The 70,049-nt window shown below is 53.0% G+C and overlaps 1 protein-coding gene across 2 annotated transcripts; it reads left to right on the top strand.

Annotated features, from left to right (window-relative positions):
* Positions 1-48,660: 48,660 nt before the first annotated feature.
* Positions 48,661-59,280, top strand: LOC143648700 (serine/threonine-protein kinase SIK1-like). Of its 2 annotated transcripts, none has more exons than XM_077119013.1 (14): positions 48,661-48,747; positions 49,199-49,370; positions 49,892-50,008; positions 52,121-52,184; positions 52,343-52,504; positions 52,642-52,766; positions 53,414-53,537; positions 54,053-54,267; positions 54,634-54,783; positions 54,885-55,007; positions 55,128-55,344; positions 55,524-55,802; positions 55,991-56,234; positions 56,531-59,280. In XM_077119013.1, exons 2-14 carry the CDS (start codon positions 49,215-49,217, stop codon positions 56,874-56,876), a joined length of 2,322 nt encoding a protein of 773 aa, XP_076975128.1. In that variant the 5' UTR covers positions 48,661-48,747; positions 49,199-49,214; the 3' UTR covers positions 56,877-59,280. The 2 variants fall into 2 exon arrangements, with proteins under 2 accessions (XP_076975128.1, XP_076975127.1); XM_077119012.1 differs by having other exon boundaries at positions 54,864-55,007.
* Positions 59,281-70,049: the final 10,769 nt, after the last annotated feature.

Genomic DNA, 70,049 nt, shown 5'->3' with positions numbered 1-70,049 from the left:
GAAGCTTTTATAGAGTCTCTAGTTATCCTTGCTCACCTTCCATGCAGGAGACCTGGGTTCAATTCCTGGACCATGCACCCAGCCACTGCCACGCCCACTCCTGCCAAAAAAGAGCTAATGGGAATGATGTTGGTTGGGGTTTGACAAATCACGGCGATTAGCAATATCTAGCTGAAGCTTGCATAAGAGAAGCTTCAAGAATAGCCTCTCGACTCTATTTGACCTCTCTTAGTCACTGATACTTTATTACACTTCTTTCTCCCCTTTTGGTCTGGAAGGCATTGTCTACCTGATGATGCCAGGACCAGATCCATCCTGGGGAGTCACACCCCATGTTGTCAGGGAGCCTTTCACCCTTGGATGTCATGTCCCACATGGAGGGGAGGGCAATGATCTTCCTTGCAGAGTTGAGCTTAGAGAGAGAAAGGCCACATCTGAGCAACAAAGAGGTCCCCTGGAAGCAACTCTCAGGTCTTGTTATAGGTAGGCTTAGCTTCTCCACTGCAGAAATAAGTGTTATAAGGCAGTCTCAAAATCCAGGGCTTGGCCTATTTTCTCCGGAGTCCCTAAAGGTTGAGAGGGTACATGGGGTTTCCCAGATGGGTAAGTTTAATAGTTACATATATATATTTTTTCCTTAGGACCCTCAAGGGACTTGTATTAGTGAGGGTTCTCTAGAGAAACAGAATCAACAGGGAACACTCACAAATATAAAATTTATAAAAGTGTCCCACGTGACCACGGGAACACAGAGTCCAAAATCCACAGGGCCGGCTGTGAAGTTGATGATTCTGATGGAGGGTCTGGATGAACTCCACGGGAGAGACTCACCAGCCGAGACAGGAAAAACCTGTCTCTTCTGAATCCTCCTTAAAAGGCTTAAAAGTGATAAGATTAAGCATTACTCATTGCAGAAGACACTCCCCTTTGACTGATTACAAATGTAATCAGCTGTGGATGTAGCTGACATGACCATGATTTAATTTTATGAAATGTCCTCATCACAACAGAAAGGCCAGCACTTGCCCAACCAGACAAACAGGTACCACCACTTGGCCAAGCTGACACATAAACCTGACCATGATAGAACTTACCAATACTTTTTAATTATCAACCCACCATAGTCTGAGCTATATCTAGGTATTACATTAAGCTGTACAGAACTATAAGGCCTTGTTCCCATTTTAGACTCCAGGAGTTTGGGTTGTTTGAATGAGCTATCCAGACAGGTTGATTTAGATTGTGTGTTACAGAGAATTTAGGTTCTAGGCACTATAAACCTCTCTGCCTTTGGTCTCACACTGTAGGTGAAGCTCTAGTGAACACACACTACCATCTTTTACCCTGCATTCTGATTTACCTTAGTCCCAGCCAGGCTGGCTTTGTTTTATACCCTGCCTGATCTCTTTTTCAATTACTTTACCTGTTATTATATATAGCTATGCTTATTTTAAGGGCTGCAGCACTCCGTTTCTGGGTCTTAGATGTTACTCATAGTTCCAAGGAACTACCAGTGGATACGCCTATAGTTCAGTGTCTCTGAATCTAGAAATACATTTTCAACATCAGACCAAATGTGGCTACTGTAAGGGTTTACAGTCTAGGCTCCAATTTTCTTACAAAAGTTTTTTCTGAAAGAGACCTTAGCATATTTGTTCTTTTGTTTCTGTTTTATTTTGCACAACACATCATTCCAAGGTTTATTCAGTTTGTTGCATGTCTCACAATGTCCTTCCTTTTAGTAGCTGCACCATATTCCATCATATGAATGTATCACCATTCACTGTTTTGTTTCTCTGTAACTGTACCCTTTGGCTCCTTCCATCTATTGGGCATCATGGATAATGTCCAAAACAAAAAACCTTGTCTTACTGTATCTTCGTTTGTTGTACAATCAGCAGCTCTGTCAATTTTAGATAATTTTCATTGGTCTATAGAGACAAAGAACCAACAAACCCAGCCTCACCAAATACAAACCAAAACTACCCGTTATCACTGGTTCCTCCCCCTCATTAGTTGTCCCTGGTAGTGCTGGGGTACTGTTGCTGTCTTCCTGCTAACTATTGGCCATAACGTGCATTTTAGTTTTCCCCCAATATCACTCTACTCTTGACTTTTTGTCCAATATCAAACCTTTGAAATAATTCATGTGAGAACTTATTTATAATTGTGGATTTAATCAGTGGAATACATGACACTATACATCCCCTTTCATTCATATTCACCTTCAATATGGCAATGTTACTTATAACCTGGTTTTATTAGTTAGGGTTCTCTAGAGAAACAGAATCAACAGGAAACACTTGCAAATATAAAATTTATAAAACTGTCTTACTTAACCCTGGGAACACAGAGTCCAGAATTTCTGCAGGGCAGGCTGTGAAGCCGATGATTCCAATGGAGGGTCTGGATGAACTCACAGGAGAGGCTCACCAGCTGAGACAGGAAGAGCCTGTCTCTTCTGAATCCTCCTTAAAAGGCTTCCAGTGATTAGATTAAGCATCACTCATTGCAGAAGACACTCCCCTTGGCTGATTACAAATGGAATTAGCTGTGGATGCAGCTGGCGTGATCATGATTTAACTCTATGAAATGTCCTCATTGCAACAGACCGGCCAGTACTTGCCCAACCAGACAAACAGGTACCACCATGTGGCCAAGTTGACACATGAACCTGACCATGACACTGATTAATTAGTTACCATCAATTGTGTCTGTTCCCTTGCATTTAGGTTCAATGGTAGCGTGTTTTCCATCTCCAGCTATTGTGTACCTCTAGGTCTGCTGTATTCTGCAGTGCAACCCCTGAGATTAACTTTATCAGAGTCACAATAGCGAAATCATATAATATCTGTTCTTTTGTGTCTGACTTATTTCACCCAGCATTGTGTCCTCAAGATTCATCCATATTGTCATGTGTTTCAGAACATCATTTTGTCTTAATGCTGCGTAATAGTCCATCGTATGTATAAACTACATTTTGTTTATCCACTTATCTATTGATGGATACTTGGATCGTTTCTGTCTTTTGGCTATTGTGAATAATGCCACTATGAACATCAGTGTGCAAATGTCTGTTCATGTCACAGTTTTCAGCTCTTCTGGGTATACATCAAGTATTGATATTGCCATGTCATGGGACAATTCGATATTTAATTTTCTGAGGAATCGCCAAACTTTTTCACGGGGGCTGAATTATACATTCCCATCAACAGTGAAAAAGTGTTCCAATTCCTCCACATTCTCTCCATCATTTGTAGTTTTCTGTTTGTTTAATAGCAGCCATTCATATAGGTTTGAGGTGATATCTCATTGTCATCGTGATTTGCATTTCCCTTATAGCAAATGAAAATGAGCATCCCTTCATGTTCTTTTTAGCCATTTGTATTTGCTCTTTGGAAAGGTGTCTATTCATATCCTCTGCCCATTTTATAATTGGATTGTTTGTTCTTTTGATGTTGAGCTGTATAATTGATTTATGTACACAGGCTATCAAGTCTTTATCCAATATGTGGTTTCCAAATGTTTTCTCCCATTGAGTTGGCTGCTTCTTCATCTTTTTGACAAAGTCCTTTGAGGTGCAGAAGCTTTTAATCTTAAGGAGTTCCCATTTTTTTCTTTTGCTGCTTGTGTTTTAGGTGTAAAGTTTAAGAAGTTATTTCCTATTACCAGAGCTTGAAGATGTTTCCCTACATTTTTTTCTAGAAGTTTTATGGCACTGGCTCTTACATTTTGGTCCTTAATCCATTTTGGATTAATTTTTGTATAGGGTATGAGGTAGGGGTTCTCTTTCATTCTTTTGGTTGTTGATATCTAATTGCCCCACGCACATTTATTGTGAAGACTGCTCAGTCCCAGTGGATTTGGGTACCTTACTGAAGATCAATTGTCTGTAGATTTGGTGGTCTATCTCCACACTCTTGATTCTAATCCATTTACTTCTGTATTTGTGTCAGTACCATACTATTTTGATCACTGTGGCTTTATAGTAAGCTTTAAAATCAGAAAGAGTTAGTCCTCCCACTTTACTCTTCTTTTTTAAGATATCTTTAGTTATTTGGGGTTTCTTTCCCTTTCAAATGAATTTTTTTTCCTTTTCAAATGAATTTGATATCTAGTTTTACCAAATCTTCAAAGTAGGTTGTTGGGATTTTGATTGGTATTGCGTTGACTCTGTAGATTAATTTGGGTAGAACTGACGTCCTAACAACATTCAAACTTCCTATCTATGAGCATAGGATGTCATTCCTTCTATTTAAGTCATTTTTAATTTATTTTAGCAATGTTTTGTAATTTTCTATGTACAAGTGCTTGGCATTGCTGGTTGGGCTTATTCCTAGATACCTGATTCTCTTGGTCACTATTTTAAAAGGAATTTTTTCCTTAATTGTCCCCTCAGATAGGTCATAACTTGTGTACAGAAACATTACTGAGTTTTGTACATTAATCTTGCATTCTCCCACTTTACTGAATCTGTTTATTAGCTCAGGTAACTTGGTCATAGATTTCTCAGGGATTTCCAAGTATAGGATCATGGGATCTGCAAATGATGAAAGTTTTACTCTTCCTTTCCTATTGGGATGGCTTTTATTTCTTTCTCTTGTCTAATGGCACCAGCTAGGACTTCTAGTACAATGTCGAATAATAGTGGGGTCAATGAGCACCCTTGTCCCGTTCCCAATCTTGGGGATAAGCTCTCAATCACTCACCATTATTATGATGCTGGTTATGCGTTTACCATATATGCACTTTATAATTTTAAGGACGTTTCCTTTGAGTCTTATTTTTGAAGTGTTTTTATTAGGAAAGGATGCTGAATTTTGTTGATTGCTTTTCAGCATCAATTGATATGATAATGTGATTTTTCCTTTTCAATTTGTTAATGTCCTATATTAAATTGATTGATTTTCTTGGGTTGAACCATCTTTGGATTCATGGTATAAACTCCATTTGGTTGTGATGTATAATTCTTTTAATGTGTCATTGGACTTGATTTGCTAGTGTTTTCTTGGAATTTTTGCATCTCTGTTCATTAGGGAGATTGGTCTGTAATTTTCTTGTAGTGTCTTTGTCTGGTTTTGGTATTAGAGTGATTTCAGCTTCATAAAATGAGTTAGGAAGCATTCCTTTTTCCTCAAGATTTTGGAGGAGTTTGAGCAGGATTGGTGTTAATTCTCTTTGGAATTTTGGATACAATTCCCCGTGAAGCTGCCTGGTCCTGGACTTTTCTTTATAGGAAGATTTTTGGTGACTGATTGTGCCAGTTGATACTGTTATGTACCCCCGGAAAAACCACGTTTTCTTAATCCTGATTCAGTATTGCAGGGTGAAGCACTGGGTAGATACTTCCATGGAGATGTGATGCACTGAACAGTGGTTGTGAACTTTTAATTTGATGGAGATGTGACCCCACCTATGTAAGGTGGGTCTTTATTAGTTTATTGGAGTCCTTCAAAAGGGGAAACACTTTGGAGTTGTTTCAGAGCTGACAGACAGAGATATGTGGAGATGCAGAAAGAAAATGCCCCTGGGGAAGCTGTTTGAAACCAGAAGGCAAAGGACCAGCAGACACCAGCTATGTGCTTTTCCAGCTGACAGAGGTGTTGGATGCCATTGGCCTTACTTGAGTCAAAGTATCTCTCTCTGGATGCCTTAGTTTGGACATTTTTATGGCTTTAGAGTTGTAAATTTATAACTCTGATATATTCCTTTTATAAAAACCAACCCATGTCTGGTATATTGCATTTTGGCAGCATTTAACAAACCAATACACTGATTGAATCTCTTTACTTGTAATTGGTTTGTTGAGATCTTTTTTCCCAGACTTTGCACATTTATTTTATTTTCAAATAAGTTGTAACAGGGCGGGCCGCGGTGGCTCAGCGGGCAAAGTGCTTGCCTGCTATGCCGGAGGACCTCGGTTCGATTCCCGGCCCCAGCCCATGTAACGAAAACGGAGAAACAAAATACAATAAAACAAGAAAATGTTTAAAAAAGATGTTTCCCTTTCTTCCTCTCTTCCTTCCTTCTATCCTTCCTTCCTTCTCTCTGTCTTTCCTTTAAAAAAAAAAAAAAAAAAAAAAAAAAAAAATAAGTTGTAACATATTTTGGGGGTTATTGAACAACACCAAGAATTTTAGCTACATGTTCAAACAACTATTTTTTAAGCATTGAGGGGAAAATGTAGGACAAAAACTTGTAAATAAAAATTGTCGGGTCTATTAAAATGCATAGAAAAGGACTAAAAATAAATATGCTAAATTATTGGTGATAGTTATTTCTGAGTGCTGAAATTAGTGGAATTATTTTCTCCTCATATATTTCTGAATTTCTCTAGTGGAAAAAGATACCAAGGTCATGTTTTCTAAAAACTTCCTCTAATGTTCAGAAAAGAGATTGTGAATAAATATTAAGAAGGCAGAGCCAACTTTCAGTGACATATTTTTTATTAACTAAACACTTCCACTTAACTTCGTTTCCTATCTTATAAAACAAAATTATGTGTTTGGTAGCCAGATTTCAGGTATTTTTTTCTAGCCTTTGTTGAACATTAAATGGAGTCAATGGTCATCAGCAATTCTTTTCCTTGACATCCTTGTTCCCTATTTTTCATATTGATTTAGCCCTTTATTGCCCATTGAAGGGAGAAAGCTTTATCGGGATATGGCTCATTGTTATTGTATTCATAAAGTTTTTTCATGTTTTGTGTTGTCTTTATGTTCACATGCTCCTTATTGAATGCAATACTAGATGAGAATAATATTTGGGGATCACATTTTCCTTCAAAATCTTGTAGACATTGCCCCACTGAGTTCTGGTTTTGGGCATTGTGCATTCTAGTTTGTGTCGAGTCAGTGTAGGTAGTTTGTGCGTTTCTTGGAATTTGTCCATTTCATCCACGTTGTCTGTTTTCTTGGCATCTAGTTGTTAATAGTGTCCTCTCGGGAATTTTAAAATTTCTTTTGGATCCACGGTAAAGCCACCCACCCCCCACTCCCCATTTCTGATTTTGTTTATTTGCATCTTCTTTTTCCTTTGTAAGCCTAGTTAGGGGTCCATCAATGTTACTGATTTTCTCAAAGAATCTCAAAGAGTCTCAAAGAATTTCTCAACTTTTGGTTTTGTTGCTCCTTTCAATTATTGTTTGTTCTCCAGTTCATTTATTTTTGCTTTAATCTTTTGTTATTTTTCTTTGTGTATTTGCTTTGGGGTTGATTTGTTGTTCTTTCTCCAGTTTCTCCATGTGAGCAGTTAGGTCCTCAATTTTTGCTTGTTCTTGTTTTTTTTTTAACTTTTTAAAATTGTGATATATAACACATATACAAAAAAGCAATAAACATCCAAGTACATTTTAACGACTAGTTACAGAGCAAGTAGTTATAGAGCGCATTTTAAAATTTGGTATGGACTGCAGTTCCACAATTTTTCATTTTTTTTCTAGCTGCTCCAAGACACTGGAGACCAAAAGGATTATCAACATAATGATTCCACAGTCATACTTATTTTTAGAATCCTATCTTCACTGTTATGCTCCTTCTCTTTTTCTTTGTAAAAAGTAACATATATACCCAAAAAAGCAATAAATTTCAAAGTACAACACACATTTCAGAGTTTGGTTTGGGTTATAATTCCACAATTCAGGTTTTTACTTCTAGCTGCTCTAACGTACTAGAGACTAAAAGAAATATCAATATAATGATTTAGCAATCATACTCACTTGTGGAGCCTTACCTTTTCTGTATAACTCCACGTGGGATCCACGCCTCCTTCTTCCAGCCCACTTCCCCATCTCTTCTCACACCGATGACATCGGTGCAAGTGGCAGGGGCACAGGATTCCTGGCATTTGGTGTCCTTGGCTGGTGATGCAATGGACCCAGGCCAGCCCTGCAACCGGTCTGCACTCAGCACATGGGGCCAGGCGAGGGGACCCCACAGGCTGCCTTTTGCCGAGTCCCTCATCTCTTTCAGCAGCCAGGGCTCTTCATGAACAGGGCTGCCCCACCAGCCTGCAGAGCCCGCCGGGTTTCGGAAATCTGGCTGTCCCACCACCGGTCGGAGTGAGCGGCTCTGGGCTGGAGAGCAGAGCGCCTGCATTGCGGGCCGGTCCCCAGGCCCTGGCTCAGCCCCGGCCGCTCACCCGCAGCTCCGCAGCCTGTGCCCGCTGGATGACACGCGCGCACCTGCGCTCTGCGGTTCGGCTTCACACTTCTTGCTTTCTTTTTGTGTGTTTTTTCCCCCACGCTTTTTAGATGCTTCTTTTCCTCCGTGTTTTTTAATTGATTTTTTTCTTCCTGTGCTTTGTTTGCTTACTCTCTCATTTCATTTCCCACTTCATTGGCGTGGAAGTGATGCTTCCCACTTTTATTTCTTAGTAGTCACTCTTTAAATTTTACCACGTGCTTAACCGGAAAATATCCAGAGTGCCTTAACTTTCACTTTTAGTTCCTGATGTTCAGGCTGCTATTACTCAGTAATTTACATCTTCTCCTCAACACCACAAATTAGACATCATGATGATGATTTTGTAAAGATAAATTTTGGTTAAAATCGCCTTCAGGGGTGCTAGTTCTGTGGCTCACAATCCCTCATCTACTTCAGTCCTTCCTTCCGGGATCAGTTTCCTTCTTGATATAAACCCTTTAGAAATCTTTTATTCAATTACACTCACGGTAAATTTTCCCAGTGAATTTCTGAAAGTGTTGTAGGTTTGCTGCATATGGTCTTTGTGTTCTTTGTGAGCAGGCTGGGTTTTCTCTCTGGCTTCCTTGAAGATTTTTCCTTTGTTTGGCTAATGTGCAGTTTCACCACACAGTTTTTAGATTTTCTTTTTTTTAATTCTGTTTGGGATGCACTATGCTTCCTGTGTCAGTGGGACCTGGATAATTCCCAGCCATTTGCTCTCCAAACTGCTTTTCTCCCTGATTCTTCCTTCCCCGGCCCTCTGATTTTTCTTACTTAGATCTTCTGTGCTGCATGGGTCTTACCCTTTCTCTTCCTTTCCATCTCCCGTTTTTTGGTCATTTCTTCAGCTCTATCTACTGTTCACCTGTTGCCCTTTGGTTCTGTCTAATCCACTATTTAATCTAATATATACTTCACTTCAACACCCTAAATTTTTATTTTTAGAAGTTGGCTATTTTTCTAATTTCTGGCATTGTCTCACTGCTTGGTTGTTTTCATGATTCTTTAACCACCTCAGGGACCGCGTCTGATGGTCCCGTCACCAGCCGTCCTCCGGCCACGAGCCACTCGCTGCCCTGCCACCCACCACGCGTGGATTGCTTCCTCGTGAGCTTGGTGACTCTAATGCTGAGCTGTGCTCGGCTGGCACCAGCTGTGGGACACTGGGGCCCTCCTGAGAGGATATGTGCTTGCCTCGGCCAGCCCGGGGCTGCTGTGGTCTCCTTTGGGTCCCTTGTTCATCTGAGAGTCCGAGGGGCCAGTGGCTGGAGGCCTGCTCTCCAGATTGCAGCACTAACCTCCATCTTAGAGGCATTGCTGCCTCTGGGGTGGCAGTTGGGCAGGGCTGCGAGGTTCTGCTCCTTGGAGATTCTCCTTTCTGCCTGTGGGCCCCACGGTGAGGCATGCTGGACGCAGTAGCTGGCTGCCTCCGAGCAGGCCTGAGGGGAGAGCGGGCCGAGGCCCTGCCCGCTGCTCTGGGATGGAGCCCCTCCATCCCTCTGGGCCTCGGGCCTCCTTCTGAGGGTGGGAGTGCTGGTCTCCAGCTCCAGGAACTGCTGAGGAAGGAAGGTCCGTGGGCAGAGGTCGGCGCCCTTCCCCCAACCTCCTTCCAGCACCCGCAGGCTGAAGGCCACACCCCAGGGCCCCTGCATTCAGACTGAGGATCTCTGTGGAGACCCACATTCGGTAGCTGCGGGCCCAGAGAAACGTGCCGCTCCCTTGCTCTCCCCACCCCCGAGAAAGATCTGGAAGGGGAAACTGGACGTGGGCTCTGCCAGCAGTTGAGCGCCTGCGACACACAGCTTCCGGGAGGCGTCTCCACCTGTGAGGCCCTGATCGGAAATCCGCCACCAGTCGACACGGCAAACAGGGGTGTGTCCTGTGCCTTTTGCTGGTGGCAACTGGCCACGGCGGCTTTGAGCTGCGCAAGCAACCGGGGCCTTGTGGACCTGGAAGGGTCTGCTGTCTGCCAGGGTGCTCAGACATGTGGCAGGATGGGGAAGCTGGAATGGCAGAACAGTCCCGGCCCCTCCAAGCCTGAACTTTCTCGCTGAGCTGCCCATACTCGGCTCCATCCCTGCAGGTGGAGCCCCCCACTGCACACTTCAGACGGGCAGGGAGAGGTCCACCTGGACCTCAGGCCCTGCCAGGGTCTTTGCAGTGGCCCCACTCGCACCCACTCGTGGGTTCTGCCTACCGGGGAAATCTCAGCGTGCCGCAGGAAGAGGTGGTTGTACTGGCTCGGGCAGTGGCAGGGGAGGGCAGGGAGCCCAGTGCCGGCTGCTTCCTGCCCCACGGGCTGGGGGGCTCTTGGATGGCGAGGGCCGGGCACCCCCACCTCGGGGCAGCTGGTCTGAGCCCCATCATCCCCTGCCTTGCAAGGAGATGGGCTGGAGGCCACGCACCCCGTATCCTGAGTGATGGGTAGGCAAGAGGACCCCGGAGGGTGGGGACACAGGAGCAAGGGGCAGCTCCCCTGAGGCCTTGGCGTGGGGCTGTGAGCCTGGCACTGCTCCGGCCTCCCTGTGCCCTCTGCTCCCGACTGCAGGGTGAGGCAGTGACGACCACAGGGAGCTGGTGACCGGGAGGGGCTGCAGAACAGCAACTGGCAGAATGGACGAGGCTGGGCCTGGTGCTTGCACTGCCCCAGGAGACGCCATCTGCCAGCCTTGAGCACTGCCGGGTGAGGCTGGGGCTTCCGACCCCAGGGCCAGTCCCACCCCCAGTGTCTGCTCTTGGCATGGGGGGTGCAGAGTGAGGGCCCGAGAGGCAGCTCAGGGACAGCCATCCCTGCCCTGAGCAGGTAGCAGCTGTGGCATCTGCATGGACGAGTGCCCAGGGGCCAACATGGGCCAGTGATGGCACATCCTGGGGGACTGTGGCCAGCTGGGGCTGCAGAGGCAGAGCAGCTGGGGAGACCGGGGAGAGCAAAGAGCTGCCCTGTCCAGGCTTGCATGGCAGGCGGGGGTCAAAGTGTCCTACAGTGTCCTAAACACACACACGTGTGCAAGCACACACACACCTGAAACTGCATTGACCTTCTCACTCATAATTTATGGGGTTGGGGCGGGCGTGGGGCTGGGCGCGCATGGAGGGGGCAGTTCCTGCTCTCTCTCAACAGGCAGGGCTGCCTCCCGCCCCCACCCCCACCGCCATCTGGACTCTCTGGCCCACCCTCCTCGCCTGCTTGTTGGCCCGAGGGACCCGGCTCCCTGCCCTCAGCTCCCGGCCGGGTTTGGCAGTGGGGGGCGGGCAGGAGTGAGGTGAAAGGGACATCCTGCCCCCACCATGAGCTGGCGCTGGGGGACTGCATCCCTCTCCCAAAGGCCCTGACCCTGCCAGGCCTCTCAGCTCAGAGCTGCTGTGGTCAGGCCAACGGCCTTCTCCCGTCCTGCACCCTGGCCCAGGCAGCGAGCTGGGCTTTGATCAATAAAAGTGGTAAAAACGCACTGGAAAGAGATGATAGCTCACTCCTGGGGCAGAAGATGGGGGCTGGGGACGTGCCCATGGCACGGAGCTCCTGGCCGGCATCTCCTGGGGACCCCGTCTGGTGGGTGTCTGCATCCCCGCTGCTGGAAGGGTCTCAGTGAGACCCCGGCCTTGAAGCAAGGCCTTTCTAGTATGTTCTACCCATGGGGGCCTTTCCTGTACCCTCCACCCACGGGGGCAGGGCTGCTCCCAAGTGGCCTCCTGGCCCCGCGTCCGGGCTGCTTCCCTGCCTGGCTCAGGCCGCCAGTTTCCTCCCTGCCCCACCCCACCTGCCTTACCCACCTCCAGCCACCCGCCCCCAATGCGGGGCCCAGCAGTGGGGCGCACCCCCGTTCAGGTCACATCGAGGTGGAAGGAGATGTTCTTCACCCGTGTTTGGGGCGACGCAGTGTGGCCCAGTGAGGTTCAAAGCCCTCTGTCCCCCTGTGCTGGTTTGGAAGGACGTACGTCCCCTAGAAAAGCCATGTTTTAATCTAAATCCCATTTTGTAAAGGCAGAATAATTCCTATTCAATACTGTATGTAATTAGATCATCTCCCTGGAGATGTGATTTAATCAAGAGTGGTTGTTAAACTGGATTAGGTGACAACATGTCTCCACCCATTTGGGTGGGTCTTGACTGGTTTACTGGAGTCCTATAAAAGAGGAAACATTTTGAAGAATAAGAGATTCAGAGAGAGCAGAGAATGCTGCAGCACCACAAAGCAGAGTCCAGCGACCTTTGGAGATGAAGAAGGAAAATGCCTCCCGGGGAGCTTCATGAAACCGGAAGCCAGGAGAAGAAGTTAGCAGATGACGCCTTGCTTGCCATGTGCCCTTCCAGCTGAGAGAGAAACCATGACTGTGTTCACACTGTCTTCTGTCTTCTCACTGGAGAGAGAAACCCTGAACTTCATCGGCCTTCTTGAACCAAGGTGTCTTTCCCTGGGTGCCTTAGATTGGACATTTCTGTAGACTTGTTTTAATTGGGACATTTTCTCAGCCTTAGAACTGTAAATGAGCAACTTATTAAATTCCCCTTTTTAAAAGCCATTTGTTTCTGGTATATTGCATTCCGGCAGCCAGCAAACTCGAACACTCTCCGTCTCCCCCAGCCCCCCACACTCAGCTCAGCGCCCTCATCATGGGGTGAAAGTCCCCAAGTGTGAGCGGCTCCCCTTGCCCTCACTGCCTCCTGCACTCTCACCGCCCTCCTGCCAGCTGTTGCGGCATGCATAGCTGTCGCGCTCGGGAAGTCCCACACTCCTCCTCACTTGCCATCACGATGTGGGGATGCGGCAGGGCCGGGGACCTGCTTCCCTGGCTACTCTGGGCTTATCTCGAGGCCTTGGGACCACATTCTACCCTTTCTAGAAAGTTCTCAGGCCACCCTGTCTGCAGAGCTCTGCATCACTCTCCTGGGGTTCATACCTCCTTCCTGGTGGCAGCACTGTGCCCCCTGCCTCAGGCCCGAGCAGGGGGCATTGCAAGCCCAAACGGCCTCCCTGTGCCCATGGCCCCGACAGCTGTGGCGGAGACCCCCTGAGAGCCTGGGGTTGGGGGGCGGTCTCCGCAGACTCTTTCCCCCAGGTAGATTAGACTCGGTCTCTCTGTGCCTCCGATGTGTGCTCCCGCAATGCATCTCCGGTGGGGACTTTGTGATTTGTCACCCAAACTCTAACACCTTGCTGAGGACAAGTTCACCAGGGCCTGGGAAGGAACGGGGTGTGCTGGGCCAAGGAGGCATGGCCGCAGCTCCGGGCCCTCTGCCCCCTCCTGGGTGGCCTCCCCCCATTCTGTGCAGGAACATGAGTGGCTGCATAGGGGAGGCGGGCGCAGGCTGGCACTTCCCACGGCTTTGCCTGTGTCTGCTGTGTTTGCAGCCCTCAGGATTGATGGCCTGATTATCCACATTAGAACCTTCCTTGATTTCAGAAATGTGTCTTCTTTAAAAGGGAATGAAGGTGATTTCTTAAGTGGAGAGGGGAGCGCATTTGGCAAATTGCTAAAGACACATTCTCTTTCCCTTCTCCCAGACGGTGCATGAAGGAGCTAAATGCAGCTCCAAGGTAAGGCTTTCTGTGCTCAGGAGGAAGCAGCTGCTTCCTGCGGCTCCTCTGGGTGACAAGGCCAAGGTGACTGCGGCCCGGGGGCGGGGGGGAGGGGCTGGGGGCACCTAGCGGGCCCCTCTCCAGGGACCCTGGTGTGCGGCAGGCGGTTGAACCCAGAGCTGATCATGGAGATGGCGCAGTCAGCCGCAGGTGACCATGTATGGACCCCCGAGTTAGAGAGCCGGATGCAGCCCGAGACAAGCCCAGTGCCCTGCCGTCAGCTCCCAGGGACTAAAAGATTTTGGCCCTGTCTGGCCTGTGACGGCCCAGAAAAACCCCAAAGTTTTCCCAAGAGCCGCCTTCACTTGCCCACGACTAAATAGGCGAGGGCTTTTCGTGTCATGGAAGAAGATGTCCGTCCCTGCAGGTGAGGAGACTGCCAAGCTAGTGGACAGAAACTGGACACCGGACAAAAGCCAATGGAAGTCCTGAGCCAAACCCCTCCCCCACCCACGCGGGCAGGAGCCTCGGCGAGGCAGGTGCCCGGAGGGGGCGGGCAGCAGCAGGGCGCTTGGCTGAGCTGGGCCCAGCCTCTGGCCGCCCCAGGCACGGCCACTCCACAGCCGCCCCCTCACCTTCCCTACTCTCTCGAGTGCCCACCACTTGACGTCTCCAGGTCAGACTCCCGGCCCCTGGTGTCCCCTTGCTCAGAGGCAGCCCCTACCTGCCTCCACTTCTCTGCCAGGTACCTCCTGGCCGTCCCTGCTGGCTTACCTGGGCCCTTCCTCAATCTCGACCCCTGCCCCAGGCAGAGAGGACCCTGGGCTCTCGGAGCATGCTCGGTGCCCATGCACTCTCCTGAGGTCCATCCGTCGGGCGGGGGTGAGCTGCGTGGTCCTGCCCTCCAGCGGCAGTGCATGCAGTGGAAGTGGTCTTCACACTGGCCATCTCAAGAGATGCCCCCTCCACTGGCATGGTGCCCAGTACCCCACCCTCAGCCAACCCTTGACCAAAGGAGCAGATGTGGACGGGCCCTGCTTGTGCCAGAGCCGGGGAGGAACGGCTGAGGGGAGGCAGTCAGGGCTGCCCCACGTGGACAGTGGCTCAGTGCACTCGGATGCCCGCTTGGTCCACACAGGGTCAAACCAAGCGGGCCCTCTCCCTCGAAGGGTTCCGGAAACCTGCTGTCCTGGGCCTTCGCCAGAGGTGGCCTGAGCCCCCGTCTACAGAGAGGCCGGGCACCTCGCCAGGTGCCATCCACTGGGATGGGGTCCTCGCTGCCCGCCTGGCACCCACACAGACAGTGTGGGGAAGGCCACAGCACCCAGCACGTTCCTCCTGGAAGGAGGGTGCAGCTAAGCCATCAGCAAACGGGTATGTGCCCCCGAGACGCCAGCACAGGAGGCAGGGCTGTGCTGGGGTGAAGCCATGGTGCACCCCAGAAACGCCACGTGCCCGCAGTCCTAATTCCATACTATAGGAAAATCTTCTGTTTTTTCATTTTTTTGTAGTGAAATATAACATATATACAAAGAAGCGATGAATTTCCAAGTACTTTTCAACAACCAGTCACAGAGCAGACTTCAAAGTTTGGTGTGGGTTTCTGTTCCATGATTTTAGGTTTTCCTTCTAGCTGCTCCAAGACTCTGGAGACTAAAAGAAATATCAGCGTAATGATTCAGCAGTCAAACTCATTTGTTAAATATTACCTTCTCTCTATATAACTCTACCTTCTCTTTTGATTCTTCTCCCAAACTTTAGGGGACTTTAGACTATGTTCATTCTAAGTTTTTCATCTATAGAAGGGGCATTGGCAATATGAGATGGGGGGTGGAGCTAGTTGCTATTCTGGAGAACTGGCCCCTCTGGAGAAGCTGCTCCCTCTGCATTTCAGGACTTATCTGGCCTAGCAACCATTTTGGAGGTCGTAGGTTTCTGGAAAGTAAACTTGGTGCGTGGAACTTTGTAGAATCTCAGACAGAGCCTTCAGTGTTCTTTGCAGTTAACAGGAGTGACGCTGGTTGCGTTTTGGCAAACTGGCAATTAACAATATCTAGCCAAAGCTTGCGTAAGAGTAGCCTCCGTTTGACTCCATTTGAACTCTCTTAGCCACTGATGCCATCTTTTGTTACACTTCTTTTCCCCCTTTTGGTCAGGAAGGCATTTTCGGCCCCACGGTGCCAGGGCCAGACTCACCCCTGGGAGTCATCTCCCACGCCTCCAGGGAGACTTTCACCCCTGGATGTCATGTCCCACGTAGGGGGGAGGGCAATGATTTCACTTGCAGAGCTGGGCTTAAAGTGAGGCCACATCTGAGCAACAAAAGAGGTTTCCTGAAGTAACTGTTAGGCTAATTATAGGTAAGCTTAGCTCCTTTGCTTCAGAAATAAATTTCATAAGAGTGAGCCTCAAGATCCAGGGTTTAAACTATTAATCAGGAGTCCCTAATGTTTCAGACAGTATCAAGGGTTTTCCAGGTAGGAAAGTTTAATAGTTCCATATTTTTTCTCTAGTCCCTCAAGGAACTTTGCCAATACCTTATTTATTTATTTTAAAAAATATTTTTATTGAGAAATAGCCATACACGTTCAGTGCAACCACATTATACAATCAATGACTTACGATATCATCATACAGCTGTGTATTCTTCAGTGTGATCATTTTTGGAACATTTGCATCACTCTAGGAAAAATAAGTAAATAGAAAAAGAACTCATACATTCCATACCCCTTACCCCTCCCCCTCATTGGCCACCAATATTTCAATCTACCTAATTTTTACCCTTTATCTCCCCCTATTATTTATTTCTTTTTTACCCTTATTTATTTATCTATTTTACTCATCTGTCCATACCCTGGATAAAGGGAGCATCAGACACAAGGTTTTCACAATCACACTGTTACATTGTAAAAGCTCTATTGTTACAAGTCTTCAAGACTCAAGGCTCCTGGAACACAGCTCTACAGTTACAGGTACTTCCTCCCTCCAGCCTCTCCACTACACCATATACCAACAAGGGATGTCTACATAATGCATAGGAATAACCTCTGGAGTCCTTTAAAACGGGAAGCATTTTGGAGAGGCTCAGACCAGCCATTTGGAGATGCCTGGAGTGCCGACAGACGTAGCCCGGGTGCCAAGTGAAGACTCACAGAAACAGCCAGAAGTGAAGAGAAGGAATCTCTGGCCCCTGAAAACACTTAGTTAAGAGATGAAACCCAGAGTTTTTCCCTGGGAGCAGCTAAGTCAGGACCCACAGTCGCCTTGAGAGGAAACCACTGGCAGCAGCTAAATACAAGAGAACTGGGAGCAACGACCAGCAGACGCCAGCCATGTGCCTCCCCATGTGACAGACATTGGCCGTTCTTAAGTCAAGCCATCTTTCCCTGGATGCCTTAGTTGGGATATTTTTGTGGCTGTAGAACTGTAGACTTGTAACTTGATAAATCCCCTTTATAAAGGCAATCTATTTCTGGCATTTTCTTTTCTGGCAGCTTTAGCAAACTCCATGCCCACGCGAAGCAGCCATGGGCTTGGCATGGCTGTCCCTCCCCCTGTGCCCTGTAGCGTGGCTCTGTGCGTTGGTGCCTGTACCTGCACTCAGGGGTGTGGGGCCATGTGGTGGTCAGCGGGAGGCCTGGGTCTGCTGACGGCCTCCAGGTTCTCCACACTCTCTGCCCCGCTGCTCTGGTGGGACTCCGAGGGTGCAACCTTGACACCCCAGGGCTCCTGGGCCAAGCATGCAACTGGGCGCTCACCTCCTGACCATTCTCACCCCTACCACAAAGCCCTGTAAACTCAGCCATGTCACAGATGGGGAAATGGGGGGCCAGAGGGAACGTGGAACCTGCAGTGGCCACCCCCAGAAGGTCACAGGGCCAGGATGCAAACCCCAGTTTGGCCAATGCCAAACCCTAGAGGCCCCCAAGACCCCCAGTGCAAAAAGGGGTCGTGAGTGCTGACTGGTGTGTGGACAGCAGGGAGGGGGCAGTGTGGGTGGGGGGAGGCTCTGTGCTAGGGGGGAGGAGGAGTCCTGTGAGGAGGGCAAAGGTCAGGGAAGGCATTTGCACAAGCCCCAACTCGCCAACTGCGTCTCCACAAGCACGGCAGCTCAGGTACAGGTGTGCAAGGGTGCCAGGGGCTGTGGGGATGGAGAAGGAGGGTGGCAGCAGGAAAGACCCGGGTGTGTGAGTGTGTGCATATGAATGTACATGTGCAAGGTGTGTGGATGTGTGCATGCACGTGTGTGTACCCCTGAGTGTGTGTGTAAGTGTGCTGGGGGCACTCCCACCTCATAGGGGTTGGGAGAGGAGGAAAAGCTAGGAAGGGAGCCAGGCGGGGGCTGCTGAAGGGCCTGGAGGAGCCCACGGAGGAGGGGGCTCCTGGGTGCCCAGGGCAGAGTGTGCACCCACAAACTGGCTCTTCCCGGAGATCTCATTTCCAAAGGGCCTTGGCCCCCACTGCCCCCCACTCCTAGGGACGGCGCTGCCGGGGCGGAGTGAATTTTGGTTCTTCCTCTGCTTCCTCTGTGCTGGGGGCCACTGGGCTCATTCTGTAGCCTGGCTGCCCGGCCCCCGAGGCTGCAGGGTGTTTGGGGGGCCTTGGCAGGGGCACGGCGGCTTGGGCAGGGCGGAGACAGCTAGTTCAGGGGCCCTGTCTGGGGGCTGGCGGGGCAGCAGCTATGGGATGCCCCACCAGGACACCCAGGGAAGGCGGTGGCTGTACCCCCGGCCACGGGTGCCTGCAGACGGGGGCTTTTCTCAGCTGCGCGTCATCGGGGGAGGTGCCCCAGGCTGGGAGAGGCCTGTCACCTGCCCCTGCCGGCCCCTTCCCCTCCCTCCACGCCACACCTGCCAGAATCTGCTGGGCCAAAGCCGAAGCCTCGCCCTGAGGCACCCTGACTCCACCTAAGTGGCCTCGGGTGTTGAGGGCCCCTCCCTTCCTGCTGGCTGAGGTTTTCCACCTACAATGGGGGTGGGGGAGGCAGCATTCTGCCAGACACCCCTGGCCACCCCAGAGAAAGGCCGGGGACCTGACTGGAAGAATCCACGGGCCCCTGCTCACCTGCTCGCTTAGAAACCTCCGAGGAGACGGTAACAACGCCCACAGCGGCGCGAGCTCCATAAGGGCTGTGTTTTGGTTGGGGTTTTTGGAGTGAGGGGACCCTGCTCACCCCCGGGCACCCCAATGCTTCCCGGAGCTCAGGGCCCTCTAACCCACCACACAGCCGCCCCGCTTTTCGGTTTGCTCTGGGCTTCCCCTACCACACGCCCCCTCCAGTGTGCTGCACCCAGCTGGAGCCAGGGCCCGGGCAGCCCTGGACACACAGGCGGACCTTGGGTGCCACGCAGGCAGTCTGTGGTGCCACGTGGGGGGTCCCTGGGTGCCACGCGGGGGGTCCCTGGGCACTGTGGGTGGAGGAAGGAGGTCCTCAGCAGCATCTGGCGGAGGGCGGAGGTTTAGAGGCCGGCAGGAAGGGAGAAGGTGTGGTCCCGGCCTCTCCGCTCTCCACCCCTCGCTACCCTCCTCTTCCTCCTTTGTGTCCAAGGTAGGCCCAGATGCAGCTTGCGTGGCCTGCCTGCTCAGCCTGCTCGGGCCCCTCCCACGGGCTCGTTCTCGGGGTACCGTGTTGGAGGGGAGCTTGGGGGAGGGGCCCTGAGGAGCTTCAACAGGCGTGCCCGTGTGCACACATGGGCACACATGTGTGTGCAGATGCATGTGCATCACTGCGTTGTGAGTATCTGCCTGTGTGTGTCTGTGGGCACGTGTGTCCTGGAATCCAGGCTCCTCGTAATGAATGACCGCATTGGGGGACCTTTAAACCACAGAAATTTATTCTCTCACCTTCCGGGCCCAGAAGTCTGAAATCACGGTGCTCCCTGAGGCCTGTCAGGGCTCCTCCCTGGCCTCCCGCAGCCCGGGTAGCCGCACCTCCACCTGAGTCTCATCCACCCAGGCCTGTGCTCCCTGGGTCTGTCCGTCTGTCTGTTCTCAGCCTTTTCTCAGGACAATGCCACCTTGGGGGGCCACCCTGCTCTCAGGACGTCACCTTGGGGGGCCACCATCTGCACCCCCCAATGGCACCTGCACCACTCTATTTCCAAATGGGGTCACACTTGCAGGCATCGGGGCCTAGGACGGCACCACGGATTTCTGGGGGAGGCAACTCAAGTCATAAAAGTGCAGAATCCTTTCTTTAAAATGCTGTGGATTATTTTCCTTAAAATAGAAATGGCCTTTCCTCCCCAGTCTTTAAATCCCAGAGACCCTCTCCCCAAGTCACATATTGGGGTGCCACTCGGCTGGGGCCAGCGTTTGGCAGCCAGGATTGGACCTGTCCCCTCAGGGTGGGTGGGGAGGGCAGGTTGTGTGCCCATCCCCCCAGGTCTGAGTGGAGGTGGGGCAGAGTCCAGGCCAGACCAGAGCCCGGGGTCCAGGGCCAGGGCGAGTGGGCGGGCTGCCCTCCCTGTGACTCAGCCTGGGGAGCTGCTGCTTTGAGGTCACATTTGTGACGGGAAATCCAAGCCGCCCACGCCTGCCCCCGCGGAGCTGGGAGCGTCCTTCAGGGAGGTCGGGGCGAAGTCCACGCTGAGTCAGGGCTGGCCCAGGGCGGCCACCAGGCACCCAGCAGCGCCTCGCTGTCCATGTCCACTGGGACCTGCCACCTGTCCTGGGTGGGCCCCATGCCCCCCCCCACCACCATCACTGCCAGACAGCAGGGCATCTTCCTCTGGAGGGCGCTTCGCTCCAGGCACCCACTAGAACCTTGAGGGCTACAGAAGCCCCTGGAAAGGAACTGCCTGGCCAACATCTGCCTGGGGGGCCTGGCCTCAGCAGCCTGCATTCCAGGAGGGACACCCCTTCCTTGGCCCTGGAGAGATTTGGGGTGCTGGTGCCCCAGGAGCAGCACTGCTCCAGTGATTAGAAACCCGAGTTCACCCTCTGCTTCCTTTGGTCGGGGCACATCAGGGGGAGGTGGGGGGCAGAAAGCTGGGGCAGGGGGGTTGAGCCGTCCTCGGGGAGAAGGAGGCAGGGGTGGGGAAGGGACGCACTGGCAAGCTGGCTCCTGGCCTGGGCATCAGGATTGGGGGTGGAGTAGCACCCACAGGCGGAAGCCGATTAAATGGCGAGGCTCTGGGGGCACAGGGGGGTAGGTAGGCCTGGAGGGGGCCCAGCTCCGAGGCCTGGGAAGCCGAGTGCCCGGCAGGCAGGGGCGAGGGGCCGGGGCGAGCAGGTGAGGACCTCAAGGCCCACTTCCTCCAGGAATGGGGAGAAGGGGCGCGGGGCATCGCCGGCTCAGCAGGCGGAGTGGAAGCATTTGCGCAATGAGCCCGCAGCTGCCCTTGCAGAACATGCTGGAATGTAAGCAGAGCCATGACATGACCCTAGGCAGGGGGAGGAAATGGAGAGACCTCAGGGCGAGGCTGGGGTCGAGGTTTGGGGAGCAAGTGTGGAAAGTGGTCTGGGCCAGGCTGGTTGGCATAGATGATGCGCCCCAAGTCCTCCGCCTGGGGTACCCTCTTTGCTTTGCTTGGTGTTGAGGACCCCGGCGGTGGGGGGGTGTTGAAATCAGCCCTGACGGGGCTCTGGGCATGTGGAACTGGGTCAACGACGGGGCCCCCGCCAATGCCTGGCAAGCACTGGCCTTGCAGCAGACCCTAACCCCCGCCGGACGGGTGTGGGGAGGGGCAGGAGGGGGCCGGTGAGGGTGCATGCTCGGACCCTCCAGTTGTCTCCCAGACCCCCAGTGGAGACCGCATTTGCAAAGGGGCCTCTGCAGATGAGACTCATGAAGACGGGGTCCTACTGGGGTGCGGTGGGCCTGAATCCGATGACTGGTTCCTCGTAAGAAAGACATTTGGACCCAGGGACAGACAGACACAGAGGGAAGACAGCCTGGGAAGCTGAGGCAGAGCCTGGAGACATGCGGCCCGGAGCCCTGCAGCACCTGCGGCCACCTGAAGCCAGGGGAAAGGGGGACCCTCCCCTTATCTTCCTTGCTGGGCACTGGGCAGGGGCTCAGGGACCCTCAGCTCACATGTTGACACCTGGGCCTGTCTGCCGGGCTCAGCACAGGGGCAGCACCTCACACACCAACGCCTTTCATATCTTATCTCAAAAGTCTCATAACAACACCAAGAAGTGAACCATCATTGTCCCCGTGTCTGGACGAGGAGACTAAGGCTCCTAGTGGCCCTCTTTCCATGTTCCTATGATTAGTAAATCCTTACAATTTAGGACTTGGACTAAAATTCAGTTAAGGTTGAAGTTCTGCTCTTCCCACCCCGGGCCCCACCCTGTCCCCCAGAAGGGAGCTGAACCAGTGGTCCTTAAATTGGGCCCCTGGTGGGGTCAAGATAGCTGCAGTGACAGGGGACAATTCTGAGTCCTTCCAACATGCCAGGCTATGGGTTGGCTGCTCAGCAGGCATTGCTTCATTGAATTCTCCCAACAGCTCCTGTGGGCAGGGTCTTGTTGTGTCCACTTTGTAGATGGGAGAAGGGAAGACACAATGAGATGGAACAACTTGCCAGTTTTCAGGCCTCGGCTTCCCTCCAGGGAACCTGTGCTCCCCTGTCTCTAACAGATGGTGCTTGAAGAGCTTTCTGGGCTGATATGTTGTTTTGTCCCCCAAAGACTTAAGAAAATAAGTAACTTGAGTCATTTCTTGATAAATAACTTGGTAAGTAATTTAGAGCAAATGAATGCATGCGTCAAGAAGAATGCAACTTTCATAAGCATTTTTAAAGATAAGACTCAAGACTTGAAAGCAGCCTCACTGGAGCTGCTGGCTCATGGGCATGCCTTGGGCACCTGGCTCCTCATGGCTCCCCCTGCCAAGCTGCCTGCTGGCATCTGCTTGTATCGCAGCCTCCACCCAAGCCGAGGGGCTCGGGGAGCTGGGCCCAGTCGGGGAGCCTAGACGAGCTTGGGGCTTCCAGAAGGCAAGGAGCAGGGCTTATCACTCAGAATGGAGGAGAGAGCCTGACAGGGGGCTCAGGGTGGGCCCCCAACCCCTCGGCTCTATGCCCGCCTGGCCCTGCACCCAGCATTCCTCTTTCCAAGCTGTGCCATCAGCTTTGGGTGCAAAGTTTTCAACTCTCAAAACCCTTTGCTTTCAGACGTGAGCTGCCATGAGTTTCCAATTTTTACGTTTTCTTTCTCCAATGTTTACTCCTCTTTCTCCGGCATGCGCACTCTAGTTTTCTGGGCAGGGAACACTGCCAGGGGTTTCAAGGATGAGGCGCAAACATGTCAGATCAGAGTTCAGCATATTTCTCGCCAAATGGTTTTCAAAGTTAGTTTAGAAGACAAATGAGCGTTTTGGGAATGGTCTCTTTTTGGGGGGAGTTTGGGGAGTTTTTGGGGGGACTTTGGGGAGTTGGTCCGTGCACTCATTGCACATCTGTGAGTGTGTGTCCCCCGCCCTTTCCCTTTGCCGGGCCCCCCCAGGAGATGCCACTCCAGGCCACCTGCAACACGGCAGAGACCCTAACGACCCTTTCTGCAGGTTCCCTCTGTCCAAGGGACTCTAAATGCGCCCTCTTTTCTCATCGGCAGCTGGTCCCAATCTGTTAAGCAACTCTGGTCTGCTCCCAGCAGGCAGCCACCGAGACCCAGACAGGCTGGGCAACCCTGCGTGTTTCCACGACCTGCACCTCGAGCCATGCGGCCACTCCTTGCCCCATGTGTCCAGCGTGCAGCTGTCCCAGGTGCCACACAGTGGCCTTGGAGGGCCCTGCACTGAGCCAGCAGGTCTTTGCTGACCTCATGCAACCAACAGCCATTCTGCACCCAAAGAGCTGCTGCAGTAGTGAAAAGCTTGTCTGTGCATGCTTGCCTTTTGGAAAGATGGGCAGGCTTAGGCTTCTGCCAGGAATTAGCAGAGGCTGGCAAATTCCCTATTCCTGATGGCCAAATCCCCTATTCCCTCAACAGAACAACACAACCAGAACAAGAGGAGGCTCTGTGACAGGTCCAGGCTGCTGTGCAAGCTGCTCTGCCACTTGGACCATATGATCCAGCAGATCCAATGGTGCTGGAAGTGTCAGTGGCAAATAGAGATGCTGTCTGGAGCCTTTGGCAGGCCCCTCTAGGAGTATCACAACGCAGACCCTTAGGATTTTGGAGCAAAGCCTTACCATCTGCTGCAGATAACTACTCTCTTTTGAGAAACAGCTTTTGGCCTGCTACTGGGCCTTAGTGGAGACTGAACACTGAACCATGGGCCACCAGGTTACCATGCGACCCGAGTGTTGTCTGACCAACCAAACCATAAAGTTGGGTGTGCACAGCAGCCCTGTATTGTAAAATGGAAATGGTGTATAAGAGATGGGGCTCGAACAGGTCCTGAAGGCACAAGTAAGTTATGTGAAGAAGTGGCACAAATGCCCATGGTCTCAACTCCTGCCACATTACCTTCTCTTTCCCAGACCAGAGCTGTGGCCTCTTGGGGAGTTCCTTCCAGTGAATCGACTGAGGGAGAGAAAACTTGGGAGCCTGGTTTACAGATGGCTCAGCACGAAAGTGGACAGCTGCAGCACTACAACCCCTTTCTGGGGTGTTCTTGAAGGACAGTGGTGAGGGGAAATCCTCCCAGTGGGTAGAATTTTGAGCAGTGCACCTGGTTGTTCATTTTGCTTAGAAGGAAAACTGGCCGGATGTGCTTTTTTTTTTTTTTTGGCTTTTTAAAAAGGAGAATTTAATGAGTTGCTAGGTGACAGTTCTAAGGTCGAGAAAATGTCCCAGTTAAAGCAAGTCTATAGAAATGTCCAATCAAAGGCATCTAGGGAAAGATACCTTGGTTCAAGAAGGCCAGTGAGGTTCAGGGTCTCTCTCTCTCATCCGAGAAGGCACATGGTGAACACAGTCATGGTTTCTCTCTCAGCTGGAAGGGCACATGGCAAGCAAGGCATCATCTGCTAGCTGCTTCTCCTGGCTTCCTGTTTCATGACGCTCCCCGGGAGACATTTTCCTTCTTCATCCCCAAAGGTCGCTGGCTGGTGGACTCTCTGCTTCTTGTGGCTTCTGCTCTGCTCTCTCTGGCCAGATGTGTTTTTGTATACTGACTCATGGGCTGTTGCTAATGATTTGACTGGATGGTCAGGGACCTGGAAGGAACATGATTGGAAAATTGGTGACAAAGAGGTCTGGGGAAGAGGTATGTGGATGGACCTTTCTGAGTGGGCAAAAAACATGAAGATGTTTGTGTCCTATGTACAGGCTGACCAGAGGGTGACTTAAGCAGAGGAAGGTTTTAATAATCAAGTGGATAAGATGACCCATTCTGTGGATACAAGTCATTCTCTTTCTCAGCTACTCCTGCCATTGCCCAATGGGCTCATGAACAAAGTGGTCATGGTGGTAGGGATGGAGGTTATGCATGGGCTCAGCAACATGGACTTCCACTCACCAAGGCCAACCAGGCTACAGCCACTGCTGAGTGCCCAATCTGCCAGCAGCAGAGACCCACATTCTGTCCCCAATATGGCGCCATTCCCTGAGGTGATCAGCCTGCTACCTGGTGGCAGGTTGATTATATTGGACCATTTCCATCATGGAAAGGGCAGTGAGTAGAACAACTCTCTACTAAGGGCAGTTAGAACAAACTGGAATAGACACATACTCTGGATATGGGCTTGCCTTCCCTGCACACAATCCACCAAAACTATCATCCATGGGCTTATGGAATGCCTTATCCACCATCATGGTATTCCAAACAGCATTGCTTCTGATCAAGGAACCCACTTCACAGCAAATTGAGTGTGGAATGGGCATGTACTCATGGAATTCTCTGGCCTTACCATGTTCCCCATCATCCAGAGGCAGCTGGGTTGATAGAATGGTGGAATGGCCTTTTGAAGTCCCAATCGTGGCACCAACTAGGTGGCAATGCCTTGTAGGACTGGCGCCCTGTTCTCCAGGAGGCTGTGCATGCTCTGAATCAGTGTCCACTCTATGGTGCAGTTTCTACTATGGTCAGGATTCACAGGTCCAAGAATCAAAGGTTAGAGATGGGAGTGGCTCCACTATCACCCCTTGAGATCCTCAAGAAAAAATTTTGCTTCCTGTTTCTGTAAACTTAAGCTCTGCTGGTCGACAGGTCTTCGTTCCAGAAGAAGGAGTGCTCTTACCAGGAGACACAACAATGATTCCATTGAACTGAAAGTTAAGAATGTGGGCTTCTCATGCCTCTGAATCAACAGGCAAGAAAGGGGCTTACTGTACTGGTTAGGGTGATTGACCCTGACTCTCAGGGGGAAATACAACTGTATCTACACAATGGAGGTAAAGAAGAGTTTTCCTAGAATAAAGGAGATCCCCTAGGGCATTTCTTAGTACTACCATGCCCTGTGATTAAAATCAATGGAAAACTGCAACAACCCAATCCAGGCAGGACTACTAAGGGCTCTGAAACTTCAGGAATGAAGGTTTGGGTCACCCCACCAGGCAAAGAACCACGGCCAGCTGAAGTGCTTGCTGAAGGTAAAGGGAACATGGAATGGGTAGTGGAAGAAGGTGGTGAGAAATGAACTATGACCACGTGACCAGTTACAGAAACGAAGACTGTGACGGTATGAGCATTTCCTCCCTGTTTTGTTATGAGTGTGTTTGTATTTGTACAAAAGCAAATATCCTGTTTTCCTCTTACTGCATGACATAAGTTGCATTGCTCATGTTATAGTATTTAAGTCATAAGATATCAAGTTTAAGAGTGAATGTTACCTAAGGACTTGCACCCTATTCTGGAGAGATTTCATATGTTTCCTGTTCTATGCAGGACAGCTACGTATTGTTAGGTGAAACATATGCCCATTATTGTGTTCTGTTTGGAAATTAAGCATGTTTCAAGGTGATGTGTACAGCTGCCAAGTTGACAAAGGATGGATTGTGGCAGCTAGATTCTGGTGTCAACTTGGCCAGGTGATGGTGCCCAGCTGTCTGGTCAGGCAAACACTGGCCTAACTGTTGCTGCAAAAATACTTCATAGCTGGTTGAGAAACCAGAAATCTGTTTTATTAAATCATCAGTCTGTTGATTGCAGATGTGGCTGGCTCATCTGTGATCAACTGAGGGTGTGTCTCCTGCAAATGAGACAATCGGATCAGCTGGATTCGATCCAATCAGTTGTAGACTTGGACAGGACAAGAGAGAGTTGTCACTACTTCTTCAGCTAGTGAGTCTCTCCTGTGGATTTCCTCAAGACCCTTCACTGGTGCTGCCAGCTTCACAGCCTGCCCTATGGATTTGGGATTCTTCAATTCCTTTTGGTCTCTTCTGTTCCAACCCTTATAAATCTCACATTTACAGCACTCTCCCATTGGCTCTGCTTCTCTAGAGAACCCTAACCAATACAGTGTGTTCACTCTTCCCCTCCACCGCTGAGGCCTGGCACCTCTCACAGGGGTTGAGTGAACCAGGGCACACACGTCTCATCTCCCTCTAATGTGCGTTCTTTGAGGGCAGAATCCACCCTGGCAGCCTGCCAGACCCCCGAAGGAGACTATGGGCTCATGGCCCTCGTTGTGTGCCAACAAGAGTATTTGTTGTTAAAGGACCCTTTCGTGAACCACTGTGCAAAGAAAACACAGTCACCCTCACAATTCACAGATTCTGTATTTACAAATCAGCCGATTTGCTAAAATGTATTTGTAGCCCCCAAAATCAGTACCAGCAGTGCTTTTGTGGACACTTGGAGATGGGCAGAGAACCAAAGAATCTGAGCCACCCAACATGCGCCCCAGCTTCAGTCTGGCAGGTGACGCTCTGCCTTCCTATTTCAGCTCTCAGGCTGCAAACAAGCATCCCTCTGTGGTTTATTTGATGCCAAGTGCTTTGCATTTGTGGGCTATTTGCTGGTGATGTCACTGTTTAAGACCCTCAGGCATAGTGCAGACATGCTGTCCAGCGTTCCCAGGTGCAGCACGGGAGAAACCACGTGTTCTTGGTAAGCCGTGGTGTTCTAGTTTGTTAGCTGCTGGAATGCAGCACACCAGAGACAGACTGGCTCTCAATAAAAGGGGATTTATTTAGTTAACATATAGTTCTTCAGAGGAAAGGCAGCTAACTTCCAACTGAGGTTCTTTCTTACGTGGGAAGGCACAGGATGGTCTCTGCTGGCCTTCTCTCCAGGCCTCTGGGTTCTAACAACTTTCCCCAGGGTGATTCCTTTCTGCATCTCCAAAGGCCTGGGCTGAGCTGCGAGTGCTGAGATGAGGTATGCTGAGCTACTTGGGCTGTGCTACATTGCGTCTCTCATTTAAGCACCAGCCAATTAAATCAAACATCATTCATTGCAGCAGGCACGCCTCCTAGCCGACCGCAGATGTAATCAGCGACAGATGAGGTTCACATGCCATTGGCTCATGTCCACAGCAACAGAACTAGGTGTCTTCACCTGGCCAAGTTGACACCTGAACCTAACTACCACACATGTTCAGGCAAGAGTGAGTGCAATGCTAGCGACTCGATAATACGCATTAAAGGAGACGTCCTCACACAGGCACTCACAGAGAGCAAGGCTGTGTATGGATTGGTTGTCTTCACTCATCCCTATGACCCAGTTTTCCCTCCTCGGTTCTGACAGAGCCAGAAAAGAGCAAGGAAAAGAGGCGTCCGGTGCCCAGGGCTCCCCCGCTTCCCCTCATGGTGGTTCGTGCTGCAAAACCTTGAGGGGCACACGTCCTTCCGGGAGGGGCACACGTCCTTCCGGGAGGGGCACACGTCCTTCCGGGAGGGGTGGGTGGCGACGGTGCAGGGGGGTGGGACAGACCCCAGCTCTGTGGAGGGGGTTTGCAGCCCCCCACAGCTGCAGGGCTTTCTAAGCAACAGCTGGACCCTGAAGCAGCCGGAGGCGGGGAGAACTGGGTGGGGGTCCTCACCCAACTAAGGGGGGTCGGTCCTGCTGACAAGGTGGGGCGGGTTCCCTCCCCTCACTAGGGTTCCGCGGGTTTTACTCTCTCTCCCTCCCCGGTTCAGTGAGGGTCTCGCTAGGCTGCCGGCACCGGCCCCACTGCCCTGAGCTGAGGTCCAGGGCAGGCCTGAAAGGGCCCAGTTTCACATGGAGCCAAGCAGGGAAGGGGTCTGGTGACCAGCAGGGGGTGCAGCCCCAGGGCCTGCCCAGGGAGGTGGCCAGCTTGGAGGGCCCAGTTCCCCTTCTCCCAGGACCCCAAGACCCCGAGTGCCAAGCTCCCCGCTCCCTCCCCACACCTGAGCCCTGGACCAGGGAAGCACCGTGGGCCAGCTGGCCTGGATGGCAGTCAGTTTGGCCACCATGTGATTTCATGACAAAGTAGCAGGTTGGCACTTGGCTGTGCCCACAGGCTTTTGGGGCTGCGGTCACGGGGTGGGTCCTGAGAACCAATCATGTTGAAAGCCCTCTTGGCTTGGCTCAGACCCCTGGGAGCCATCCCCACCACCCTCCCTGCCTCCCTTGCCTCTGACCACCTTCTTGCTTCAGCTCCTCTCCCCCTTGTGCCCCCGCTGTGCCCGTCCACTGCCCACCCCCCCCCGCCCTCCAGGTTGGTTCTTCCTGCTAAGGCCCCCTGTGTCCCCTCCCTGACTCCACCCCTAGGCTGCATGGGGGCTTCCAGGCCGGGGCCCTGTTCTCCCCATGTGCCCCTCGCTGACCTTTCCAGACCCGCCCATCCCAGAGCCCTTGCAGGTACTACCCCGGGCTGCAGCCAGAGGCCCACGGCTTCCCATGGAAACCTGCCCAGCAGGCCCGCGGGCGCTCCTGTGCCAACCAGAGTGGCCTTGCTCGCACAGCAGGTGGCCCAGTGTGCCCTGCCAGGTTCTGTGGGGCTAGCCAGGGGGGACACCAGGGCGGGGAGCCGGGCGTAGAGGGAGGCATGTGCGTGCCCAGCAAAGAGTGTGTGTGCACAGATGGGGTGTGTGAGTGTGTGTGCACAGGCGTGTGGATAGGACTATGTGTGCACAGGGCATATGCACAGAGGGTGTGTGTGAGTGTGTGCAAGTGTGTGCACAGGGATGTGGATAGGACTATGTGTGCAGGTTTATGCACACAGGGTGTGTGTGAGTGTGTGTGTGCACAGGCGTGTGGATGGGACTGTATACATATGGTTTATGCACACACTGTGTGTGTGTGCGCGCACAGTTGTATGGATAGGATTATGTGTTCACAGGGTGTGTGTGAGTGTGTGTGCACAGGTGTTTGGCTAGGACTATGTGTACATATGGTTTATACACACAGGGTATGTGTGGGTATGTGCTAGTGTGTGTGTACAAATGTGTGGATAGGACTGTGTGTGCACAAGGTGTATGCACAGAGGGTGTGTGTGAGTGTGTGCAGAGTGTTTGCACAGGGTGTGTGGATAGACCTATGTGTGCACAGTATGTGAGTGAGTGCAAGTATGTGTGGGTATGCATGGGATGTTGGGGAGCATGTGTGCAAAGTGTGGGTGTGATTATAGATGTGCGTGGGTGTGCTGTGTGTGATCAAGCGTCAGGCGTGGATGAGTGTATATGCTTGTGTGTGTATGCAGGACTAGGGTGTGGGTGTGTAATCTGTGGGTGTGTAGGAGAGCCCCTGAGTGTGTGCTGGGGCTTGACACTGGTCCTTTATAAGCCAGGGTAAAACCTGAAGGGCTGCCAAACTTTTTGCTGATATGTAATGTTATTTGATCAAAAGGTCCATAAAGGAAGGAAATGAAATCACATTTATTGTCAGAATAAAAAACATGAAGGTAAGATTGTTCCAAATCATGGCCTTGTACCCGCCCTGCTGCCTTAAGGGGTGGCGGCTCCCAGGACAAACCTCCCTGCGCAGCCCAGTGGCCACGAGGTGCCCAAGCAGGGGGCAGGAGGAGCCGGGAGGAGGGCGCCCTTCTCTGCCTAACGCCCAAAGCAGCCGCGGCCTCTGTCACATGGTCCCGTCCCCACCCCGAGCCGCTGGCTCAGGTTGCTCCTGACCCGTGATGGGCTTCGCACGGAAAGGCTAGCCTGGACCTGCCTGGCTTCTGTGTCAGAGGAATCCAGAAAATGCGGGCAAGGAGCCCTTGGGCAGCAGCTGGGGCTTCCAGGGAGAGAAGCCGGGCCGAGTCCCCGGGCAGCTCACCCTCGCTCCCAGCAGCGCTGTCCCTCAGGCCCGCCAGTTCACTGGGGGCGACGCTGGGGGACCCAGAGGGGACGGAGGGAGACGCCTGCCTGCAGCCCCGGCATCCCTGGGCTAGCGGCCAGCCGGGGGAGCGGCTCCGCCTGCTGCGCCTTGCGGATCTGCATCCTGGGTGCCAGGGCGCAGAGCTGGTGGCAGGGGGGCTTCTGCCCCGGCCTCGTGCCTCGTCCACCTTGTCCTCAGGTGCCTGAGCTCCCGATTTCCACCGCCTGCCGTGCTCCCGGGCGGCCTGCGCCCTGCTCCGCTGCTCCAGGGTCCTGGGGACGCCTGCCCGGGGGCTGCTAGGACCCCGCCCACCATGGGAGCCTGGGAAAGGCCGGTCATGGGAAAGCGGAGGGGGGCAGACAAGGAGCAGGACCGGCCAGCGGACAGGGGGAGGGACCCAGTGGCTGGGCTTCCTTTCTCTCCGGCACAAAGATCTGCCTCGGCGAGCGACCAGGAGGGGTCCCATGCTGGCCAGGCAAGGGGGCTGGAGGGCTCTCTGGGCTCCAGCAGCCCACCTCCAACCCCCCAGGATTTTCCACCCAGCTGGGGGTCTGACCTGCTCACCTTCCTGTGGGTGTTGTGGACCTTAACGAGCTCAAAGAATCCGTGCCCGGGCTGCCCCTCTGAGTGCGGACATGCCCACAGGACCCCACTCAGGACTCCCTCTCAGCCCTTCCAAAGCCACGGGACTCCCCTTCCTTGGTCTCCTTTTCCCTTTGTTGCTCCCGGACCACTCATCCTAAGTTCCTGCAAATCATCCACCTCAGTCCTCGCACTTTGCGAGGCTGTGACCAGCACTGATGGTGACGAAGGAGACACATCTGTGCACACACACACTCATGCATGCATGCACACACATGTGCACACACCACATGTGAGCAAAACAAACACACAAAGCAAACACACACAGACACATGAGCAAACACATGCACGTACATCTGTGCACACACAAAGAAAACACTCATGGGTGCACAGCAGGAAACAGACATATACATACACACATGCACACACACATGCACATATATGTTTTGATTCTTTCTTGTTCCATAAACCCATTGATTCATTAATTTTTAATAAGCCATTGTCTCATTCAAAAACTGTGTCATGAGCATGTGGCACTATTCTAGGTGCTGAAGTTACGTGAGTAAAGAAAACACCATTTCTCTTGGAGCTGATGTCCTTGTCGAGAGGAGAGGCCCATGGGAGGTGTTAAATCTTGTCTTGGCCAGTGGCAGGGCACCGTATGAATCCAGTGCCCTCTTGGACCAGGGTTCAACTGTTTACCCAAAAAGGGAGTAGCTCACAGCTCAGGTGATGGTGGAGTTCATGCATCATCTTGGGCAGATGATGGCATCCAGTTGTCTGGTCAAGAAAGCACAGGCCTGATTGTTACTTGAGGGTTTTTCATAAATGGAATTTATATCATTGGTTAGTTGATTGCGTCTACAGCTGATTGTATCTACAATCAACAAAGGAACTTGCCCCCAGCAATGAGAAGAGTCTCCCAACCAATCAGCTAGAGGTCTTAAAAGCCAGAACTGAGGATTTCAAAGTTAGAAAAAAGAATTTTGATCTCTACTTTGGCCAGCCATTTTGCCGCCTGCTCTACAGAATTTGGAATCTGGATTTGCCAACCCCTATGGTCATATGAGCCAGTTCCTATGATAAGTCCCGGTAGGCTCTGCTTCTCTGGAGAATCTTGACTTCATAACATGCCCACCTGACCTTCCCCGGGGCCTGAGGAACAGGGTGGGCAGGTGGGTGGGAGGGCTTGGGGGTGGACAGGTGTCTGCCCTGTCAGGAAGATGCCTGAAACAGTCATGGCGACCGGACTGTGCCCAATAATTCCAGCTCTGGGTTTTCCTCCCCAGTAGCCCAGCTCCCTGGAAAGTGGCAAGTGGGGGCAGCTGTGCTGTTCATTCTGCCATGCCACTGCCTTTGTCCTCTGGCCACTTCTGCCTGGGTAGGGGTCCATGACCAGGACTGGCTCAGAGCCCCGTGGCCAGAGCCAGCCTGCACCCTGGTGGGCAGTGGGGACCAGGGAGTCCCTACTCAGGCCCAGTGCCCTGTGATCCCTGGCCCCTCACCTCTGTCCCTGCCAGCAGCGCTGGCCCTGAACAAGCCCCTCTTGGCCAACTGAGCAAGCGCTCTTGCTGTGCGTGCAGCCCTGTGAGTCCCTTGTGCTGAAAGCTCTTGGGGCGCAGTTGCCCTCCTGTCGTGAAGCATCAGGACCCAACTGGGGTCCTGACCCTAAAAAGGCAAAAGCAGAATCCAAACAGGGACTGCATCCAGGGGCATTTTGGAGGCCCCCCTTCTAGAGGTCAGAGGTCCTGGACTCCTTCCCTGAGCAGGAGGCATCGCCACGCCAGGGCTCCAGCCCCACCAGCGGTTTCCTCCTGGGCAGCCAGCACCAGTCCCTGGGAGGGACTGGTCACCTCTTCTGTTTGCCGGCCAGAAGCCTGGCAAGTTCAAAGTCACATCCCTTATCACATTTCTAAGATTAACTGAGGACTTGAAAGCCACACTTGGAGGAGCCCTTGGCATTGCTTTTCTTTTATTGCACAACCACAGTAACTTTTTAAGGTGCAGTCATTCTTTTATTAGGTTCAAGCACCCCGACTTTGCTTTAGCAGGCACCTGTGACGTCTGTTCCAATCAATGATAGGCTCTTCAGTGCCAACCCACTCTCGAAGTCCCAGCCATGCTGTTCTCTTCCACTTGACGTCATTGTTCACGCCCAGGGAATGTGGTGTGATGAAATGCTATTATTTAACACTGTGACACAAGGGCACTATTATAATGTCACAACCATAGGGAAGCATTTGACCTCCTGAAAAAAACGACAAAGAGACACAGAAACAAATGTGTAATGAAGATGTAAAGGATTGATATCCTTAATATGAAAAGAGCTCTGAGAATCAATAAGAAAGGTGATTGCCTGCTAGGCTTTCATTTGTCCACAGGCACCATAGCTCCTTCCGTTGGTAACTTCCCCCCAGGAGCCACTCCTCTCCAAATACTGGTCCATATGGTTTGGGGGCTCTGACCTGTATTTCACCCCCAGAGGTTGGACATGCACCACAGACCTGGCTTGGGGTGTTGGCCGGAGCTAGCAGGGAAAAGGCAGGCTCTCATGTGGAGGTTGAGGAGGTAGGAAGCTAGCCATCTTGTTCCAAAATGGAATGAGGCTGCTGGGACAGTGTCAGTCCAGTAGAGCTGCACGGAGAGGCGCGGGTGGAAAGGAGGAGGCGTGTGATTGGTACCTGCGGACCGGGCCTGGCTACGCTGGAACCTGTGCGTGGCGTGATCACTAGTTCTCCACCAGCTGCGTTTCTGTCCTTCACCAGCAAGGGAGGCTTGGCTAAGAGCCAGTTCAGGAGAAAACAGGCAGGAGAAGTGCCTGATTGAATGTCTTTGAAAGATCAACGAACAGATAACCATAAAAACAAGAATTCATCTTAGCAGGGAAATCCAATAATTATAATTAAAATGAATGGACAGGCTGAAGTTATCAAAATGTGTTTTGAATAAAAATGATAAATGTTGCAAAGATTTGAGGTCAGGAGTGTCTTAGAATTTGGCAACATGTATCAATGAAGAGCTATCCTCTTTAACTTGGTGGTTCCATCTCTAAAGCGTTATTCTTCTGGTTGAATTTCATATAGGAATTACGATGCTCCTGATGGCACCGCGCTGAGCATGTGCAAAACAATGTCTAAAAATAGGAGAGACGTCAAGCGCATGTTAGACGTAATGGAATATTAGCCCTTAAAAATAATACCTTAAAATAGTACACGATGACACAAGGAAATTCTCTTTATGAAAAGATAAATAGAGAACAGGATATAAGACTGTTCATTTAGGGAAAAATATAAATTTATTTACGAAAGGTCTATAACATATTTCATCTAACTAGAAAAAAAAACCCACCAAAATGATAATAGTGGTGATCTCAGCATGGTAGAATTATGGATTACCTTAATACTATGTTTATTATTTCTTTTGTTTTTCTTAAAGTAATTTTTCTGAGGGAAGGTGTAGGTTTAAAGAAAAATCATGCAAGAAACACAGAGCTGCGTACACCGGTCCTCACTTGCATGGTTTTTCACTCTTATTAATGCCTTGCATTAGTGTGGTAGCTGTGTGACAATTGATGAGTCATATTATTATAATTGTACGATTAAATGTAGCCCATGGTTTACATTTGGGTTCGCTATTTGTGTTGTACAGTCCTATGCTTTTAATTACATTTTAATTCTATGAACATATAACAACCCAAAATTTCTCCTTTTCAGCTACATTCAAATATATAATTTGGTGATATGAATTGCTCTCACAATGTTATGCTTCCATTACCATCGCCCATTACCAAAGCTTTTCCATCAACCAAGAGAAATTCTGTACTAATTAAGCATGACCTCGCCATCCCCTACCACCGCCCCCAGAAACCTGCATTCTAGTTTCTGACTCTCTGAATTTGCTGATCCTAATTACTTAATATCAGTGAGATCAGACAGCATTTGTCCTTCAGCTCATTTCATTCGACATGATGTCTTCAAGATTCATTCATGTTGTTGCATGCATCAGAACTTCACTCCTCTTTAGGGCTGAATACTATTCCTTGGCGCGTATGTACCACATTTTGTTTATCCATTCACCTGTTGATGAACACATGGGTGTCCCATCTTTTGGGAGCTGTGAATAGTGCTGCTATGAACAGCAGTGTGCAAATATCTGCTCATGTGCCTGCTTTCTATTATTTTTTGGTATATACTTGGAAGTGGGATTGCTGGGTCATATGGTAATTCTATTAGTTTCCAAGGACTGCCTAATTGTCTTTCACAGAAGCTACAGCATTTTACATTCCCACCTAAAGCTCCTATCTCTCCATATCCTCTCCAACAGCGTTTTTTTTTTAAAAATAGTAGCCATTCTAATGGGTGTGAAATTATATCTTGCAATTTTGATTTGCATTTCCCAAATGGCTAATGATGTTAAACCTCTATTCATGTGCTTATTGGCCTTTCTTATATCTTCTTTGAAGAAATGTCTATTCAGCTCTTTTTGGCCATTTTGAAAATTTTTAATTGGGTTCTTTGTATCCTTTTGTTTTGAGTTGTAGGATTTCTTTATATATTCTGGATATGAAACCCTTATTGGGTATGTGGTTTCCAAATATAGATTTCTCCCATGCTGTAGTTGTCTTTTTTCTTTCATGATGAAGTCCTTTGATACATGTGGTAGTTAGGTTCAGGTGTCAGCTTAGCCAGGTGAAGGTGCCTAGATCTATTGCTGTGGACATGAGCCAATGGCATGTGAACCTCATCTGTTGCTGATTACATCTGCACTTGGCTAGGAGGCGTGCCTGCTGCAATGAAAGATGTTTGCTTTAATTGGCTGGTGCTTAAATGAGAGAGCGCAATGTAGCACAGGTCAAGCAGCTCAGCATCCCTCATCTCAGCACTCACAGCTCAGCCCAGGCCTTTGGAGATGCAGAAAGAAATCACCCTGGGGAGAGCTGTTGGGACCCAGAGGCCTGGAGAGAAGGCCAGCAGAGATCATCCTGTGCCTTCCTGCATACGAGAGAACCTCAGTGGAAAGTTAGCTGCCTTTCCTCTGAAGAACTATACATTTTTATCTAAATAAATCCCCTTTTATTAAAAGCCAATCCATCTTTGGTGTGTTGCATTCCGGGAACTATTAGAACAATGCACAAAAGTTTTTAATTTTGATGAAGTTCCATTTATCTATTTATTTTGTTTGCTGCTCATGCTTTTGGTGTAAAATTTAAGAAACTGTTGCCTAACACAAGTCCTGAGGATGCTTCCCTATGTTTTCTTCTAGGAGTTTTATAATTTTGGCTCTTATAATTTGGTTGTTTGATCCATTTTGAGTTAATTTTCATATATGGTATAAGGTAGGGGTCCACCTTCATTCTTTTGTGTGTGCATACACAGTTTTCCAATAACCATCTGTTGAAAAGACTATTCTTTCCCTATTGTGTGGACTGGGCACCTTTGTCAACAGTCAGGTGACCATACATGTGAGGGCTGAGTCCTGAGTTCTCAATTCAATTCCACTGGCGTATTTGTCTGTCCGTATGCCAGGACTGTGATGCTTTGATGACTGCAGCTTTCTAATTAGTTTTAAAATTGGGATGTGTCCAACTTTGTTCCTGTTTTTCAAAAGAATCTGGGCTATCTGGGGCCCCATACCTTTCCAGGTACATTTCATGAATGGATTTTTCATGTCTGCAAAGAAGGCTGTTGGGATTTTGATTGGTGTGCCAGTTTTAAACTATTGTGCACCCCAGAAAAGCCATGTTCTTTAATATTGATTCAATATTTGGGGGTGGGCTCTTTCTGATTAAGTTGTTCCCATGGAGATGTGTCCCCGCCCATTCAAGGTAGGTTTCTTACTGGAACCCCTTAGGAGGAAACCATTTCGGAAAAAGCTTCAGAACTGACGAAGACAGAGACCTTTGGAGATGCAGAAAGAAAAGGTCCCCAGAGGAGCCATTTGGAAGAAGCAGCCCAGAGGAGAGCCGGCAGATGCATGTGCCTTCCCAGCTTACAGAGAAACCCCGAACGCCATTGGCCCTTTCGTGAGTCAAGGTATTTTTCTCTGGATGTCTTAGTTTGGATGTTTTTATGTCCTTAGAATCATAAACTTGTAACTTAATAAACTCCCTTCATAAAAACCAACGTGGTATATTGCATTTCAGGCAGCATTAATAAACTAAAACAATTGGTAACGCATTGAATCTGTGAATCACTTTGGGTAGAACTGGATTTTTGGTAGAACTGAAAGATTTAGTCTTTCAATTCACACACAAGGAATGTCCTTATTTTCATATATGTCTTCTTTGATTTATTTTGGTAATGTTTTGTAGTTTCCCGTGTATAAGTCTTCTATATCCTTGGTTAAATTTATTCCTTGATACTTGATTCTTTTCTTTGGTATTGTAAATGAAGTTTTTTCAATATTTAGAAATTATAAAAGAAACCTAATTTCCTATGTTTAGAAAATCATGAAAAATCCACAACAAAGTTACAAGAGCTAATAAATTAATTTAACAAAGTGGCAGGGTATGAGATTAATATGCAAAAATCTCATAAATTTTCGCATGTTGTGTTTTCATTTTCCTTTGCTTCAAGATATTTCCTAATTTCCCTTGTGATTTCTTCTTTGACACATTGGCTATTTAAGAGTGAATTGTTTAATTTCCACATATTTGTGAATTTTCCAGTTCTCCCACTGTTACTGATTTCTAGCTCCATTCCATTGTTGCCAGAGAAGATACATTGTATGGTGTCCTAGTTTGCTAGCTGCCAGAATGCAATATACCAGAAACGGAATGGCTTTAAAAAAGGGGAATTTAATAAGTTGCTAGTTTACAATTCTAAGGCCGAGATAATGTCCCAATTAAAGCAAGTCTATAGAAATGTCCAATCCAAGGCATCCATAGAAAGACACCTTGGTTCAAGAAGGCTGATGAAGTTCAGGGTTTCTCTCTCAAGTGAGAAGGCACATGGCGAACAGGAACATGGCATCATCTGCTAGCTTTCTCTCCTGGCTTCCTTTCATGAAGCTCCCCAGGAGGTGTTTCTCCTTCTTCATCTCCAAAGATCACTGGCTGGTGGGCTTCTGTGGCTATGTCGTTCTGCTCTCTCAGAATCTCCTAGCTTTCTCTCTTGCCGTTCTCTTTTATAGGATTCCAGTAAATTAATCAAGACCCACCCAAATCCAGCTTAACAACCACTCTTGATTAAATCACATCTCCGGGGGATGATCTAATTACAGTTTCCAACATCCAATACTGAATGGGGATTAGAAGAAACGGCTGCCTTTACAAAATGGGATTAGGATTAGAACATGAGTTTTCCAGGGTGCACATAGCATTTCAAACCAGCGCACTCCCGTTCTCTCCCACTTCTCCTTCTGGGACTCTCACAATGCATATTGTGTGCTTGACGGTGTTTCACAGGCCTTAGACTTTGTTCACTTTTTGTCATTCTTTTTCTTTCTGCTCCTCAGTCCAAATCATTTCAATTGTCTTGTCTTTGAGATCATTGATTCTTTCTTCTAACAGCAGACTGTTGCTGTTAAACCTCTGGTTATTGTGAAACCTCTGTTTATTGTGGTCTTCAATCCCAGCATTTCTGTTTAGTTCCTTTTTACATTTCTATCTCTTTATTAAGATTCCCATATTGCTAAAAGGGGAAAATAAATGTAACACAATGGATGTCAGTGGCTCAGAGAGTTCGAATGGAGTTGAGAGGCTATTCTGGAGACTATTTGTACGCAGGCTTCAGCTAGATAGTGCTAGTTGCCGTGTTCTGCCAAACCCCAACCAGGGTCAGGCCTGCTGACCCTGAAGAGCACCCAAGGCCCTGGCTGAGCTGCTGTGGAAGTCTCATGCACTAAGTTTGCTTTCCTGAAACCTAGAACCTCCAGAGGGTTCCTAGGCTGGATAAGTCCTGAAACCCAGAGGGGCCACCTCTCCTGAACACCAACAGGTTCCGTCCCCCTATCCTACATTGTTGACACCCCTTTCCTATATGAAAAGGTTAGAATGGACATGGCCGAAGGATCCCTCCAGATGGGGAATAGGATAAGAGGAGAAGGAGGAGTTATATCAGAGAAGTTAGGATTTAATAGATGAGTATGACTGGTGAATCACAATAATATTTCTTTCAGCTCCAGTGTTTTGGAGCAGTTAGAAGGAAAAACCCGAAAGTGTGGAAAGGTGACCCATACCAAATTTTGAAATCTGTTCTGTAACTGCTTTTTGAAATGTGCTTTAAAATTATCACTTTTTTTTGTATATCCATTTCCCAATAAAAAATATTGAAAAACAGATTCTCTTATTGTTCAATTGATTGTTTCCCTGAGTCATTTAGTTCTTTCTCTGTGTTTTCTTTTATCTCCTTAAGTATATTGAGGGTTGTTTTTTTTTTTAATTTGTCAACTGTGCCCAGAATCTGGTTGTCTGTGTTCATGGCTTCTGGATTTTTATTTTGTTCCTTTGGATGGACCATCATTTCCTGATTCTCTGCCTTATAATGTTTTGTTGCATTGTACACTTTAATATTTTAAAGTGTTAACCCTAGGATTTAGTCCCTGAGTTGTTTATTTTACCCAAATAGTAATATGACAAGAGATTGCCCTGAGTGCCAGGAGCTACCAAAAACCCACCAGTCAATGCAAAAAGCACCTTCTGCTGTCTCTGCAAATCGGCTCTGTGTTGGCTGGTGGTCTCCTTCAGAGCTCAGCCCTCCTATCGAGAAAATCAGCCCGAGGTGGACGTCAACTTCAGCTTCTCTGTCCTTTCCAAGCCTGCCTTTTGTCCTGGGATTGCTTGGCTCAGGGCCTTAGGAACTCCCTGTTCACAAGAATTCCAACGTCCACTCTACTCCCTAGGAATAGACCCCCTCCACCAGGTGCGCTACTGTTTGACTTAAAGCAGGTAATCCTTTGGCCCAGGTGCGCTGACTTTTTCTTACACTGTTTTAGCTGTCTGCAGGCCACTTCTGCCTTCAGGGCAAGTTCTGGGACAGCAAACCACAGACGAGTTTTCTGCCCCACGTTTTCAGGTTGCCACCCAGGAGATCGGCCCCACTCTATGGGCCCCCTGGCAGGCGTGGGAGTCACCCTTCTCCCTCTGAGTCAGGGCTGAGGGCCTGCACTGGGAGCACAGGCTGCTTCACACTGCCTTGGGGAAGGTCTGGGGAGAGCTAGCAAGGGTACCCCGAGTGCTCCCCAGTTGTATTTCCTTGACTCAGCCCTTGCCCAATTACTGCAACCCTTCAACTGCTTTCTGGGATTTTCAGGAAGCTAGCTGTTCTAGCTTATGCTAGCTGTTCAGAGATTCTGCGGGGAGCAGCGTCTGGAATGTCTTATGCCACCATCGTGGTCAACCAGCACCGGTTTATTATTTCTTCTATGTTCCATTTCTATAAAGGCCACATATTCAATTCTGTTGTTAGGGAAAAAAGTTTTTAAATTTCAAGTTACTTTATTTTATCGTGATGATTTTAGTTTTTACAATAACATTTCTTTTTAAAAAGACTTTTAAGTTAATTGTGCGATATAGAAAATTAAAAAGCAGAAGAAGTGAAGAATGCAAAAGTCATCCAGAATCACGAGCAGTTTCCCGTGTGACATCTCCTTCTAGGCCCTTCCGTGTATACACACAGTTCAGCATGCATTTTTATGTGGTGGCGAGCACACAGACGGTATCACGCTTTTCCATGCATATTTACCAATCCAAAGTCCTGAAGCCATGAGTATTGTGACAACCAAGGATACGTGACACCAACTCATTCAGGGGGAGAAATGTGCTCCTGCTTTTCTGGGGAGCAAATATTTCATCAAGGACAAAAATGACAACAGGCCTCTATAGACACTGGCAGAGTTACAAGTACACCACTCCTTTAATGCTCAATTTAAAATGAGACATAAAACAAGAGTACAAAATGTATAACGTACCTAAGAGAATTCAGTCAGATCTACAACAAAACAATGGCAAGGTATGTTTCCATTGAGCTATTTAACAACGTTTTCCCACGGCACAGCCAGGACATGTGTACACGGAACGGCTCCATCCGAATGGACTTGCGAACACATCTGCGTCCCTCCCCTCCCCCGCGCTGCCCCGTCCCCCTGCAGCCACCCCAGTGCTGCACACTGCCCAGAGGTGGTTTAACAATTCCATGTCAAAGACGCTGCTCTTCTATTAGCAAAAGATACTCATAAACTCATTAATTCACTAGCTCTGCTTTCCATCATACTGTTACCTTAAGATAGCTAAAAAGCAAAAAGGTTGCGAAATAATCTTATCTGTAATAATCACAGGTATTTTACACAAAATGCACATAGAACTAGGATTATGATCTAAAACTGCATCTAGATATAGAGACAGTAGCGAAGAGCCCTTCCCTTTGCCCTCCTCTTCCTCCTCCATCACGTTTCAGTGACAAGGGACAGACGTGTGCTCACTCCAGGAGGTGGGTTAGGAAAGGTCACCCACAGGAGACAAACCTTCCAGTAAACTAACACAGGGGCACTTCTATGGGGATTATCGTTCTACCTCTATTTTTAATATATTTTAAAAACAAAATTACTTTATGTGAGCTGATCTTTGTTTGAAACTAACGTAGAAGAAATAGCCTGTGAAAATCCAAGATGTGCTCACACTGCCCAATAAACACATTGCACCACTGAAGTAATAAAAGGACTGAAGTTTGGTAGCTAGGATCTAACTATAGGGACACGCTATCTCCAGGTGACATCTGGCAGCAAGCATGTGTCGCCACCTTCTAGACCCCTCCGGAGCTTGGCCACGGTCCTGAGTGGAGCCCCTTTACATAAGGGATGATTGTGTTTGGTCTAGGGAGCCCCTGCTGCCCCTCTGTTCATTGGTGTGTCTCCTCTTTCCCCCGTTTATGCCCACAGTCTCTGGACATTGGAGGTGGAGGTAGAAGCAGCACTCAGAGGCAGGTCAGAGAGAGCTGGGGCTTGTAGTCTCCTCCAATCACCTCTGCGGGCTGCACTGGGTGTGCAGGGAACGCGGGGCCAGCCCCCCCTGCAGGACAGCATCACCAGCCGGTGAGACTGCCAGCCTGCTCCTGGGGAGGGCCTCTGCCCTCCACCTCACAGGGCTGGCTGATGGGCTCACAACCCTCTCCTACCCCTACCTGGTGGGAAGCCCTCAGCTGTGCCAGTACAGGGCAGGTGTAAGGGGCAGTGTCCTTGGCTTTGGTGTCTCTCTTCAGTGTCTCCCACCACACTCGCTGGTGGGGGCAGGACCCTAGGAGGCCCAGGGGCCTTCTAGAAGGCAGGTGGTTTGCCACCCGGATGGACAGTTTAGCCCTGACCCCCTTGGGCCCTGAGGCCAGAGGAGCCCGGCTCGGCCTCAGCAGCCAACTGGCCACAGTCTCCCTTATGGCACTGGGTCCTGTCGCCAGGGTGTGACCACACCCAGGGGGATTTGGGTTCTTGCCCAGGAATTCCGCTCCAGTTACAGAGAGCTCCGTCCTGGCAGTGCCCCCGTGGCCTCTGCACGACCCCTCCGACTGCCCCCCAGCAGCCGGCAGGGCTCCCAAGTACCCTGCGCAGGAGACGGGTCTCCCTGGGAGGGCCTCGGTAAACCTGGCTTCTCCTTAGGGGGTGCTGGGTGTGTATAGCATCTCAAGGTCCCCAGCTTGCTGGTCCTCAGCCATCAGATACCTGCCCCCTTGGGCCCCCCCGGCGCCCTTTGGAAGAGTTCTTTGTGGCTGGTCCTAGCAGACTGCCCCCAAAGAGAGGAGGGCTGGGGACCCCACGCCCCCAGTCATGCCCACCAGACTGAATTAACTGGAAGGAGAGCCACCAGGTCTCTCCCAGATGCTGCTGTGTCTCGCACCCCACCCGACGCCACGCCTGGCAGGGCCCGCCTGCCATAAGAGGGGCTGAATGAATGGTGAGTTCATCAGAGTTGCTGTTTGTCTTTATTCTAACCCAGTAGTACGGGTCTTCTCCTGTGTCTCCCTAAGCCCATCGAGCTCTGCTTTAAAGAAAACCGGGGAGAGAAGGCAGCCTGCCCGGCGCCAGGAGGACCCCCAGAGAGCCAGCCCTGTCCCACCTGCCTCAGGGCTACCGCGGGCACTCGAACCACCAACGAACGTGAGGGGCTGAGACTCACACCTGAGAGGGCAGTGGAGGGCCAGGCAGGCACAGTCCCTTTCCTGGAGCCAGCCCGGGCTGTGGCTGCTGGCCGGGGCCGTGGGGCAGGCAGTGGGCAGCGAGGAAGGCAGGGGCCCTCCAGGCGGCCCTGTAAGACCAGCGGGACCCGGCGGGACCCGGCGGCCTCGCAGGTGTGGAGGAGCGAGGTACTCCCCCAAGCACGGGGGTGGATCGCTGGAGGCGTCAGGGGCCCCAGGCCTCCAGGTGCTTCCTTCCCACCCGCTCACTCTCAAGTGCTGTGTTTAAACCAGATTCGGGCTCCACGCTTCCCACCTCACGCCCTCCGTCTGTGCTGTGCAGGGAGTGCCCGGGGGGCCCGAGGGGGCAGGCCCCGGCCCGGCCCCTGCACGCACGTTCCGAGAAAACGGGAAGCAAACCCGCACACCTGGGGACTGGAGACCTTGGTGGGCCCAACCCCTGCAGGCTGGGGGCCTGAGCTTCTGGCAGATTTCAGGTCTGTGGTTTATCTGTGAGAAGAAGGTCCTGGAAACTTCCTTCCAGGCTTGGCGGGGATCCAGAGATTCTGGGCCCCGAGGCCAGGCTGGTCCAGCGGAAGCCAGTTAAAACGCCCACCTGGTCCTAAGTGGTTTTGAAGGGAGCCTTGCTTTAAGAGAAAAGTGTGCATTTTTGTCCCCCACCTAACCTGGCCCTTCCTGGTTTAAGAGGGACTCCAGCGGAAATTCCAGCGCCGTCGTGCCCTGCCCACAGCCTCTGTCCCCGCAAGGCCGGCTCCTGTCAGGCGCCTCTGGGCCGGGCAGCACACCGCGCCCGGCCTGGGGACGGGTTTACAGGCGTTTATTAGCTGGTTCTCAGGGCATCCTTGTCCCTACACGGTGGGAGTCCCTGTGTTTTCTCTCTCTAAACAAGCCGCAGCTGTGGGGAGCAGGCTGTCCTGGACCGTCCACAGCTGCCCCACGGAGCAGGGGTCTTCCTGGGCAGTCAGAGCCCCCTGTCGCCTCGGCAACCAGGGGACAAGGTGCTCGCTGTCCTCAGTGGTCCCCGGGCCTGAGGGTCCGCAGGCTGTGCGGCTCGGGGCATGGCCTCCTGGGACTGCCCGTGTCCCCAGGTCCCCCACCCTGAGCACGCTGAGCTGGATGTCCAGTCTGCCTCCAGCACCCCTCAGGCAGCTCCGACTGTCTGGGTTCCTCCTGGAGAATGGCTGGGGCTCTGGTGTTGGCAGGTCCAGTCTCCCTTCCACCTGAGGACTGGGGGTTTACTCCAGGAGCCCAGCGGGCCGAGACCACTCCAGCCCCCCCAGGGTTTTTAATTTTGCTTTTCTTACCCAAGCCCCCATATGGACCATCGCCTCTGGGATGGCCCCAGGTCCCGCTGATGCCAGCCTGGCCCCACAGGGTGCCCCCGGCCTCTGCCCTCTGTCTAGCCCGCTCAGAAGCTCAGACGGCGGCAGTATGGAGCCATCAGCCGGGCCAGCCGGTCCTCGCTGCGGGCAGAGACAGATGGAACCGCAAACCCTGGAAACCTAGAGTTGGGAACTGGTCCACGAGCAGGCAAGCTTCCCCTAGGCTGTGCCAAGGCCTGAGACGTCGGGATTCCCCCCGGCATCTGCCCCTCGTGGACGGGCAGGGACACAGGGGCCGGCTGGCTGCGTCCACCTTCCTGTCCCCACTAGGCTGCCTGGGCAGGGCATGGCCGCAGGGACCCAGCCAGGCTCACGCAGCGGGGGCGAAGTGCATCCTCAGCGGGCGGGGCTCCAGGGGTGACACCAGCAGAGAGCCTCGAGGTTGAACGGGGCCCCCAAAAAGACCTGTCCAGGCCCGGACAGGTGACTTCAGGAGGCAGTGGGGGCTCTGAAGGTGTGGTGAATAAAAACTGAGACCCAACTAGACAGGGTGGGCCCTGCCCCGAGGGGCCTGGGGTCCCTACAAGGGGAGGCCGTTTGGGTGCAGACACAGGCTCCAGGGAGAAGGGGGTGGAGGGTGGGGTGGGGAGTCGCAGCTGGAGCCAGGGGACACATCTGAGCTGGGCACCCCCAGACGCCCGAGGAGGCAGGGAGGCGCCCACTAGCAGGGAGGGGGCAGGCCCCGCACACACCTCGATTTGGGGCTCCGGTCCCCAGAACTGGGAGACAACAAATGGCTATTCCAAGCCACCTGGTTTGTGGCGCGGTGTTTCGGCAGCCCCAGGAGGCCGAGGTGGGGGCTGAGAGGCGGGGGTGGGGTGGGGGGGGCGGTGCTCAGGGAAGTCCAGCCAGTGCCCGGGGCCTAGCGCTCTCCTCCAGCGCCCATCACTGGGCTGTCTCCCCGACCCGCCCGCGGACCGCGCGCGCAGCCTTTCCCCATAGCTGCAACATCGGGGCTGGTGCCGTCTAGAAAGCACAGAACGAAAGGAAGCAAAGCCAGGGGCACAGAGAAGGCCTCCGGCGCCGGGAGGGCATCAAGAAGGCAGGGGGCTCCGGGCTGCGGCAGGGAGCGCCTTTCCCAACGGGCGGCCCCCAGGCCCACGCCGGCTTCCCCAAGCGAGGCGCACGGAGGCTCAGAGACCACGCGCGGGCCAGGCCCGCCTCCTCTTTCGTGGTGCCCACGCTGACCTCATGCTCAGCTCGTTGTCTGATTCTTTTCGGGAATTTTAGGGCAGGCCCACGTGCAGTGCCTCAGGGTGCCTGAGCAGGCACAGATGAATATTAAAGAACAGGCTTCCTGTCCATGGGTTTCCAGTTCGGATCTAGAAACAATAAAGCTGGCTTCCGGAAACACTGCAGTGATAAGACAGGCTTGAGCAATTTCACGTGGAAAAGAAAACTGACGCACCTTTCCCCCAAATCTGCCAAAAAAAAAAAACATTCCCATAGCCTTGGAGACTCTGTATTTCTTCCACGGTGTTAAAGTGAAGACTCCCCATACACATTGGCTTAAGTATACACAAACACATGGGGCGTGATTTTTTTTTCTCCTGCAGTGTACAAAGCAGGGGACGGCTATAAATCGGAAAAGGAATCAGGATCTGAAAAGAAATACAGCTCCAGGGCCAAGGTCAAGGGGCCAAAACCACTGTGGGTTCAAAGCCCTCTGGCTGGGATCACACATACCCCAACTTGCAGGAGGGCTCCCTCGGGGCAGACAGGCCCTCTGAGGTCAGTCCTTTCCCTGGCCACCTTGTGTTTTCCCTCCCGAGGGACCGCAAACGGACAGGTGAGGTGGCTTTGGTGGCACCGGACGCTCCGGGGGGCCGAGGGCGCCTGGGCCCAGGACCTCCCTGGGAGGCAGCTGCGTTCTTGGGGTTGCTGAGTTCACTCCGTGCTGACGGAATGTCTCCGCACAGGCAGCAGGTGTTTGCAAACACTCAAGGCCTTTCAAAGGACTCTGGCCAGGCCTGGGCGGGTGGGAGGCGTGGGGCAGCGAGGCCTGGCTTCCTGGGTGTTGCATTTCAACTCCCGGGGAAAGATCGTAAGTCCCAGGTCGGGGTGCAGGAGCGGGAGCGCGTTTGGGCAACAGCTTCCTTTTTGGACTCTTCTCAGAGCTGGCGATCAGGTGCTCGGGCGCCCAAAGGGCAGAGAAGCAGTTGTAAACCGCCCAGCTGGAAGGCACTAAAAATACTCCTTCGAGTTCTCCCTGGATCAACCTCAGACAAATAATGTGGGTGCCTTTTAAAGACGCAGGAAAACTTTTGTGACTGTAAAGTGTCCTTGAAAGACCTTTCAAAACAATCTGACCCACAAACTGCCTCCAGGGTGGGGTAGGGGTATGGGGGTTAGGGACTGGGAAATAGCTGGCTGGGCCCCGATTGTGCTGCAGGAGATGCCTCCACGCTTCTACCGTCCCCCAGGCCAGCTCCATCTCCAGGCAACTGACTGCATGCGCAAGCTCTCCCAAGAAGGTTTCTAAAGTTTTTTTTTTTTTTTTTTTTTACCAGTTTTACCTAATTCTTGCTCCCTCCTTCCTCTAGGAAGTGGTATTTTTATTTAACACAAGGAAGAATGATTCTGGGTGTTAGGGGTTGAAGTGTCACCCCTGGTCTGGGAAGGTGACCTTATTTGGAAATGCTGACTTCGATGAGTTAAGAAGCCAAAGTGGAGTAAGGGGGGCCCTGACCCAAGTGCGGGGAGCTTTCTCCTCCCCCTCCTCCATGCAGGATTCCGTGAAGAATGGACCAAGTGCTGAAGCGCTGAAGCGCTGAAGCGCACTGCTGGCAGGAAGGAAGCCCCCCTACCCAGCCCCCTAGATTGGGCTAAAAGTGTCTGGCTGGAGAGGAGAATTGCCCCCGCCCTACCCTACAAGGCTGACCGGACAGGAGCCGGGGGCGGGGGATGGCCTCTGTCAGGTTTCGGGAAGACAGTGGAAGCATGTTGCCCTCTGCTTCAGGTTTCTCACTTGCTGTGCATTTGAAGGATTTTACAGAAAAGTGACTGAAGGTCGCCGGTCCGGAGATTCTCTGGGATGGGTGGTGGGTAGAGACGGAGGGGCAGGCACTGGTCCCTTCCCCCCCCCCCCACCCCCGGTGCTTGCAGCAGGCACGGGGGACCCTGCCTTACCCCTCCACTCCCGTCTGATGGCAGGGACAGCACCTGGGACTCCAGCCCCCACCCGCGCCCCTGCACCCGGCCCGGTGCACCCTGCAGCCGGTTTCCGCGCCCGAATGACCGGTTCCGGGCGCTGCCCCCAACGGGCGTGACGATGGCCGGGCGCGGGCCCCGCACAAGCAGGCGCGGCGGCGAAGGGGTTAAGCCCTGCAGCGCCCGCCGCTCCCGGCAGAGGGCGACGCGCGGGCGAGAGCGGCCGGGACGGGCTCGGGCGGCCGGTACCCCTGACGTCACCCGCCCGCGGTCGCCCAGGCGACGGCCTCATCAGTGCGCGCGTCAGAGCCGCCAGTCTCTTGGCAACGGCCCGATCTCCCGCGCTCGCTCCGCCTGGCGCTGGGCCGCGCGTCGCTCTGGCGTCAAAGCGACGTCAATGGGGCGGCCTCGCTCGGGAGGGCGGGGGCGGGGCCGGGCGGTGGGGCGGGGCCGGGGGCGGGCAGGGGCGGGGCCTGGCGGGGCTGCTCCGCGTGCGGCCGCGCCGGCGGCTCAGAGCTGACATGCGGCGGCGGCCCGGGCGGCTGTGGCAGCAGCGGCGGGAGCGGGCGCGGCGCGGGCGGCCGGGCGGACGGCGGGGGTCGCGGAGCGCTGGGGTCGCACGGGCCGGCTAGGGCTTCCCGGGCTGCGCACTCCGATCCTCCGGCCGGCGGGCCCGCGAAGGGCGGCGAGGTGAGGCGGCGGCGGGCGGCTCGGCGGGGTCGGCGGGGGCAGGGCGCCGGCGGCGGGGCTCGCGGCTTCCCACGGCCGCCCGGGGGCCTCGCCGCTTGCAGGTACGCGCGCGCGGGTCGTGGGCGGGGACGCCGGCCGCGCAGCCCCCCGGGCGGCCCTTTGTTGTGGGCTGGCGGCGGGGAGCGGGTCTGCGCCCCGCGGACGTTCCGGGAACTCGAGGGGAGCCGACCGCGGGCGGCGGGGAGCGGGTCTATACGATCCACCCAGGGAGTCCGGGGCCGGAGTGGGTCGGTGCGGGTCTGGTATGCGACGGACCCCCACGCCGGGCGCCGAGGTACCGGCGGGCTGGAGTGGCCCCGACCGCGGGCGGCGGGCTCGAGTGGGCGCGCGCAGGGCTCCGGGCGGTGGGGCGCGGCGCGGCGGGTCTGAGTACCTCCCCGGTGTCCTGCAGGTGCGGCTGCGGAGCCATGGTGATCATGTCGGCGTTCACCCGGGCCCCCGCGGGCACCGGCCAGGGCACGCAGAAGCCGCTCCGCGTGGGCTTCTACGACATCGAGCGGACGCTGGGCAAAGGCAACTTCGCGGTGGTGAAGCTGGCCCGGCACCGAGTCACCAAAACGCAGGTGCGCGGGGCGGCCCTCCCCGGCGGGGCCCCCACCCGGCGCTCCCAGCACGGGCGAGCCAGGGCTCTGGGCGGCCTGGCCCCGGGACGCGGTGGACACCGCTCGGCCCCTGGTGGGCCGTGGACCGGCCGGTTTGTGGCTCGCGGGGTGACTGTCCTGCTCCTGAAAGGCTGAGTTTTTAGTTTGGTAAAGAAAGTCCTTAAGTGTATGTTTCTGCATGATTTGTAGAAGCAGTAAGGGGAGAGCAAAGAGGTTATTGACCAAAAACCAGGGGTGCGCTGTGGGTGGATTCAGAGCTGAGGCCCTGAACAGTGAGTCTGCAAATAGTTAAGACCTTATTTAACTTTGATTATTTTAAGTAATATGAGTGGTTGCTTTGGTTATTTTTTCCCCAACGTTTGTGACCTTTTGGGAGACATAAAGTGTTGTAGATGTTAACATCCAAAAAATGAAGTGTGTACATTAGGTTAAGTGAAGTTTTTAATTTTGAAACAAATGCTTTTTCTTTCTGAAACTTGTAGGTTGCAATAAAGATCATCGATAAAACAAGACTAGATCCAAGCAATTTGGAGAAAATATATCGAGAGGTTCAGATTATGAAGCTCTTGAGCCATCCTCATATCATAAAGCTTTATCAGGTAAGGACCCAAGGTTACCTTCCCCTGCTCATGCTGGGCAGTGTTTTATTGTTTGTTCTCAACAAAAAAAGTGTGCAGTTCCTGAAGGTTGCTGGTGGAGTAAGGGGGGAGTCCACAAGTTGTTCCTGTAAAGCAAGTACATGTTTGTCAGCCATGCACATATATTTATAATTCTCTTCTTTCTTTTGGATCATGAATGAGATCTGCTTCATTAAAATTTCATTCATATTGCAGTTTGCTCTGGTTCTAAATGCATCGAGGTCGGTGGTTGTATTTACTGTACTAGGAACACAAACAGCCAGATCTATAGTGTTGTCATAGTCAAGCATTTAATAGGAAAGGACGACTTTTGAGTGAAACTGGAAACATCCTCCTTTGCAGATGACTATTGAACTTTAAAACCAGACACTCTTAAGTTTTCATTTAACTTATCTTTGCAAAGGCAGCAGTGAGCATTTGTCTTCCTGTTTAAAGTCTTCCACCGAAAGTGGAGAGGTGGAAAGACTTGTGCTGTGTTAAGGGCCAGGAGCTTGTAATTTGATCCCAGTAAGGAACGTACCTCACCCGTCCTTCTGCTGGCTTGTTCAGTGACTTCATTTTTGCCCTTCTGTGGAGTTATAAATGATATCTCTGGGAAATAAGTGCAAATACGATTAGAACAGCACTCAGGCCCTCCTGTCATAAATGACCGCTTTTGCAAAGATAAAACCAAGTCTTCTTGTAGAACTAAATTCTCTGCAAGTTCCCGAGATTTCACGCAGTTGTTTGGTTGCAAGCTTCTCCCCGTGGTTCTCGTGAGCCCACGCCAAGCCCCGATGAACAGGGGAAGATCACGAGCAGGTGCCTACAGTTGGCAAGGCGCGGGGAGGAATGCGGTAGGAAAGCGAATTCCTGAGGGCTTAAAACCGCCCCCCGCGGGAGATGCTGGTCAGAAGTGGAGGAGGACTCGCAGCCGAGCTTGCATGTTCGGACTCGCTGCTCCTGGGGATCAGCGTTTGGTTTCTGGGGTCGTTTGGAGGTGTGCAGCCTGGGGGTTGCTCGGTCGTAGGGTCACCTGGAACATGCCCCCCCATTTCGCAGGAGCGGGCTGAGGGTTTTGCGGTTTTGGCTGTGCCATCATCTGCCTGCCTTGTTTTTTTTTCTTCCCACTTCCCCCTTTGCTGGTGTAGAATTAGCTCTGTTGACTAATTGAGTTTCCCCTGTGACCAGTTTCAGAGGACTTGTCTGCAGGTGGATTTTCTCACTGCTCCCTATGATTCCTTAATCTCCTCGGGCCGGTGGGATTGAGCGATGGCGTGATGATTTTCATTGCTCCAGTTTTGACCCCGTGGGGCGTCTGATTTTCATCCAGCTGGCACAGAGCCACATTCCTGCCACCACACTTCACGCAAAACAGTTGTACTGTTTTTTCTTTTTCTCCTTTTTTTAAAAAAAAACTGAATAATGGGATAAACAGACATCTTCTAACCCTATAATTTGAACCTTAACTCTTTTTCTATGAGAACCTATCATTTCTCTCTCCACCTGAAATATTTTAAAATACATGTACGCATACATTTGTTTTACCTTGCCTCTTAATTAGTTATGTTTTAAAATTTTTTTGAAATAAAGCAAAATTCTTGATCACGCAATGAACTTTTGAGGTCCATATTGGCACATTTGAGTGATCTGTGGTGCAGGTACTTACCTGGCCCAGCTGTCTTCTTCAGCCTAATTTATCATGTCCATAAGGCGAGTTGGAACAGGTGTTTGTTATCTATTATTCAGTGTGTTCGGGCTGCAGATACCAGCTCAAATAATCTGTTGTCTGCAAGGTCTCTTAAAGAAAGTCTGGGAGGGGTGTGAGGCTGCCTGAATTCAATACAGTGACCCGAAAGAATTCTAGTAAATTCTCAGACCTTTTCTGAGAGCAAAAATATGTAAGACAGGCAAGTCAATGAGCAGGTTACCTCTTGCTTTTGGGAGAGGGAGTGCCTTATCTGTTTATCGCTGAGGTTTTGCTTTCCTTTTTAACATGACGAGTGCACTCTAATCCTAGAGAAGTTCAGTGCTGCTGGGGTTTGGAAGCATTGTTTCTGCCTGTGGGTAAATGCTGGGCGTTGGTTGTTTTAGGTCATGGAGACAAAGGATATGCTGTACATTGTCACCGAGTTTGCGAAGAACGGAGAGATGTTTGGTAAGTCACACTTGCCTTTGATGTCTGCTGGACACACGTGGTGTTAGCTGGTCAAGACTCGCTTCTCCCGTGGGGCCTGCACGTCTCCACCTCTTCGGCTGCCCCCGGGGGCGCCGGGCCTCCGACCCTGGGCTCAGCCCAGCTCTGTCACTCCCCAGACTACCTGACGTCCAGTGGGCGCCTGAGCGAGGCCGAGGCGCGGGAGAAGTTCTGGCAGATCCTGTCGGCCGTGGAGTACTGCCACAGCCGCCACATCGTCCACCGAGACCTCAAGACGGAGAACCTGCTGTTGGGCAGTGCCATGGACATCAAGCTGGCAGGCAAGGAGGGCGCAGCCGGGGATCGGCCGAGGAGGGTCTGGATCGGGGCTGCAGGGTGTGTTTCCACACTCATCTTCGCAACGGTGGTGCTAATTGTTTTCCATTTCCCTTCATCCTACTGCTGCTTTGCTGTGCAGATTTTGGATTTGGAAATTTCTACAAGTCAGGGGAACCTCTCTCCACGTGGTGCGGGAGCCCCCCATACGCAGCCCCTGAGGTTTTTGAAGGAAAGGAGTATGAAGGCCCCCAGCTGGACATTTGGGTAAGAGTCTGTGTGTGCGGTGCGTGTGCTGCACTGTGACCTTGTTCCGGGCCATGCTTCTGGGCACTGCCACCAGGCCATGCTCTGGTTGTGCTCCCAGGCTGTGCTCCAGACAGTATTCCTGAGCTGTGCTGTGCATAATGCTCCCAGGCCGTGCTCCAGACAGTCTCTTGGGCCATGCTGTGGCCAGTGCTCCTGGGCTGTGCTGTGGGTAGTGCTCCTGGACCGTGCTCTGGGTAGTGCTCCAGGCTGTGCTTGTAGGTAGTGCTCTTGGACTCTGCTCCTGGACTGTGCTCCAGTCCGTGCTCCTGGAACATGCTCTGGGCAGTGCTCCTGGAGTGTGCTCCAGGCTGTGCTCCTGGAATGTGCTCAGGGTAGTGCTCCTGGACCATGCTCCAGGCAGTGCCCCTGGCTGGGCTCCAGGCACTGCTTCTGGATTGTGCTCCAGGCTGGGCTGGGCCGGGCTCCCGGTAGTGCTCCTGGAATGTGCTCCAGGCTGGGCTCCGGGTAGTGCTCTGGACCCTGCTCCAGGTAGTGCTCCTGCACCGTGCTCCGGGCTGGACTTCAGGCTGGGCTCCGGGTAGTGCTCCTGCACCGTGCTCCGGGCAGCCCACATAGGCTCATGGGGCCATTGCTGTCCTCTGCAGAGCCTCGGGGTCGTGCTGTATGTGCTGGTCTGCGGTTCGCTCCCTTTCGACGGGCCCAACCTGCCGACGCTGAGGCAGCGGGTGCTGGAGGGCCGCTTCCGCATCCCCTTCTTCCTGTCCCGAGGTGAGGGCGCCTGGGCCTGGCCCCGCCGGGAGGCTGCTCTGGAGGGCAGGGAGGCACGCGCGTCCCGACGTGCCAGCCTGATGGTGCCTGTGAATCAGCTGCCATTGCCGTGGGGTGTTTATGAGATGCCTGTGGGAGAACCCAACCCCCGGATGCTTTCCCGCGCCCTCCTCGTGGGGCAGGCCTGCCCTTCCCTCCGTGGGCGTGTCCAGACAGCCACGGGGTCCCAGTCTGTGGGGTCCCTCCCAGTGCCGGGCCCAGGGCCCTGGCCTTGCCCCCTCAGCAGTACCCCCCCATGTGCTGAAGAGCTCACAGAGCTGGGGGCAGGTGGCACTGGTGGGTCTGCCTGGTGGTCGTTCAGGCGCATCAGAGCGGGTCCTTTCTCACCCTGCACAGCTGGCACAGCTGCTGCCTGCCCTTGGCCCCAGCGTTCTTTTTGGCTGTGGCTTGTGGTGGGAAGGGGATAGCTGCCTGGGCCCCACGGGGGTCTTAGTGTGCCTCCTCTCATCCCCCAGACTGCGAGACGCTGATCCGGCGCATGCTGGTGGTGGACCCTGCCAGGCGGATTTCCATCGCCCAGATCAAGCAGCACAAGTGGATGCAGGCCGCCCCGGCCCCACCGCCGGCCCCCTGCCCGCTGCGCCCCTGCGGCTCCAACCTGGGCGTCTATGACGAGCAGGCTCTGGGCCTCATGCAGGCGCTGGGCGTGGACAGGCAGAGGACCCTGGAGGTGAGCGCCCAGCCCCGGGACAGCCGGCTCGCACCCATCAGGCTGGGCGCATTTAAGAGTAGCCGTCCACCCCTGAGCACAGGACACAGGCCTCTAAGGAAGCATCAGCTATTCGGTGGAGAGGTGTCCCAGCCCCAGGCACGATGCTCCCCCACACCGGGCTGACCCCCCCCCCCCAGCAGCGTGCGCGCGCGCGCACACACACACACACACACACACACACACACACACACACACACACACACACACACACACACACACACACACACACACACACACACACACCAGACACCCCCACCCCTGCACCAGCATACCCCCTACCCTCCATGCATCCAGCCCATGGTGACCTGCGCTGGCCCCTTCCAGTCTCTGCAGAACAGCAGCTACAACCACTTCGCTGCCATCTATTACCTCCTGCTGGAGCGGCTCAAGGAGTATCGGAGCACTCAGCTGCCCGCCCGGCCGGGGCCCGTCCAGCTGCCGAGGCCTCGGAGCTCGGATATCAGCAGCTTAGAGGTGAGGGGTGAAATCTACCCCCAAGCCCACTCCCACCCTGTCACCCTGCTTGGGACCCCGGCCTGGACCTTCTTGCTTAGACTCGCTCCCCCCCATCCCAGGTACCTCAGGAAGGTGTCCCTGGTGACTGCCCCCAGCCCTCCCCACTGGGCCCGCAGGTGCAGGCCTTGGCACAGTCCGTCTTGCCGGCCGACATGGACTGTGACCTCAGCGGCTCCCTCCAGGTGTGTGAGCATCCGTGTGGGGCATGGGGGTCTCTGGTGGGCTGCGGGGGCCAGCTCACTTCCTGCGGGGTAGGGGCCCAGCTCTCAGGCCCAGAAAATAACTGGATTTCGGTCCCACAGCCCTTGTTTTTCTCCGTGGACGCCAACTGCAATGGAATGTTTCGGCACTGCTCCAGGTCCCCCAGCAGCCTACTGGACACGGCCATTAGCGAGGAGGTCCGGCAGGGGCAGGGCCTGGAGGGGGAGCTGAAGGCACAGGCCCCCCTGCCCGGCACCTCGGGCCGCAGGCACACCCTGGCCGAGGTCTCCAGCCACTTCTCCCCGTGCACCCCCCCGTGTAAGTGTCCCCCGGAGTAAGGCGTCCTGCGTCCAGGGGCTACAGGGGCCGCTTGTGATGGAAAGTGTCAGGATTTGCCATCAGTTTTCCCCCGGGTCAGATCCAGAGACACGGCATTGCTGTTTCCCTGGTGGGGAAGCCGTGGGGGCCCCCTGAAGAGCCCGTGCTCCCCCCCCCAGGTATCGTCGTTTCCTCTGTGGCCGCCGGCCCTTCTGAAGGCAGCACCTCCGACAGCTGCCCGACCTTCTCGGCGAGCGATGACCCTGCGGGGCTCAGCGAGGGCCTGGCTGCCCCGGGGCTGCTGGGTGCCTGCTGCCCGCTCGGCCCCGCCTCGCCCTCCCTGGGCGCCCAGTCCGCCACGCCGGTGCTGCAGGCGCGGGGGTGCCTGGGCACAGCCGTGCTGCTCCCCGTCAGCTTCCAGGAGGGCCGTAGGGCCTCGGACACCTCCCTCACGCAAGGTGAGGGTCCTTTCCTGCCCCAGAGACCCCTGCCCCCTGGGAGGACTTCACTCTGTCCTTGGCAGATGGCATCCTCCCGCCCTCCAGGCGGGCGCGGGGCAGCTTGGGGTCCCAGGGCACGCGCCGTGGCCTCTCCTGGTGGGTCCCCAAGCGCAGCGGCCCTGAGACCACACTACTTATGTCCCCAGGGCTGAGAGCCTTCCGCCAGCAGCTGAGGAAGAGCGCACGGGCCAAAGGGCTGCTGGGGCTGAACAAAATCAAGGGCCTGGCTCGCCACGTGTGCCCACCCTCCTCCTCCTCCTCCTCCGGCCGGGCCCCCAGGGGCGGCCCAAGCGCCTTCCAGCTGCCTGCACAGACCCCAGGCCCCCACGGTGCAGGAGCCGGCTGCCACGATGGCCGGAGCTTGCTGGAGGAGGTGCTCCACCAGCAGAGGTAGGCAGCCACCACCTTGGCGTGGTGTTGGCTGAAGGGACCTTGCCCCAAAAGCTGCCCCTTCCTCTGGGAGATCGGTGACCACCCCTCGCTCTGGGCTCGGGAAAGGCAGTCAGGTTTTGTTGCCCAGAAGCCTGTAAGTGGGGGTGGGGGCTGGGGGCCCCGAGCGCTATGCACGAAAGCCAGATGGTGTGGACTGGTCGACCCTCGCCCCCAGCCCGTGTGTCCGCGAGGCGGGCCGTCACCTGGTGCCTGCGGCGGCGCCGCGTGACTCTGCCTCCCTGCCTCCCTGCCAGGTTGCTCCAGCCCCAGCACCACCCAGCAGCTCCGCCGGTCCTCACCCCCCAGGGTGACCCAGGGGCTCCTCCGCTCTCCAGCGCCCTGCTGATGTCGGGGCCCAGCGCGCTCCTGTCGCCGCCCCTGCTCCCGGCCAGCGCCTCCCCTGTGGCCTCGGCGGCCCAGCTCCTAGGCACCCACCTGCGCCTCGGTGGCCACGTGCTGCCCCTGCCCACCACCCTGCCCCCACTGCCCCCCTTGGCCGTGCTGTCCCCAAGCTTCCAGCCCATGGGGCTCCCGCAAGGGGATTGCGAGATGGAGGACTTGAGTGCCTGCCCGCGGGGAACCTTCGTGCTGGTGCAGTGAGGACGGGGCCTGGGGCCCGGCTGTGGGGACCTCCTGGTGCCGCGAGGACGGGGCTGCTCTGGCCACTGGGGACCTTCCACAGCCGACAGGACGAGGGCCTGGGTTCCGGCTGCTGAGGACCTTCTGGTGCCAAGAGGACGGGTCAGCTCCAGCCACAGGGGAGCTCCGGGTGGAGGACGAGGAGCCTGGGTCCTCCCAGGGGCTGTGCACCCCTGGCCCCAGGCACCTCCTGGCCGTGAGCCCCATGGCCCCTCCTTCCCCTGCCCGGGCTGACTGGCCCTTTGAAGCAATAATCTCAGCATATGTGAAACTGTTTTTGGACTCAAAACCAATAACTTTCTAGAAATGATACAAGCAATACGTTAGGTATTTGAGCTTCTTAGTTTGTTTTTGGTTGGTATTTTTGTTTTTTTTCCTCTTGCACTGAACAACTATGGCTAGGGATTGAGAACTTGGGGAAGAGACACTAGTCGAAGGGCAGGTGTCTGGGAAGGGTGGGGAGGAGGGGCTGGGACAAGAAGACAGGGCACTTGTCTGGGGCGCGGGTGGCCGTGTGATGGCCGGAGGAGGTGCCATCCGCTGTTCCCACTGACATTTACCTCTGGTGGGACCATGGCGGGAAGCGGGCTCCGTGGACAGGGTGGTGGAAGCTCCGCAGTACGTGTGTCAGTAGCGTCTTCAGGTTGTGAATGTGTCTCCATTTCCTGAAACATTTATGCTCTAAGTGGAGACTGTGAACTTTGTGCTTCCCGTCTTGGTCTTTACAAAGCTCCGCTCTCAGCCCATGAGACGACGGCGTGCGGAACCGTGGAAGTTTTTTCTCCCTTGAAATCAGAACTTCTGCCAAGCTTTTCTTTTTCTTGTTGTCAATAAGAAGTTGTAGAAACTGCTGGAGACTCTGCATGCAAGGGTTCTTCAGAGGGAGCTCGACACCGAGCCCAAGAGGCGGGGCCGGCGGCCCAGAAGCGCGTCCCGGCCCCAGTCCTCCCGCCCCGGGCCCTGGCGCCTGTGAGGGACCCGGGGAGAATTCTGTTCTCGCGGCACATTTGATTTCCGCTGCTAATTTAGTTTTTATGCATTTCATCATCAGGGTCCAAAAAGAACAACTGGGGGCGGTGGCGGGGGTGCTGGTGCGCGCTGGGGAGGCGCCGTGGGCTGCCCCCCCCCGGAGCCTTCGGCCTTTCCTGGTGGGTTGCCCCTGCCCAATCGGGGGACTATGTGTGGTTGCCTTTCTTCCAGGAACACGCAGCGAGAGGCTTCGGTCAGTGTTTTTAACTTTTTCCTTTTGTATACCAATACTTGATGTGTATATAAATAGGACACAGACGTATACTTATTTTTTATACTTTTACTACACTTTTGTGTTTCTGGCTGCAATTTCCCTCCTGGAGAGCGCTGAGGAGCGTCCCACCTGTGGTGAGGCGGGGGGCCGGGTGCAGGTGGCAGGGGGCGCTCCCCACCTCGGTACACACGTGTGGTGGCCCGGCTGCTCAGCCCCTCGGAATGAACGAGGTGTCTGCTGCTCCCCGCACAGTGTCTGTCCACCAGCCGCCCGTCTCTTGACCTAACCCTGGTGCCTAAAACTCACTCTGCTTCTCACAACCTGCAGTATTAAAAGGGGTACAGAAGGGGGCTGTTCTCAAAGCCAAAGATGGACTGAGTGCTCTTGAGGGCAGGCAGCAGGCCTGGCGTGCAGGAGACTGCAGCTGGCCGCATCCTCACCCTCTGGCCAAGTCCCCACTCTGTGGCCAGGTCCCTGCTCTCTGACCCTGTCCCCACTCTCCGGCCCGGTTCCCGCTCTCTGACCCTGTCCCTGCTCTCTGGCTGCCCCTTGCTGTGGACCAGGTTCCTTGCTGCAGATGAAATGCTAACATCTCTTGCTCGCTTGCAAAGAACTTTCCAGATGGGGAGAGAGAATGTGCCCTTCCTGGGGCCACCAGGGCTTGGCCTTCATTTCTAGAGGTAGCACAATCGATTCCAACACAGAAGACCCTTTCCCCTTCCTAAACAACCTGTCCTGACGCTGAGGAGCGGAGCGAAAGCTCAGTGGCCGCCGTGCATTTCCACCTTCAAGCAACGATGGGCACTTTACTTCTGTGGTGGTTTGTTTTCTTTCTTTATTGCTGTAGATCCTCTCTCGGGGACGGTAAAGTCGTGTTTGCGTTTCGTTTGTTTTTTACGTGTGTCCTGCAGATGTGCTGTGTGCCCTCCGTGCTGCGGCCCAGTTGTCTATTTAATGACACTACGTGGTTGGGTTGAGGTGTATATAGTGGTTGGTTTTTTTTTTTACCACAATGGAATTAATTATTTTATTTCTTATGTTGAGATGAGATATGTATGCCAAGTGATTAGTTGATGTGTGTTTTTTAATTTAATATTTAAATAAAACATTGGGGGAAAGCACTCTGCCATTTCTCCTTGGTCTGTGGGTGTGGGGCCCCTTTCCTTCCAAGCTGCCTCCCAGGCCACATCCTCCAGGTCTAGGGGTTCTGGGGTCTCAGAAGGTGCCCCGCCAAGCACTTGGGATGTCCAGCTTGACCCATGCCCATCCCAGGGAGGCCGCGACCAGGGAGAGCACTCAGGGCTCTCTGTGGGGCCCCCTTCCCGAGAGCCTCCTCGCCCCCTTGCTCTATCCCCTGTGCTGTTCTCTGGCTCTGCTTAGACTGTCAAGGCTTGGCGAGGAGATCCCAACATGCCATGGCCTTGCAGTTAGCCATAGCTCCCTCTTGCAGCCAGGCAGATAGGCTGCAAGGAGCGAAGGTTGGCATTCCTGTTGATTCCCAGCAAAGGGTCTTTGGTAAAATGGTTCTCCCAAAGGGGGCAGTGCCAGGTGAGTGGGCAGAGCTGGTGGGAGGAGAGCTGGGGCCAGGGTGAGCCGATGCCCGAGTCGGGGGACAGGACACAGGGACAGTGAGACGCACTCAGGGTATCACCATTGCATGGAATACTGCTTCGAAGGCGGGACCTCTAGAAGCTTCCAGCTCTTTTGCCCGCCTGGACTGCACCAGCCTCAGGTTGGAGGCAACCCGAATGGCTGGCCCGGATCCTCAGGATTGTCGCCAGGGCCTCCTAGTCATGGAGCCACCCCAACTTCAGAGCAAGGCTATTAACTTACTTGCTAGCTCTGGCTGCTGCAGCCTGCATCGGCTGTGGGGCTGTCCCCACAGGAAGCCAGGCCAACGGGGTGCCTCAGGGAACGCTCCAGAAGTCTGCTGCTGCTGCCTCTGCCCAGGGGACCCACTGGGCTTTAGGGGGGCCCAGGGGCAGTGGAAGGGGCTTTAGGGGGCCCCTGGGATAGTAGGGGGTCTTTGGTGGTGCCCCTGGGAGCAGTGCAGGAGCTTTAGGGGGGCCTCTGGGGGGCAATGGGGGGGCTCTAGTGGTACCCCCAGGGGCAGTGGGGGGGCTTTCAGGGGGTCCTGACTGGCCATGTCCTGGGTGTGGCTTCTCACTGGGGCAGGACCTGACACTGACCTGAGGAAAGAAACCATCTGGGGTGGAAGAAGCAGTGTTTCCTATTCGTTTTTCCTCCAGAATAATACCAGCGCATTTCAATGACACAGAGGTTGGGGTAGGGTAGTGGATCATCTAAGGTCCTGTCCTCTGGTCTTGGGGGTGGGCCCCCTGAGGTGAGGTGGGGTCCTGAGAAGGGGTCCCGGGTGGAGAGTTCCTGGGTCAGCAGCTCCAGGGCCTGCCGTCCAGGCGAAGAGCAGAGAAGCAAAACCAGAGGGGCCTGACCTGGGCTTGGGCTTGTGTAGCTGGGGGTCAGTGGAGAGGGGAGAGGGGAGGGGAGAGAGGGAGGGAGAGAGAGGGGGAGAGAAAGAGGAAGGAGGGAGGGGGAGAGAAAAAGAAGGAGAGGAGAGGCAGGGAGAGAAAGAGGCCAGAAGGAAGAAGAGAGGAGAGAAAGCAAGAGAGAGCGAGACAGAGAGACGAGAGAATAGAGTGAGAATATGACCAATTCCTCCCCGCGGGAGAGTCCCTGGGTCTCAGTGTGACTCACTTGTCTTTTATTATTTTTTTTGGTGTACATTTAATGTTCGTTACAGCTACTTGGTGGTGTGATAAGATGATGGTCATGTGGCCTGAATATCACGTGGCCTGACAGCAAGATTTGTTGTCACGATGATGACAAAGCTTCATCCAGCCCGGCCCGTACAAGCAAAAGTGTAAACCGAGAAGCCGTGCTCACACACGTGTGAGTGTGTATAAAAGCAACGCTGACGCGATTACGTAGCTTTCTAAACTGTAGGGATGCTAATGCCATTTCACCTCGCTCACCCTCCCTTTTCTATGAAAGGTGTCGTTTCTCCAGGGCTTCTGACAGCCCGGCGGGACCACGGAGGGGGAGGGGCACGACCAAGGAGTTGGCAGCAGTGCCAAGTGGGGGGAAACAACAGGGAAGCAACGTAAATTTGACTTTAAGAAGCGCCTCAGAAGGAATTGTTGTGCTTTAAACAATGACCTGTGCGGTGCTTTGTGAAGGCACCCACATGTTTTCTGTTAAGATACTGTTATGGAGAAGTCCTGATAAATCAACATTTCCACTTTATTTGGGGCATTAGAACAATGCAACTAAGTGAAGAAATGACTGGGGACCACAAAGAATTTGTCTCAGCAGTCAGATGTGCCCTGGCCTTAACGAGACATGTGCCCCTCATGATGCAACAGTCGATTGTACGTTTCTCATCCCAGATTCAGAACGCCCAAGAAATAACTTTTTGTATCAAACAGCATCCTTCTAATTAATTCATTTAAAATCTGTATTCCCTTTGTGTTTTAAGGCCTGTAGCTTCCAACAGGGGTCTTTGGTATAAATCTGTTGTTTCAGAAAGTCTCAGTATAGAGTTAAAGTTTCATTCATTCATTATGTAACATGTCAGTTCCCTTCATTCTCATATATACTGAAATATCGCACCAATCTTTGGTTTCATAAAACCAGGTTCCACGCTATAATTTAACAGTTTTCTTTGTCAAATACAGTAATGTAATAAATGCACATTTCCTGGTGGTGTCGTTTTCGTACAGGCACAGAATCAGATTAGGAGCAACTGACATTCAAACTTTCAACTATCCTGAAAAGGTGTCTTCCCTTCCTGCCTCATTCTAATTCACGTTGGAGTCCTGAAATTTCCCACTTGAGTAAGCAAAGTCCCCTTTCCAAAACAAAAGTAGATTTGTGTAGGTGTGTAACTTCGGCCTACCCCTCGGCCCCCATGGGCATGAGGCGGTGCACACGCACTGCGCGTGGGACGCAGGAGGAGCCAAGGAGGAGAAGTTCGTTTATGTCGAGCCTGTTTCCTCAAGAGTGCTGGGCTCTCACCCCTCCTGCGGAGCTCTGCCCTCTCAGCGGCTTTGGCGGCATTTTTCTTGGGTGTTTCCTGAACTTCCTCGCCCAAGAGAAACTCATCCAAAATTAAGTAAGCCTTCCCCAAATTAAAGCTGCTCTCAGGTTCACACACCTGCCAGAACCCTTGCCCAGTGTGGCCCCTGGGGAGGGTGCATTATTTCCAAGTGATGAACCGCTGTCCTGCCCCCATCACAAGCACAGGCTGGCGCACCTGGAAACCATCCTCGGGCCTCAGCGCCCAGGAAAGCAGCCGAGCTGCAGCAGCTGGAGCAAGTGCCCGTGGGCCCCTCTGCTGTTCCTGGGCGGCGGGAGCTGCCGCTTCTGCAGCCCGAGCTGTCCTGGCCAGGGCGCCCCGGGCAGAGGGGACCCCTGGAGCTGCGCCGAAGAGAGCAGCTGTTTTTACTCACTTGTCTTTAGTTATCATCATTTCACCTACTTGAATGTGGCGTGTAAAAATAGATACATGCTTTTTATCCTTTGTGTATATAAAGGCCTTTTTATATGCTGGGGAAACCCAGCGGAAGGAGTGCTCTGCTCCCTTCTGTCTTTGGAGAAGTCATGAACTGCTGGGCGGCACGGACTCCGGGCCGGTGGGGTCTCCCCAGGAGCTTTCTTGGGGTCTGCTTTTGGCTCCAAGGGGCGGCACCTTTCTTCCAGCCACAGGAGGGTGCGCAGGGAGCCCAGGTGCTGGGGTCCCACCTGGCTGTGTGCTGAGGGCTGTTGAGTGCCTTAATGAGATTTCCCTGGGGATGTGACCCCCACAGAGAAAAATGCACACCTAAGAACCGAATAGTATTGAGACCCGATTTATGCAGATAAAAACACACCTTTCTAAGTGCACCCACCTTTCCACCATGAGCAGATCCATGCAACCTCCACAGAATTGGCCCCGACTGTGTTTCTCTCTCCCTAGGGTGCCCCGTAGGCTCCTGCAGGGAACCCCTCCTGCCAGGCCATGCGTGCCGCAGTCACCGTGGCTCCCGGGAGCGTGCAGAGTCCCCCACGAAAGGCACCTGCAACGCAGGCTCTGGATTGCTGCAACTCCTTCATAACACAATTGAGATCCATCCCTGCGCTGTGCTAATCGGTAGACCATTCCTGTCTATTGCTGAGGACGAGTCCATGGTATGAGTGGACCAGAGCTGATTTGTTCACCTGTGAGTGGACGCTGGGCTTTTTTCCAATGTGGCCCTATGGAAAGTGAGAATATCAGGAATATCTGTGGAAGCCTTGTGAGGCTGCATCTTCACTTCTCTGGGGTGGTTGGATTGAGGTACATTTGATGGGTCGGGTGGTACAGTAGGAGCTGATTATCGGGACCAGGCATGGCTGCTCCATGTCCCCTCCCAGCAGCATGGGGGCAAGACCCAGGGCTCCGTGACCTCAGTCTTGCCTGTTTCAGCCATTTTAATAGGCATTCAGTGGTGTCTCACTGTGGTTTTATTTTTGCATTTCTCTGACAACTGGTCATATTTAGCAACTTTTTATGTGCTTGTTACCCATTCTTTCTTCAAGTCTGTTAACACATTTGCTCTTTTTAATTGGGATGTGTTCTAGTTTGCTAGCTGCCAGAATGCAATAAACCAGAAATGAAAAGGTTTTTAAAAAGGGGAATTTAATAAGTTGCTAGTTTACAGTTTGAAGCCCGAGAAAATGTCCCAATTAAAACAAGTCTATAGAAATGTCCAATCTAAGGCATCCAGGGAAAGATACCTTGGTTCAAGAAGGCTGATGAAGTTCAGGGTTTCTCTCTCAAGTGAGAAGGCACATGGTGAACACAGTCAGAATTCCTCTCCTGGCTTCATGTTTCATGAAGCTCCCTGGGAGGCGTTTTCTTTCTTCATCTCCAAAGCACTGACTGGTGGACTCTGCTTCATGGTGCTGCAGCATTCTCTGCTCTCTCTGAATCTCTTCTTTCTCTAAAATGTTTTCTCTTTTATAGGACTCCAGTAAACTAATCAAGACCCGCCCTAATGGGTGGAGACATGCCTCCAGATAATCCAGCCTAACAACCACTCTTGACTGAGTCACATCTCCAGGGAGACATCTGATTACAGTTTCAAACATACAATACTGAACAAGGATGAGAAGAAACAGCTGCCTTTACAAAATGGGATTAGGATTAAAACATGGCTTTTCCAGGGTACATACATCCTTTCAAACCAGCACTGGTTGTTTGTTAATAATTCTCATTATTGAGTTGTAGAGGTTCTTTTACATTCTAACTACATGTACCCATTGGCAATGTGTGTGTGGAGGGTTGGGGGAGGCAGAGAGAGAGTAAGAGAGATTACATCGTCTCAGGTTCATGCTTTTCGTGTCCTAAGAAATCAGTCTTGCCCTATATTGAAAAGATTTTCTCCTCTGTTCCTTCCTAGAGGTACTATCTGTTGTGAGCGTTTAGCCTACATCAGTGACACACTCTGAGTCTCTTCCTGTTTTCGGTGTGAGAAGGCAGTTGAGCTTTACTTTTCTCTATGGATATCTAGTTGTTCCAGCACTATTTATTGGAAAGACTCCCCTTTGCCTAGATTATTCTTATTTTTCCAGGTCCTTTTCATTTCCACATACATTTTTTAGAAGCAGCTTGTTGATTTCTACAAAATGTACTGAATCTATACAAGTAGAATTGGTGTTTCTTCCTTACATGTTTGATGAAATTCCCGCGTGAAGCCATGTGGGACTGAAGCTTTCTTTGTGGGAAGTTTTACTTTACAAGCTCGATTTCTTCAACCGATTTAGAGCTACTCAGATTTTCCCTTCCGTTTTTGAGAGAATTTTGAGAGTTGGTATCTCTCAGGGCAGTTGTCCATCTCAGCTGCGATGTCAGGTTTATCCTTGATTCCTTCCGTTGTCATAGCATCTGTAGTGCTGTCTTCTATTTCACTCCTGACGTTGATTGTTTGTATCCTCTCTTTTTGTAATTTGTGTAGTTGAAATTTATCAATTGTGTTTTTAAATAATTACTTTGCATTTCATTGATTTTCTCTATTATTTGTCCATGTTGTATTTAATGGACTTCCTCTCATCTTTTTTGTCACCCCTTTTTTACTTATTTTGATTTGTCTTTCTCTTTTATCTTTTTAAGGTAAAAGAGTAAATCATTGATTTTATATCTTTCTTCTTTTCTAATGTAAATATTTAAAGCTGTAAATTTCTCCATAAGCACTACTTTAGCTACATCCTACCCATGATGATATACTGTTTTCATTTCCATTCAGTTCAAAATATTTTTCTATATTTCCTTTTAATATCTTCTTTTACCCTTGAGTCATTTAGAAATGCATTTAATTTCAAATTATTCGCAATTTTTTAGGTATCTCTTTATTCTCAGTTTATAATTTAATTCCATTGTAGTCAGAGAACAAATTTTGAATAATTTCAGTCCTCTTAAATTTATCAAAACTTGTTTTCCGGCCTGGAATGCAATCCGACTTGGCGAATGTTTCCTTGGAAAGGAAATGCCTTCCCTGGTCCGCTGGAATGTTCTGTGAGCGGCAGTTAGGCCAAGTGAGCTGCCAGGCGATTCAAGTTCCCTCCATTCTGCTGCTTTCTATCTCCTGTTGGCTGCTGAATATAGTTGTGGGTTGGTCTGTGTCTTCAATTTGACTAACAAGGTGCATACATTTTTAGGACTGGTACATGAATTGATTGATGAATTTGCCCTCTCTCCTTTTAAGGGGCCCCTTGTTATCGTGGTTAATCATCTTGTTCTGAACTCTGTTGTAACTGGTGTTAATATAGCTGTCCTAACTTTTCTGTAGGAGGGTTTGCATGCAATGCCTTTTGCCACTTTTTCACTTTCATCTGTCTTTATAATTAGGGTAGGTCTCCTGTGGATAGGATTTAGCTGGGTCTTAGGTCCAATAAAACAATCTCTGCTTTTCCCTTGGTGTGTTGAGTCCATTCAGCATCTAATGTCATTAACGAGGTGCTTGAGTCAAGCCCACCATCTTGCTCTTCGCTTTCCGTTGGTCTCATCTCTTATGTGTCCTCTTTCCATGTCCCCATCTGGGGCGGGTGTTTTTTCATCGATCCACTTGTGCCACCTGTGTCTTCTTAGCCCCGGGGAAGGGCCGCTGCACCTGCCGCCCCCCACCCCCACCCTGCTCGGAATGTAGACACGGGCCCACGGACAATTGGGGAGACTCTGGCCAGCCCCTGCATCGAGCCCCCCACTCCTGCTGCACTTACAGAGCCATGTGCCCTGCAAGGTGGCTTTATCTTCAACAAAAGGGTTCAAAACAATGACAAAAGTCTGAAACCCTGTGCTGAGGCAGCAGCCTCATTCGGTAGCTGAAGAGCAGGACTCGGCAAGGGCACGTGTCTTCCAGTGCTGGGGTTGGTGCCCAGGCAGCCCATTTCACTCTCAGGAGCTGACGTGTGACGGCGGGATTTCTGGGCAGCTGTGGGCTGGGGTCCACGCCTCCACAGGCCGAGCATGGAGCTGGCTGAATGCAGGAGGTGCCGAGCCCTTTGCCCAGCCACGTGCCCCTGGGGAGTTCTCAGGACTCCGTGGGGACAGGATGGTGGGTCCTGGCCCAGAGGACGCGTTGGCCATGTGTGGGCTCCTGCCATTTGTCGTGGCCCAGCCTGTCCTATGGCTCAGCCCGTCCTGTGGCCCAGCCCGTCCCGTAGCCAGCCCGGCTCAGGCCGGCCGGGGTTCCCCACTGCTGCCAGTTCCTGTGGCCCCTCTGAAAGCCCCACAGGGCAGAAGTGAGGGGGGAGGGCTGTGGGCCTGGCTCGGCTGGCGAGGGGACCCCCGGGGGTGAGGTGGCAGGGTCCAGCATCAGTGGGACCTGGAGGCTCACTAGTCACTACCCAGAGCCCCCCACATGCAGGGTTCCTGGAGGCCCTGCCCAGCTTCTCCATCAGGCTGCGAGTACAGCTTCTGGGTGGGTGCATTGCACATTTAATGGGTGAGCGCCCTCTCGCTGTGGGGTATAAATGATTCCCCTGAAACAGATGCGGCAGCGCAATTATCTTCACCTGCCTGCCCGGCCTCAGGACTGGGCCAGGTTCTGGCAGTTGTGCTTCTTGCCAGGGGTCAGCTCTGGGACTAGCCTCCTGCAAGGGCTGCGGGGGGGGGGGGGGGGGTGCCTGGGGCAGTGGTTTGCTTTCTGGCATGCTAGACTGGTTGCCAGGTTACCTGCCGCCTGGGCAGGGGCGTGGGGCAGAGGCCCTTTGCACACTGATCCGTGGGGCCTGGCACTCATCCGCCCGGCTGGGCCTGACTGGTCAGTTGGCTTCTCTGTGACCTTGTACTCAGGAAGGTGTGCCAAGCTCCCCGACATCCCTGGTGCCAGCCTGGTACCAGCCCTGCACCCAGGCCCCACCTTGCTACCACCCTGGGTGAAGGCCACTGTCTTCGGGCTGGGGCAGGCTGTACTTCCCTCTTCCGGAAACAGGGAAATGAAAATGCGCAGAGGGAAGTGGTGCAGCCCAGGCAGGCCCAGCGGCTCCAGGGCAGAAAACATCAAGTGCAGGGGCTGGCATGGGGGGCTGGGGGCTGGCACAGCTGGGCCATGGTTCTAGAACATCCTTGCGGGCCCCTCTCCACGGCCAGACTCAACATGCTTGGCGTTCTCACAGCCCCCACCTGCTGACCACCCACCTCTGTGGCCTCCACGCCCACTGTCCAAGTCCTCTCCATGCAGGAGGCAGGGGTTTCCCTCCTCAGAGAGGTTGGCTGAGGCTGGGACACAGACCTGGTCTGGGGAGAGAGTCCTGGGTGAGGGTCCTGGGAAGGGTCAGACCGCCTCTGAGGGGGGGAAGGCCCGCCTGTACCCCACCCGTATCCCACCTGTACCCCGCCTGCACCCTGCCTGAACCTGCCTGCACCCCGCCTGCACCCCACCTGCACCCTACCTGCACCCCGCCTGTACCCCACCTGCACCCTACCTGCACCCTGCCTGCACCCCGCCTGTACCCTACCTGTACTCCGCTTGCACCCCACCTGCACCCTGCCTATACCCTGCCTGCACCCTGCTTACACCCTGCCTGTACACCACCTGCATCCCACCTGTACCCCGCCTGCAACCCACTTGCACCCCGCCTGTACCCCGCTTGCACGCCGCCTGCACCCTGCTTGCACGCCACCTGCACCCTGCTTGCACCCCACCTGCACCCCACCTGTACCCTGCCTGCACCCTGCCTGCACCCCGCCTGCATCCCACCTGTACCCCGCCTGCACCCTGCCTGCACCCTGCCTGCAGCCCACCTGTCCTCTGCAGTGAGGGGACCTGGCCTGGGGCGAGGTACTGTAGTGGCCAGTGGGGCCCAGGTGGCCGAGCTGACACATCCTCCAGAGGCCCCATGTACCCTGATGCCCTTCGAGGGGCTCACCTTAGTCTCCTTCCTGGGGGGGCTGTGTCCGGATGGAATCCCGTGCCTCCAGTGTCCTGCCTCCCCATCTCAGGGGCTAGGCATGGACCCTGCTCAGGGCACTGAGGGTGACAGGAGGTCTTGCTGGAAAGAACTGTGGAGAACACCCTCAAGGTGCTGGTGGGGAAACTGAAGCTAGGAAAGAGGCTCTGCTCTGGAGCTGCCTACAGCCGGTCCTGGCTTCACAGAACATCACAGAGGCTGCAGGGCTGGGCAGGAGTGCAGGACCCCAGGTTGTGGGGCGAGCTCCCGGCAGGAGAAGATGGTTTTCTGGCACCCAGGGTACTGCAGTGTGGGAGATGCCCGCCCCCAACAGAGGAAGGCGGAGGAGGGGGTGTCTCCTTGGGGCCTGCTGGCTGGCCTGGGGCTACTACAGCTCAGGACCCTCGTGCTTCAGGCCCCACTGCCACCGGACAGGGGTCTTGGCCTCAGCCAGGGGCTCTGTGACCTCAGCCCCCGCCCAGCGGCCCACTGGGCGCGTTCCCGGGAGAGCTGCTGCCATGCCCGCACTCCGGGTGCAGCTGCTTGTCCCACAGAGGTCACCGCAGGTGGGGCGGGTAGGTGAGTCAGCAGCAAGAGGCTGCTGGAAGCGTGAGAGTGTGTGTGTGTGTGTGTGCGTGTGTGTGCGTGCACACGTGCTCCTGAGCCGGTGCTCGTGCCCACTGTCGCAGAGAGGCTGGAGGCCTTGGCGGGTCTGGGGTCTCATGCATGACCCAGGGGAGGGACCCCCCAACCCAGAAGCATTTCTGCTCTGGAACCAGGTAAATGCTGATTTTCTGTCTCCGCTGGCCAAGTGGAATGGCGTGCACGCAGGCAGAAGGAAATGAACATTTACTGCCAACTGTTGATCGTCAAACATCATCATAAGGACCCAGCTCTGGGGACGCTCCCGGTGAGGAGGGCCTGGGGCCGCGCCCCTTCCTCGGTCCCTGGGGGTGGGGGAGCCACACCCTATAAATCTCGCCACTGGGCCAGGAGTCTGGGTTCGGGGTCACCTGTGGCCGGGGGCGGTGCTGAGTCACCGGGCAGCTGGGCGTGTGCACACACGCTCCTGAAGCCATTGCGTAAGCCGCTCTGCTTCGGTGTCACTGCACCCTTGACTTCAAACGTGGGTGACTTTCTCTGAGTGTTTTGGGCTGCAGGCCCGAGCTGAGTGCCGAGACTCCTGCAGCACTGGGTCTGGGTTCTCCGGGACGGTCCGTCCCCCTCAGGTCCTTGTGGGAGTGGGGGGCTGCTGCTGGCCTCTGCTTGCGGGGAGGCCCCCACCCCTGCGTCCTCTCCTCCCTGCGCTGCGCTTCCCAGCACTAGTCCTGGCTTCTTGGTACTCCTCCTTCCCCCTGGGCCCCACCCCACCCAGGAGGGCTGGAGAAGCTTCTGGAATGCCTGGAGTGAGCTCGCTCTCCTTCCTTGTCAGCTCCAGCTTGCAGACCTTTTAAGCCCAGCAC

The sequence above is a fragment of the Tamandua tetradactyla genome, chromosome 10 (genome assembly GCF_023851605.1).
Source record: "Tamandua tetradactyla isolate mTamTet1 chromosome 10, mTamTet1.pri, whole genome shotgun sequence".
NCBI lineage: Eukaryota > Metazoa > Chordata > Mammalia > Pilosa > Myrmecophagidae > Tamandua > Tamandua tetradactyla.
Note: the sequence above shows the minus strand (reverse complement) of the source record. Positions and strands in the feature narration are given on the sequence as shown.

Excerpts from the sequence above, each read along its gene's own strand:
- LOC143648700 (XM_077119012.1), top strand. The coding sequence starts at position 49,215 with ATGGTGATCATGTCGGCGTTCACCCGGGCCCCCGCGGGCACCGGCCAG. Across the intron at positions 55,008-55,127 it reads ACCTCAGCGGCTCCCTCCAG|CCCTTGTTTTTCTCCGTGGA; the intron begins GTGTGTGAGCAT and ends TCGGTCCCACAG. Across the intron at positions 55,803-55,990 it reads GGACACCTCCCTCACGCAAG|GGCTGAGAGCCTTCCGCCAG; the intron begins GTGAGGGTCCTT and ends TTATGTCCCCAG.